Source organism: Gossypium hirsutum, chromosome A01, assembly GCF_007990345.1.
Source record: "Gossypium hirsutum isolate 1008001.06 chromosome A01, Gossypium_hirsutum_v2.1, whole genome shotgun sequence".
NCBI classification, from domain to species: domain Eukaryota; kingdom Viridiplantae; phylum Streptophyta; class Magnoliopsida; order Malvales; family Malvaceae; genus Gossypium; species Gossypium hirsutum.
The window spans coordinates 101,705,996-101,778,084 of NC_053424.1; the positions used below are offsets into that span (position 1 = coordinate 101,705,996).

The 72,089-nt window shown below is 34.7% G+C and overlaps 4 protein-coding genes and 1 long non-coding RNA gene across 10 annotated transcripts; 4 read left to right on the forward strand and 1 right to left on the reverse strand.

The window, feature by feature from the left end:
- The first annotated feature begins 11,453 nt into the window (after window positions 1–11,453).
- Window positions 11,454–16,734, forward strand: LOC107918238 (probable polygalacturonase At1g80170). 6 transcript variants are annotated; one of them, XM_041110970.1, is made up of 11 exons: window positions 11,461–12,827; window positions 12,916–13,224; window positions 13,680–13,861; window positions 14,142–14,270; window positions 14,459–14,629; window positions 14,734–14,754; window positions 14,872–15,079; window positions 15,362–15,443; window positions 15,591–15,699; window positions 15,969–16,085; window positions 16,211–16,734. In XM_041110970.1, the coding sequence occupies exons 3-11, from the start codon at window positions 13,733–13,735 to the stop codon at window positions 16,523–16,525; spliced, it is 1,281 nt and encodes a 426-aa protein (XP_040966904.1). In that variant the 5' UTR covers window positions 11,461–12,827; window positions 12,916–13,224; window positions 13,680–13,732; the 3' UTR covers window positions 16,526–16,734. The 6 variants fall into 6 exon arrangements, with proteins under 6 accessions (XP_040966900.1, XP_016703269.1, XP_040966904.1 ...); XM_041110974.1 differs by having other exon boundaries at window positions 12,916–13,149; XM_016847778.2 differs by having other exon boundaries at window positions 12,916–13,861.
- LOC107917441 (pentatricopeptide repeat-containing protein At2g40720-like) lies at window positions 11,867–13,061 on the forward strand. Its single transcript, XM_016846795.1, has 3 exons — window positions 11,867–12,110; window positions 12,193–12,250; window positions 12,602–13,061. The coding sequence occupies exons 1-3, from the start codon at window positions 11,867–11,869 to the stop codon at window positions 13,059–13,061; spliced, it is 762 nt and encodes a 253-aa protein (XP_016702284.1).
- A 5,959-nt stretch (window positions 16,735–22,693) lies between the features above and the next one.
- Window positions 22,694–23,967, reverse strand: LOC121227974 (uncharacterized). The gene is made up of 2 exons (XR_005925484.1): window positions 23,308–23,967; window positions 22,694–23,009 (listed from the first exon to the last, which is right to left on the reverse strand). It is a non-coding gene; the product is annotated as an uncharacterized lncRNA (long non-coding RNA).
- Window positions 23,968–42,304: 18,337 nt separating this feature from the next.
- On the forward strand, window positions 42,305–43,383 carry LOC121227975 (polygalacturonase At1g48100-like). The gene is made up of 4 exons (XM_041110984.1): window positions 42,305–42,543; window positions 42,635–42,766; window positions 42,860–43,066; window positions 43,162–43,383. The coding sequence occupies exons 1-4, from the start codon at window positions 42,316–42,318 to the stop codon at window positions 43,276–43,278; spliced, it is 684 nt and encodes a 227-aa protein (XP_040966918.1). The 5' UTR covers window positions 42,305–42,315; the 3' UTR covers window positions 43,279–43,383.
- On the forward strand, window positions 43,282–44,563 carry LOC107917442 (polygalacturonase At1g48100-like; the record flags this gene model as incomplete). Its single annotated transcript, XM_016846796.2, has 3 exons — window positions 43,282–43,513; window positions 43,628–43,821; window positions 43,899–44,563. Coding segments are annotated over 3 exons (831 nt in total), but the record flags the coding sequence as incomplete, so codon positions are not given.
- Window positions 44,564–72,089: the final 27,526 nt, after the last annotated feature.

Consider the following 72,089-nt stretch of genomic DNA (forward strand, 5'->3'; position numbering starts at 1 on the left):
CCATATAAAGTATAATGGTCTAATTTCCATTTAAGGACCTCTACTTAAAACCACCATTTCAATCAAGTACTTTATGAACTAGAACACACACATTTTTCACCTATTTCAATTTAGTCCTAAACGTCAAATTAAACACCCAATCGATAAAATTTCGCAACAAAATTTTCACACAATTATGCAATCATAATATAAACACTAAAACTTAATCAAAATAATTTTTTTTTCAACCTCGAATCCGTGGTTTCGAAACCACTATTCTATTTTGGCCCTAAATCGGGCTGTTACAGGATACATATGTCATGACATAGGATTTCGATATGAGATTTCGTGTAAGACCATGTCTGGGACGTTGGCATCGATTTGAGATTTATGTGTAGAACCATATCTGAGACATGGGCATCGTATATGATCTCGTGTAAGGCCCTGTCTGGGACAGTGGCATCGATATTTGATTACATGTAAGACCGCGTCTGGGACTTTGGCATTGTACTAGCTTTTCGAGTTATCCGAGTATCCTTATTGATTTCGAACTGTTCAACGAGCATCCCAAGAAATGAACAACTATGTGAATGTATATCCGATTCAGGTACGTATGAACTGTATATGGAATTTGGCAATTAAAGGTGAGTATGAATATGATCTTTTGATATGTGAGCTACATGGAAATGTGATGTACTTATAAGTAAGTGATTATGAACTATTGAGCTAAATGAGAAATACGAACTTGCTATTGTGTTATGCCATGATTCATATGAATGAATTGGTTTATAATTGTGATATGTGATAAGTTTATTTTTATATGGCTTACTAAGTGTTTAAAGCTTACTTTGTGTGTTCTTTCCATGTTTTATAGATCATCAAAGCTAGCTCAGTCACCGGGGATCATCAGGAACCATCATCACACTATCAACTACTTGTTGGTACTTTTGGGGCCTTTGTATATATATGGTATATGGCATGTGTAGGCTAGTGTCATTTTGATGTATTTTGAACTATGATATTAGCCATGAGATTTGGCTTATGAATGTTGGCATGTGTTGCCATGAAAGTTAGTGTAAATTGTGTTTGGTAAGTGTTATATATATGTGATGCATATGATGCCTTATATGTTGGATTATTTGGTGTGATTATGTGTTGGTTATCTTGGTTAGTTGTTAATGCATTTAGAATTAGATAAATTGTAATAGTTTCCGTTTGATGAATTGGCATGTTTTGGTGGCTTACAGACATATTGAAATGATCATATTTTAATTGTTATGTGTGCTTGAGATTAGAGTGGCAAATTGGCTTTGCAAATGGCCTATTTTGTAATGACCCGAATTTTACAATTATTGAAAAAGTGCATTTTCAGGTCTTTGTTTCTGAAAAATAGATTCATAAATATTTATTAAAAATATTTATGAAGTTAAGTGAGTGGTTAATTAAAGTTTAATAAAGTGAATTAGCTTAAATTAAGGATAATCAGATAAAAGGATTAAATTGAATGAAGTGTGAAAGTTTAATTATAGATTAAAAGAAAGTAAAAAGGACCAAAATGGCAATTAAGCCATTTTGCATAACATGAGGCGGCAAACTTAAGAAAAATCGGAGAGAATTTTAGATTTTTATGTATTTTATAATTAATAAGGTTATTAAAAACTATGATATTATATTAGGAAAATAAATTAGAATATGACAAGTGTAAGGTGATAATAATAATAGTATAAGATTTTTATACGATAATTAAATAAAGTAAATAATTAAAGGACAAGTGTATGGTAATGATTTGATACAAGGGTATAAATAAAAATACATACACTTGTAATACTTGAATTTAAGTATTAATAGATATTTATTATTTACAAAATATATTTATTAATTAAATAATTATATTATAAGATTTTATGTGATAAATATATTAAATTATGAAAAATGTATGGTTATAAATGGATACAAATGTACTAATAAGATACACATGAATAAATAAATAATACTTATTATTTAAGTATAAATACATGTGTATATATATAGATATATATAAAGGAAATAAAGAAAGAAAAGAATAGAAATGAAGAATAAAGCAAACAAAACAGAGAGCAGGGGAAGGAAAGAAAGAAAAAGAGAAAAGAAAGAAGAAAACGGAAAAGTAAAGGTTTGAAGCTTAGAAGTTTAATAGGTAAGTCAATTTAGCCCTTTTTACTTAATTTTGATGTTTTAGAAGCCTTGGAACAAGGTTTTGATGAAGTTAAGTTGATATTTTGAAAGATAGTTAATTATTAGACATTGTTCATGTTGAACAAAAAGATGAATTAAGGGCTAAATTGATAGAGATTCAAGTTAGAATTGATTAAAGGATTGAATTGTAAAGTAATTCATAAGTTTTGAATGGTAGGGACTAAATTGAAAGAATTTTGAAATATGGTTCTATGGTGAAATTAAAGGGCTGAAATTAGTTTAAAGTGAAAATTGAATGAAAATATTAAGTTAAATGTGAAGAATAAAAGTTAGTATCGGTTTAGAGACTAAATTGGAATTTAGGCAAAAGATGAATAAAAATTCATGAATTATATGTGATTATTGATATTGGATTGAATGTATGATAAGTATGTGATTATTGAGAAATGAATTGAAATATTTACTGATTTTAAACATCGGGAAAATGATTGTTATTTAAAAGAAGACTGAAAACCCTGTTAACAGTATCGGGCTAGTCGGATCTAGTTGGCATGCCATAGGATTGGAAGTGTTCAGGGATATTCCGACTTTGTGTCGATGAGACACTATTTGTGTTGACTACTGTTACTGTTCCAGATTCGTTTCGAAGAGGTACTCCATACCTGACTGTTACTGTTTCAGATTTGTTTCGATGAGGTACTTTATGTACCGCTACTGTTACTATTACTGTTACTATTACCGTTACGACATAGTGTAATTCAGCTCCGGTCGATGAAACACTGTGTACTACCCTCGGTGTGTGAGTTGGATCCGTGTATCCGTCCAGGTCCGAGACATGTTAATAGGGGTAATGAAAAGTATTAAAGACTGACTACTACTGAATAATTGACTATTACTAAATAAACGACTGATACTGAATAAATGATTGTTACTGATTAACCAATTATTACTGTTGGCTGACTGGTACTGAACAATAAAGATCAATTAGTTGTTACCAAAGAATATTGTCTATTATTGAAATGAAATAGTACAGAATATTGAATGAAAGGCGAATAATATTATTATTCAAATGAATTGTAAATAAAAGTATTGAAAAACTAATTATTACTGAATATTGGACTGCTACTGAATGCCTGAATGATATTGAATACTGGTTGTCACTGAATAAATATGAAAAATCGACGGATAATGAATGAACATTGAAACTATAAACATTTCATCGAAAGTGATTAACAAGATCTTAGTATTATAAATCAAAAACAAATGATTGAACTATTAAGAGTAATAGATTGAATTCTCAAGGTTCACTGATATATGATTTATTATTGACTTAAAGATCGGTTTATAGAAATACCACTGAGTCCATACTCAGCATACAGTTTGTTTCTGTGCGTAGGTTAAATAAATTTAGACCGTTGAATCAGCATCCCAGGCCAATCCTGAACTTAATAAGGTAAATCATGTCAATTGTTGATAATGGCATGTACCTAGGATGTCTTAAGTGTGTTATTTGCATTGTGATTGTAATAATGAAATAAGTAAATTGATAGTTGATAATGATACATGATAAGTGTTTTAAGTCAAGTATTGGATTGTTTTAGTATTGGTATTTTGTATCGGTTGTGGTTTGAAATTTGCAAGGTTGGCTAGTAAAGTGTGAAAGGTTCATTATTGAGTCCACACGGCCTGGCACACGGGCGTGTGACCAGACCGTGTGAGACACACGGCTTGCACACGGGCATGTTGTTAGGCCATGTGTCCCCTGCACCTAAAATGCTACAAAACAAATTGCCACAAAGGCGTGTGTCTTGGCCATGTGAAATTAATTTGTTCATAGGCAAAGTCAGAGAGCTCCACGGGTAGAAGACACGAGCGTGTCACATAAGCCATACGGGCGTGTAGTACTGTTCATAAAAGGGAGAATTTAATAATTTTATGAAAAAATTTATAAGCTTCCGATTGAGTCTCAGTTTAGTTCTAACATACATTTTAAGTCTCGAGGTCCCATTAAAGGAACATTAAGATATACTTTATGAATTGAATTTTATTTTCTTTCTTTATTAATCGTAATCGAACTGTAGTGACTGGTAATACTCTGTAATCCTATTTCGACTACGGGATAGGGTTAAGGGGTGTTACATATTTTTGTCCACACGAGCAGAGATACGGGCATGTGTCTCAGCCGTGTGTAACACACGGTCATATTACACGGCCTTATGTCCCCTGGGGTAGTCCTACAATTTAAAGTCAGTCTAGAGTACGGCCTAGACACACGGGCGTGTCTAGTGCCGTGTGAGGCACACAGCCTTGGCACAAGGGTACATGAGCTAGACACACGGGCATGTGGTTAGCCGTGTGTCTTAAGCCAGTTTCGACTACGGCCAAAGCACACGGGCATGTCTCCGGCCGTATGGTACAAGTCAGTATGTATGCCCTGTTTTCACACGGCCTATGACACAGGAGTTTTTGATAACTGTGTGAGTCACATAGCCTGTTCACATGGGCGTGTGACCTGTGATTGCATAATTTTTTTAAGTGTCCAAAAGCTTTTATATGTGATTGGTTTAGTCTCGAACCACTTTTATACATGTTTTAAGGTTTCGTATTACCATGTAAGCGACAATGTGAATGTTTGTGAATAGTTTACGACAATGATTGCATAAATGTATGTGATTGAGGTGTAATATCCGGTAATGCCTTGTAACCCTATTCTGGCGACAGATATAGGTTAGGGGTATTACACAAAAGCTGAGTATGTCGCAACTCCAGGAGCTATAAATCAAGCCATTTGGTTAAGGAAACTACTGAACTATTTAAATTTAACGTAAGAAGAAGCAACAAAGATTAAGTGTGATAATAAATCTACTATGGCAATTGCAAAAAATCCAGAGTTCCATGGAAGAACAAAACACTTCAAAATCAAGTATCATTTTGTGAGAGAAGTGAAGCTAGCCAAGGAAGTCACATTAGTTCTATAACACCCCAAATTTGACCCAAACGTTATGGCAAAATTTGGAGTAACTACGTATCACGATTGAAAATTTGGCTTTTGTGTAACTTGAAAATCATCATTAACTTTCAAAATCCCGGAATATTCAAAATAATATCTTAGTGTACCATTTTATTAAAAATGTTGGTTTTTTAATTTCCAAAAACTTATAATTTTCACAGCAGAAACTCCTTAAAAAGGAATAATTGAGAAACATGGTTTGTTGTTTGAAAGACTTTAAATTTTGTAGAAAAAACGAGTTTCATCATCAAAAACATTTAAACAGTATTAAGCAAAATATAGAAATAAAGTTTAAAAATCTAAAACTATTCAAAAAGTCCAGAGAGTCTAAAATTTACAAAACCCAAATCCCAAAATTTAAATAAAATCAAATTTAAATAGATTATCACATTAACCGAGCTCCTGATTGCACCGTCCGCTTAAGTTTGAGGATTACTTGAAAATATCAGTCAAATATAAAGTGAGTTTTCGAAAATCAGTGCATAACGAATAACTTAAAACAATTAATGCATATCAAGTAGATTTATCAGAAACAGATACATAATAGAGCAGAATAGATACAAATATATAATCTTACCCCCAACCGCTACATACCAACTAAGACCATTCCAACACACCATATGGGTATAAAAACACCCATCCAACCCTACATATCACTTAGTGTCGATAGGGCACTTTACAGAATAGTTGCAGCTAGGCTGTAATAGCCCGGTTTTAGCTAAATAGAAACAGTGATTTTTTAGAACCACAAATTCGAGGTTAGAAAATTATTTTTAATATCATTTTCAATCTTTATAGCATGTGAATATGTATGTGTGAAAATTTTGTGAAATAATTTTAGCGCTTGAGTGTTTAATTTGACGAAAGGACTTAATCGCGTAAAATGTAAAAGTTGCATTCTATATGTTAAATGTGCTTAATTGCCATGAATTATTAAATGGGAGGTCTTTATGATGAAATTAAACCATGGATAGTGTTAATGGACATTAATGGACATCCATTAATTGATTTTTTATGTTTATAACCAAGGGTAATATAGTAAATTGGTAATTAAGTTAATATTAATTAAAAGAAACAAAATGGTAGCCATTTACTCATCCCTTTCAACCGAATTTGAGAAAGAAAAAGAATCCATTTTAGAGATTTGATATTCGGCTAGCTTGTTCCTTGATTAAGGTATGTTCTTTGCTCGATTTTTGATAATTTCTATGTTTTTGTGATCGTTGCTTCACGTTCTAGCTAGCCCATGCCCTAAATTTTGAGTTTGTTAGTGATTTTGAAAAATGTCATTGATGAATCCATGAGTTTTATGATGCTGATGATGAATTATGAAAGCTTGGTGTTTGATATACATGTTTTGTAAAGTTATTTTTAGTAAAAATTGCATATTAAGGATTAAATTGAGAAAAATGTAAATTAAGGGGTTAAATTGTGAAATAAATGATAAATATAGGCTGAAATATGCACTAGGAAAATTAGGTTAGCATGTATTTGACAAAAATTAGGTAAATTTGTGTATTTATAAAATAGGGACTAAATTGAATAAATGTGGAGCTTTAGGGGCTAAAGTGAAAAATGTCCAAATATGTGTTGTGGACTAAATTGAAATATTATGTGATTAAAAGAGTTTAATTTGTTATAATATAGATCAAGAAAAGAGGAACTCGGACTTAGATCAAGGCAAGAACAAAGTACTTGAATCGACTAGTTTCGTCGTTTTTATTTCCGAGGTAAGTTTGTACGTGATAAACATTGTTAGAATTATGCTTTTAATGCTTTAATATTGGATAAATTATATATATGATATGATGGTTGTGTACGACGATGAATCGATTATGTTTGGCACTTAGTGTGCATATCGAGAAAGCTTCGGCCATATAAAGCACTTAGTGTGCGAATCGAAATAGCTTCAGCTATATATGACACTTAGTGTGCGAGACTAAGATAGCTTCGGCTATGAAGGGCACTTAGTGTTATGATAACTTCAGCTATGCTTTGGCAATAGTGTGCGAGATATCGAGTATTCGACAGTATCATGTAAAGATATGAGTTCGATATGACATTGTACAGGTAAGTACATATAAAGCATGAAATCTAAATAGAAGAAGTTATGAACTTGTTCATAAACACTTGAGTAAGTATGAGAAAAGTTTGTTGGTCATCATGATTTAAATATTAATTAGTTCGAATTAATGATTTGTATATTATGAACTATTGAGTATATTTAGTACGAACTTACTAAGCTATGAACCTTACTGTGTGTTATTTGTCTATGTTTTATAGAGAATTAAAGCTAACTTGGACTCGGGGATCGTCTGGAAGCGTCATCACACTATTGATTATTTTGTTGGTACTTTTGAAGCTTTGTATATATGGTATATGGCATGTATAGGCTACTGTCATCTTGGTATGTTTTGAGTTATGGTATTAGCCATGAGATTTGGCTTGTAAATGTTGGTATGTATGGCCATTTAAGTTGGCTTGAATTATGTGTTTGGTAAGTGATATATATGTGATGTATATAATGCCTTATGTGTTGGATTGCTTAGTATGTTTATGTGTTGGCTATTTTGGATAGTAGTAAGTTGGTGTTTTAATGCTTGAGGAATGATATATTACGGTATGATTTATAGATGATAATTTGAAGAGTAAATGCAATTAGAAGTTATGTAAGTTTTGATGATTTTGGTATATTGAATTGGTATGTTTTTGAATATGGAATTGAGTAGTTGAAATAGTTGTAGATAGATGGCATGATACAGGTATAAATTGGCGTGTTTTGGCTACCTATAAGTGTATGGAAATGGTACCAAATTGGTTTCTATGTGTGCATTAGATAAGGGTGGCAAATTGGCTTTTCAAATGGCCTATTTTTGTCCACAACGGTAGAGACACGAGCGTGTGTCTCAGCCGTGTATGACACACGGTCATGCTACATGGCCGTGTGTCCCCTGGGGTACCCTTTCGAATTAAGTCAGTATACCCTATAGTTTTGACACGGCCTAGAAACATGAGTTTTCTGCTAGCCGTGTGTGGCACACGGGTTAGCAAACGGGCATGTGGTCGGCCGTGTGACCCAAGTCAGTAACCTCCCCAGTTTTCTCATTGCCATGACACACGAGCGTGTCCTCGGCCGTGTGGTACAAGTCAGTATGTATGCCCTATTTTCACACGGCCTGTGACACGGGTGTGTCTGGTAGTTATGTGAGGCACATGACCTCTTCACACGAGCGTGTGACCCTTAAATGTTGGAAAATTTTCTAAGTTTCCCAAAGTTTGCAAATGTTATCAGTTTAGTCTTGAACCACTTCTAAGCATGTTTTAAGGTCTCGTAGGACCTTATAAGGGACAATGTGATTGATATGAATGGATTTTGATTATGATTGCTTAAATGTATATGAATGGGGTGTGTTATCCGGTAATGCCTCGTAACCCTATTCCGACGTTGGATACGGGTTAGGGGTGTTACATAGGCTGCCAAATAAATAGATGAGTTATCACCTTTTACAGAAGCACTTCCTCCACATATCATAACCTATCTCAAATACAGATATAGATTATAACAGATGTCAGGCATGTTTCCAGAATACATGCATAAGATAATAGATATTAAGCATAAATAATAGTTTCTTAGATTTCACATAGCCAAAGTTTACTATTATATACCGTTTCGAATACTCAACAGATAACAGACTTAGTACTAACAAATGATAGAATTTCATGTTTTATAGCTTATTAGATCACAAATAGACCCTATGAAGGCTTACGATCGATTGTAATGTCATATACAGCCCTAAGGGAAAATTTAGAATTTTGGGCCTACATGTCCGTGTGGCCCACACAGTCCAGCACACGGTCTACCATACAGCTGTGTGTCACACACGACCTACCACACAGCCTGGCAAACGCCCGTGTGGCATCAACAGTGAACTTTTTTTACTTTTGCTGATCGCTGTTTTTTGTGTTTTTCGATACACACCTGGTCCGATTTTGATGCGAATTTACTCCTCAGAATCCATAACCTAAATGCGACATAAAAACATCAATTAAAACAATTTATTGAACTTGATCCACCATAAACGACAAAACTAACTTCAACGTACTAACGTCAATATTCGACATTAAACCTCAAATGCACTTTTCACTTTCTAGAAAGCAATAGTTGACCAACAGTTCTAAATTAACGTGGGATCAATCGCCTCTCCAACCCAAAAATTAAATGAGAAAAGAAAGAAAAACCCCACTTACAATACCAAAAAAAAAGATTCAAGAGCAACTACACAAACCACCGACGCCGAGAATGAAATACACAACAGAAGAACTAAGAGCGATGTTGCGAAAAGAAAGAATGAAAGAAAAAAAAAAGAAAATCCAAGAACAGATCTAGTGAAGAATGGCGATGTAGGGACTTGGAAGAAAAACAAAATAAAAGAAACAAGAGCAAATTGTGAAAATAAAAAACAACAAAAGCAGGAAAATGGGAAAATGGTTTTGCTAAAATAAAAACTAACCCCTTAATTTACTAATTAAAATCCAATAATAATTAAAACCCAACAAATTAAATGGAGTTCAACTTAAACACTAACTCTCCAACTAAGCAGCCCCCAAATATTTAGCAAAACAAAAACACCCCCTTTCCACGCAGAGACTCAAACTAGTGACCTTCAACTCACATTGAAGATACTGAACCACCGAAGCAAGTGCCAACTAACAACAAAATTGAGCCAAAACAAAAGTCAAAGATTTTAGGGCATTACAAGTTCACTATAGTTTACAAGATTATTTGGCTAACATTTTAACAAAACCTCTTGGGAAGATGAGGTTTGAAAAGTTGCGTTATGATATTGGAGTTGGAAGCATGGATGTCAAGGAGGAGTGTTGCGAAATGACCATCCATGCAAACTGCAAGCTCCAAATATGCGAGCTCTACAAAACCATGAGTTCAGTAAAAAGTATGAGCTCACCCAAACTGCGAGCTCACCAATCCTGCAAGCTCACCAAACATATGAGCTCGCCAAGACTACGAGCTCACCAAACTTGAGAGCTCACATGCGCACTCTTTACTTTGCAAGTTGCCAACTTGCATTGAAATTGTGATAAATTTTGATTAGACATTTTGGTAGATCATTAGACAGAAACCAGCCAATGAAAAATAAATTTATACGAATCTAATCACTAGATTAAGGCAAGTTGTAATTATTTTATTATTATTTTTAGCTTATTTAAGTTGAATAATTCATGTAATCTGATAAAGAATGAGACAGATGAATGCGGAAGCGGATTGTAAAGTTTATCAAAGTTGCAGATTTATCCTAGATCTCTAAACGAACGTAAATTGAAATGAGAAACAACAAAAATAGATTAGTTGTCACAAAGAAGAGTCAACCGAACTTTTTTTTAAAAAAAAGATGAACTGGCTGGTAAAGAGTCCAAAAGAGAACGAATTAGGGTTTCTTGGATGGAAAAAATCATCCTTGGACCTCAAGAAAACGCCCTAACTAGATTTGAAAAACAAAACACAAACGGATTTGTTAGAAGTGATTTTAAAGACAAAAGCAAATTGTTTTGTGCAAAAGAATTTGAAACAAAAAGAAAATATTAAAACTCTTAATTTTGATGTGTTTCTTGATGAAACAAGATAGAAGAACATCTTTCTTGAAGCAACTGTAACTTAGAACAAAAATCAATAAAATCAGCAAGCCAAAACAGCAAGAAACGATAAATTTTAAGGATAGAAAAGAGAAGATGACATCCTAAGAAGCCTTAGAAACATTAAGAATCCACAATTCTTTTTAATGGCTATAATTCCCTTTTCAAGAAAAAAATCTTGGTAAAAAAAAACTCCCACAACCTGAAAAATTGTTAAAATAGCTTCTAAAATAAACTTAAGAGTAATTATTGAAGAAAATCTCAAAGAGAATTATTATTAACTCAACAAAATATAAACCAATTGTATGTGTATAAGGGTAAACATCTATGTTACTTGTAATGCCCCAAAATAAGTTTTCCTAACTCTAATAGTATAACTAATATAACAATTCATCAAATAAAAAATAAAATAATTATAAGTGTAAATTTTTAATGAGAATTTAACTAAATGAACTAAATGGGCTCTTTAGTCTAAATTCTTACATGATCCACCTATTAAAATAAAATTACACATATACTTTAAATATTTTACAATTTGAGTCATTTTCATATATTATCTTAATATTCAATTAAATTACTTTTCAAATTTTAGAATAGGCTTGTAGAAAGCTCATATATGAAACTGAATGCGCCTTGGCTGCAAGATTTGGTTAGTTGGATCAAGATTTTCAAGATTTGTAAACTTTTTTCATCCTTAAAATTATCCGAAACAACAAAATTAAATCAGGTTTTTTGATTTTTTGAAATTATTTGAAATAACAAAAATTATATGAAGATTCGATTTCTTAAAAACAAGAAAGTAAATCTAGATTCTCTTCTTCAGCTATGCGCGTATCTAGGATATTGAGCTCATCACGTTCATGAGTCGCTTCATAAGTCTTTCGTGTTAATGAACCACTAGTTCATCCTGTTTTCACTCAATTTTTATCTGTTTTTGCATCCTTCCCTTCATCAAATTTCCAACAATATATCGAAATGGTTAGTCAAAGAAACTGATCTTTTGGCCCTACATTTTCTTATGTGATAACTGCTTGTGGGAGTGGAGATTTTTATATGGAAGGAATTCAAGTTCATTGCAGGGTGATTTCACTTGGGTTCGGATTGACTTTGTTTATTGGAAGCTCACTTATGAATCTTCATCTGCATATGGGACTGGATAATGTGGCCTTGAAGTTGTTTGATCAATTGCCTGACCGGCATTTTAATTTGATATCATGGGATTCAATCATTCCTGCATATTCCGAGACTGATGTGCTGTCCGATACTCTTGAATTAGTTAAGAGGATGCATTTCTGCGGTAAAAAAAAACCCCTTTAATTCATTCTTTCTTGAGGTTCTTGAATTTATCCAGTAGAAGAGGGGGATACTCTCTTTGGCAGGCAAAGTCAGTGTTTTGTTACGAAAATTGGGGGATATTCAGTCAGCGCTAATTGATATGTACGCCAAAGATAACTTTGGTGTTTGTATCTCCTTAATAACCTCTTTGTGGCGCTGTGGTACCATTGAATATTTGTTTGAGATATGGTTTAATGTTTGATGAAGGATTAATGAGATGCTTGCACCCTTAATTCTAGGTTTGTGTTTGACATATTCTGCATATATTTTGCCATGGATATAAAATAATGGAATCCTCTCAATGCTCTCCAAATATAGAAATCTTGAAAAAAATTGAGGATACCCCCTCCACTCACAGTCGAATCTGCGTGCTCGTGCACTGTTTTGCAATAAAATCAGGCTATTGAATTTGGTATTGAAGTTTCATGGTCTCTTATTGATGGGGTGTTCAAGATGTGCCCATTCTGAACTTTCTCGCCTGGTTTTTGAGACACTTCCTATACCTAATGTCTTCTGTTTCACATCTATAATCAATGGATATGCCCAAAACGAGATGGGGAGAGAAGGTGTCAGTCTGTTGGAAGCAATGGTGCATCAGGGTCTGATACCAGATGAAGTGACATCTTTACGTGTTTTAAGTGGGTGTAATCATGCAGGGTTGGCCAAAGAGGGAAAGTTGGTATTTAACTTAATGAAATCCTTTTATGGAATTTGCCCAGAACGTTCGTATTTTGCATGTATGATATATGTTATTGTTGGCCTCGCAGGTCTGCTCTGCGAAACTGAAGAACAGACACCAGGAGGGGTCAATTCTGTAAGGCATCTAAGATTTAGGGTCATTGTAGACTTGCTGTTTCATCCAACTGAGAACTTGGGGACAACACTTGAGCTTGTTCCCCTTTTATTTACATGAAACTGAAACCTGTTTGTGAAGTCTGCATCTTCTGCTTAAATCTTCCAAAATGCAGTCACTTTAGCTTGAAGCTCTTGGCTTGTAACAGGAAAGAATCTTTTTTCTCCCCTGATTCACTAATTCAATTTTCTTTTTAGGTAGTTGCAAAAAAATTTCTATTTAGGTATGTATTGCCATATTTCATGTTAAATATATCCCTGCATGCATGCTTGGTGATATTTCATTTTTCATTTTATAAAGTTGAGTTAATATATATATATCTACTTTCCTCTACTAATTATTTTATCCACTTATATGAATGAGAGATAGATTGTACTAAATACATAACATTTGACTGGTGAATTTTGGCAACTGGTTGAAGAGTAAAGCAAAGAACTTTAAAATAAAATCTCCCTTGTACTTTAAGTGTGGGCATGTAGAAAATGTAGCACCTTAGTCTACTTTTAAGCCAAGACAGATAGGTCTCAAAACCATTCATTTCCTAAACTAATCTGCATATATAAATTAAATCAATGTCTTATTGCATTTATACAACTAAACCAATCTCCCAAACAAACAAAACAGAACAAATTATGGCTAAATTATTCCTTGTTTCCTTTCTTGGTTTATTGATAGCAGCATATGGAGTTGCAGGAAACGTGGTATATGACAAGTTTAACATACTTGAAGACATGGACATTGTAGAAGAAGATACAGACTTTCTTGAGTCCCCATCTTGGACAAGTGAACATGGTGGCAAGGTTCTTGTGAATGTGGATAGCTTTGGAGCAGTTGGAGATGGAGTTTCTGATGACACCCAGGTATATATTATATATATTACGTACTTTTTCTGACTCCTGAAATTACCTTTATTGTTTTTTTAGGACACATTGAAAGCTTTATGGTTTGGGCAGTAGTTTGTTGTCGCTGTTTCCATGGGGGTCTGAAGCATAACAATTTCAAGGATTAAGAAAATAGATATATATGAATGCTGTCGGGAAATTCATGCTTGGCATTATTACTATTAGCCAAATAGAATTTCATTGTCATAGATGTAAGCTAATTTCTCATTTGATAAATCGGCAATGTTTTCTTCATCAGGCTTTTAGAAAAGCATGGGACACAGCATGCTCTACTCGAAAATCAGTTTTATTGGTTCCTCCTGGACGTCGTTATTTAGTTAATGCTACAAAGTTTAAGGGGCCATGTGCAGAGAGGTTGATTGTTCAGGTAATTTCAGTGTACATCAAGCTAAACACATGAAATAACATCTCGATTATCTTTATCCATGTTAAATGATCTTGAATAGTAATTCCATTTTCATAACTTCATATTACTTTTTAACTTTAATATCAGTCATATATATATATATATTATACATTTGTTCTTAAATCATAATTATTATTGTTATTATACAGATTGATGGAACAATAGTGGCCCCAGATGAACCCAAGAATTGGGACCCAGATCTTCCTAGACTGTGGCTTGATTTTTCTAAGCTGCAGGGAGTAGCATTCCAAGGAAAAGGAGTTATCGATGGATCAGGCAGCAAATGGTGGGCAGCATCTTGCAAAAAGAACAAGTCAAATGTAATTCTTATGATTCTCTTTAAAATTCTTTCATGCTCAAGTTACGAGTCAAACAAATAGAATGTAGCATGTATTTCCTTTTCTGTTTGCTTTTTCTTTGGCAGCCTTGCAGAGGGGCACCGACAGTAAGGCTCTGTTTCCACAATTATAAAACTCACGCTTCCAATAAGTAGCATGCCATGATTGTGCATTTGAACTAGCAACAAATCTCGAATTAGATTTAATGTATGAGTTTGTTGCAGGCACTGACTATAGATTCAAGCTCATCTATTAAGGTGAAAGGCCTTACTATTCAGAACAGCCAACTGATGAATTTCGTCATTTCAAAGTCTGAAGCTGTTCGAGTATTTGGTGTTAAAGTCACATGTCCTGGAGACAGTCCAAACACTGATGGAATCCACATCACTAAATCAACTAATGTTGTTCTTCAAGACTGCAAAATAGGAACAGGTTGTTAGATCTTTTGTCTTTCCTAGCATCTTTGTTTGTGGAAAGATAAGAATACCCCTAAAGCTCAATTTGATTGGTGCTTTTACTTTCTGATATTTGTCTCTTGTTTTTAGTTCATTTTTAAGTTTTGTTTTACACTTTCTATTGGAAAAGAAAAAACACCAAACAAACAAAGCCTAACAATGAAGCTGAAAGGATGTGTTAAAAAAATTATAATTCAACTTATTACATGTGTGCATACTGACTGGTTAAACAATCATGCTGACTGTATATGAAATTCAGGTGATGATTGCATCTCAATTGTCAATGGTTCATCGACTATCAAGATGAAGAGAATATATTGTGGACCAGGACATGGAGTCAGGTGTGTTCCGAACTTCCAGTTAGATTCTATTAACCAATTCTACCGACTGTTTCTAGATCTACTTGAGAGACACATGGTACAGTGTAAACTAGTTATATGTTTCATTTCTTTCCCTATTCCTATTTTATGAAAATTTTGGCCAATTAGCATTGGAAGCCTTGGGGAGGATAACTCGGTGGGCATTGTCACAAACGTGGTCTTGGATACAGCATTACTCAGGGAGACTACGAATGGTGTCAGGATTAAAACTTGGCAGGTATTTTGAGACATATCTTGTAAATCTAGCATCGTTTATCAATAAGAATAAGCATTTAGCCAGTATTAGCAAAGTAGAAAGTAGAGGACTATATGGGGCTTCAGTTGTGAACATATCTGAAAAAATGACAAGATGGTAGTATACTTTTAACATTTAGATGCTGTTTCTGAGTAAGATATGAGATCTGATATTTGCTTGAACACGATTTGTAGTTGGAGACACTTCGGGTTTGAGAATGACATCTGTCTCTTTGTGATTCTTTGATATAGGGTGGTTCTGGTTATGTTCGTGGTGTGCGTTTCGAAAATGTGAGGATGGAAGATGTTGCTAACCCCATCATTATTGATCAATTCTACTGTGATTCACCAACAACCTGCCAAAACCAGGTGCGTAATCCAAGTTACTCAGTATCTGTATGATGATTGCCTTAAGAGTCCCGATTCTTGAAAGAGTCTCTCATCCAATTAGAATACTGCTCACGTGAATTCATTGTTCTTTTTTTATTTGTTAGACATCAGCAGTGCAAATAAGCCAGATTGTATACCGAAACATTAGTGGGACAACAAAAAGCAAGCAAGCAATCAAGTTTGCCTGCAGTAATACTGTTCCCTGTAGCAATTTAGTCCTAAGCAACGTAAACTTGGAGAAGAAAGATGGCACAGTTGAGACCTACTGCAACTCTGCACAAGGCTTCGGCTACAGGCTTGTTCATCCTTCAGCCGACTGCCTCAGTTCCCACGACAAAGGCTCTATTCTTATTGACTGGAAAGACAATGCTGAGCTTACCGAACCCACTGAAGATCATATTATTCACACTGAACTCTAAAGCTCCCTCTGGCATATGAAAAATGATGGCATAGTATTACTGCACAAGAGCTAACTAGCACAGTTGAGGCCGGTGAGGTTTGAGTCACGAGTCAAATTTTTATTGGAAATAGCAGATGTCATTATTCTTAGGAACTATTATTTGGAAAAGTGGCGTGGAGATTTTTAACTCCATGAACGAAATAAAAATGCCTCAATGTGTTTCACTTATTTATTTCTATTTCTTTTTAAATATTAAGAACACATGGTGTTTCTTAACTCTGTTTGTGGAACTAAAAATGTCAACTGCTTATCCTGCATCCAGACAATATAGCAAGGATATGTAAAATGCAGTTAATGTATGTATCTAGTTACAGTGAAGAAGAAAGATCAATTTAATTAGATTACTTACTAAACATCTTGAGGTGAGAAGGGCTATGCCACTTTGTCCAGTTTGTTACTTGCAACACAAGTAAACAGTCCCTACAGAAGGGGGACTTCAAAAATACTCCTTATTTTTTATGAAAACAAAGCCTTTAAGATAAAAATTCGAACCAGATTCTTGTCCCTTAGGTTAAAAACAAAATTGATTTTGATTGTTTCAATACTGTTATGCTTAAAAGGCAAGAGAAAACTGATGATAATCATATGAATTTGTTTCTGAAGCTGTCGCCATTATTATTATTATTTTTCTTTATCAAACTAGCTACTCACTACTCCCTACTTGTTTATTGTCTCTCATCTAAGCATTTGATTCTTTTTTTATTCGATTCTACATATAGGGTTAGTGTGAGTGTATTTAGTATACTGGGAGTGTAGTTTTTTTTATTGTTCAAGTAATCTTAAAAAGTTAACATGTATCTCTATTTTTTTTAAATAATTTATTATACTCTTATAAAATATCTATTAATTTTCTAATCCTACTGACAGTGTATCAAATAGTTCGTCTTATAAATTATATAGATGATTTTCATTTTAAAATTTTGTGTGGGGTGAAGTTTGACATATATATTAGTTGATCTTGTTTTCAATTTGTGAACCTTTTATGGAGCAAAGTAAGATTCAGGTTTTTTGGGAGGGTTCATTAATTTACGCTATTTAAGGTGAATTATATATATATATATATATTAACTTTTAATGTCACATGTGAATTTAATTTTTTTTTAAAATTATATTCTTATTTATTATAATTAGTGTAAAATTAAATTTAATTTTATGATGAGAGAAAATTTTATGAAATAATACGAACAATTTTAATAAAATAGTGGTATTTATAGTGAATAAATATTAAAAATGCAGTAATTATGTTCCTCGTACTACCATTAGCGACTAGCCCAAGCAACACCAATATAAACAATTCCAACACCAATGGAAGAACATTTTTGATGATTGACTATGAACTACTTGAAATTAAATCCTAATTTTAATCTATATATTGTAATAGTAATTTAATTTTAAATAATAAATATAATTTAATATGAATGTATTTATTTATAAAAGTAAATCTTAATTTCAATATGTATATAATTGTAATTGTAATTGTAATTGTAATTGTAATTGTAATTGTAATTTAAGGTATAAGTTTATTTTATTATTACTATGACTTTATCTAACTATTTTTTAAATTAATATTATTTTTGTTATTATAATTATAATTATCACAATATTTTTCTTGCTTAAAGTTTATTAAGTAATAATTTTTTTAAATTAATATAATTGTAACTTAAATTCTAATTATTTTTAGGGTGAATATTGTATATGCTGATACTTCTTATTCCACAAAAAGTTTTAAAAAATTTACATGTGTTTCTTTCTCTCTCTTTTTTTTTAAATATCTATTTTTTTAATATTTTATTATACTCTTATAGGACACTTATTAACCCTCCAACCTTACTGGTGGAGTCCAAAAACTCTAGTGGCACTATACCAAATATTTTCTCTTATTTTTAAATTTGTTATAACAACTTCTATTAAATTATAATGATCATAATTTCTATTTTATTTTTAAATTTTAAATTAAATATTATAATTACTTTTAAATTTAATATTATGATAAAAATAATAAAATGTATTTCCTCAATTCAAAAAAAAAAAATTTAAACTTGTGTTTTGATATAGATAGCATATTGGTGAGTGTTATTTTTTTCAAATATTAGTTGAGACGGCTTTGGCTGATTTCAAATAAATTAGGTAAATTGTGGGACGTTAACTGAAATGATGGAAATTAGGTTACGTACATGTGATTTGTTTGTGTAATTAGCTAAAAGCATATCATGTTTTTATCTACTTTATTACTACATTTTTGCACAGAGTTTTGATTGATGTACTCAATGGTTAAATGAAATAAATTATTTTTATTTCAAAATTTTAAAATATTGCTTATCTTCATATAAATTTAATTGATTTTGGTTTCAACAGTTGAGGAATTAGTAGAGAAGGATTTGATGTCAATTAGGTTGGATACATGTGAGTTGTTGCAGTTTATGGCCTTACAATTTATTATTATTTACAACCTATCTATAATCTATAATATACATATAAAAATATGAACGAATCAATATAAAATTTATTATTCATTATATTTTTCATTTTAAATCATTTTTATTTTTTATAAATTTATCATATTTATAAATAAATATTTTGATATTACTAAATTAATTGGTTTAAAAATATACTTAAATAAGAAAAATGACCATGCTTATAAATAAAATTTTTAATTCTATTAAAAGACGTTTATGAAATGAATTTATATAAAGATATATTTTGCATTAGTATGTTTCCGTTAACAAAATAATAATAATAATAATAATAATAATAATAATAATAATAATAATAATAATAATATAAAAGGAGTTGAAATTATAATATATATATATTATAAAATAATTAATTCTAAGTGAAAAATAAAATTATACCAATTTACTTGTCTATGTGTTTTTTTAGATCATGAAAGAAACAAAATCATAAAACTAAAACACTTTTATAAATTGAAGAAGTTTCTTCTTTAACAATGAGATAAAAAAATCAATTACAATTCATATTTATTATCAACATTAAATTTTTAGTTAAATATTAAAATCAATATTTAATTTAAAAATGAATTAATACATAATACTATTAAAATTAATATAGAAATTTGGAACTAAAATAAAAAAAATCTATATTGTAAAATGAAATAATAAAAAATATCTCATCATTAATTAAAATAATCTTTCATTAGTTTGAATATAATTTGATATTATCTCTTCGAAAAACAATCACTTCAATGTTTCATTCTTTTTAAGATAATTCTAATTTATTACTGCTAACAATCTCAACTCTTTTTACAAGTATATTTTTTAGATCTTACATGATTCAACATACTTAACTATTGGATGCTATTTATAGAGCTAAACTTAATTTTTTTAATTGATATAAACTATCAATCAAATCATAATTACTAATACATACAATATTTTTCTCTTTTTTATACTTAGAATTATCCAAATTAAAACTCAATTTTACATCAAATTTTTAATTGAGTTACCATTCTCTTTTACGTAAACTTGTGCTTTTACATATATATATTATAGATCAATAAATTTATATTTCATATAAAATTTTTTATGAGTAATACATTTTTATAATATAATCCAATATATTAATTTATATTAATTATATATTATCTACAAATTATTATGGTCAAATTATTAATTGTTAAAAAAATAACAATTAAATATAGAAGAGTCTAATTTATATCAATCTTTTTTTATAGATTTTACAAATGCTTTAACAACAATTTCAAATTTTTTATTAGCATTATATTTGAATTGCCAAAATAATTTATATATGCTAATCAGTTATTATTTTAAACAGTTACTTTGTATTATGTGGAGTGTGCCTCGCATTTTTTTGGCTGAAATAGAATTGACGTCCTGACAATGCAGCCACCGACTTCACGATGAGAAGATTCGCCAAATCTCGATGAGGCAACAGCCACGCCACAACATGGTGACGTGTCATGTAATTTTCTCGGTTTTCTTCTTCTAGTCAAATTCTGATTATTTGTCCCGATCAAACCCTAATTAGCGTAAATTATTTTAATATTACTTAACCTACAAATTTAGCCTATAAATAGACACTTTTCTATCATAGAAAGATTGAACCCATTACACATTTAGGTATTAGCTTTTACAAACTTTTAAAGATTTTTTGTTTATATTTGGAGGGTTCTTATTTTAAGTTTCAGGGTTTAGTTTTATTTCCATCTTTGTACTATTTGTTTTTGTCATTATAGTGAAATTATTTTTGCTCGTGATTTTTTATCCTCTTTGAAGAGGTCTTTCCATGTAAAATATTTGTGTTCGATCTTTTCAAATTCTCTGTCATTTTACTTGTTTGTTACTTAATCAGGTTTATCCCCAACAAACTTGTATCAAAGCTTGGTTGATTTCCACATTCTACCCGTTCAGAGATGACAACCACAAGGTTCGACATTGAGAAGTTCAATGGCATCACAAATTTCAATCTGTGGCAAGTTCTGATGACGACAATACTCTTCTAGAACGGTCTAAAAAGGTTGTTATAGGGAAGAAGCCCGCGGATATGGAACAATAATACCCTGTCCGTAATTCAGTTGTGTCTCTCGAATAATGTATTGTAGGAGGTGTTGATGGAGAAAATGACATACACCCTGGGGAAAAGGTTAGAAACCCTTTACGCGACAAAGTCTCTGGCTAATCGATTGGTGTTGAAACATCAGCTATTCATGTTCCGTATGAATGAATGTGAGCACCTTAGAGGTCACATCTGTCAATTTATTACTCTTTTGAATGATTTAAAGAATGTTGAGGTTCAGATTGACGATGAAGATCAAACTATTCTATTATTGTGCTCTATACCCTCTTCATACTAGTCTTTTAAGGAAACCCTGATTTATGGTAGAAATAATATCTCATTCAATAATGTGAAAGGTCCTTTGTTGAGCAAAGGCAAACTCGACAATAAGTTTGGTTTGGATAGCAAGTCAGCTAAAAAGCCTCGATTTTGGTAGCATAAAGGAAGCGAGACAAGAGATGTTGCTATTGTAAGAAGTTAGGTTACGTCAAGGCAAATTGTTACAAGCTACGAAATAAAAGGGCTGCTAAGAGCAACAAGGAAGATTTAGATGGTGCTAATTTGGTCGATGACAAGGGTGATGATTTCTTTTTGGTGTCAACAAGCGAAAACTCTGAGTTTATGTCCGAGTGTATCTAGGATTCAAGGTGTTCTTTCCACATATGTCCCAACAAGGATTGGTTCTCTACATACAGTTCAGTTGAAGGTGGAGTTGTGTGTATGGGCAATGGTTCACCCATTAAGATAATCAATATTGGTACTGTTCAGATCAGGATGTACAACGGGGCAGTTAAGACACTGCAAACATCGGGTACATACCTGATTTAAAGAGAAATCTCACCTCCTTGGAAAATTTGGACTCGAAGGGTTGTAGAATTAACATCGAGTCAAACAGAATTAAAGTATCTCGTAGGGCTCTTGTTTTGATGAAAGGTAAAAGGATTGACAATCTTTATGTTCTAAAAGATCAATGGTGATCAGTGAAACAGGATGTCCCTCATCTATTAAGGAGTCGAATTCGACTCGTTTGAAGCGAGGAGAACTTGGTCATATGAGGGAAAAATGTATGATCGTTTCGTATAAGAGAGATTCTCTTTTAGCTGTAGGTTTTGAAAAGTTAGGGCACTGCATTCATGAAAATTAGACCTGGGTCAGTTTTGATTTAGCAGTGCACAAGTCAAACACTAGAAGTCCCCCAGCTTTCATATTTAAGCACAATTTTGACTCAATTAATATTCTGCATAGTTCAAGATAGGCCCGTGGTAGGCTTTGACAAAGACGACATTGTGGAAATACAAGTTAACGTGGAGATTTGTGGAATGCGCCTTGCATTTTTTTGACCAAAACAAAGTTGATGTCCCGATGATGAAGAAGTGTCATCCTGACAACGCGACCACCAATGTCACAATGAGAAGATTCACCACGTCTGGATGACTCGATGAAGGGCGTCTTGATGAGGCAACAGCCACGTCACGACATAGCAATGTGTCATGTAATTTTCTCGATTTTCTTCTTCAAGTCAAATTTTGATTGTAATGCCCAATTTTAGCCCGGGCCCGGTACTAAAAATAAACAATTAAAAAACACAAAAAAAGAAGAAGAAGAAAACCAAAATAATTAAACAAAATGTCCACAGTCCAGGTCTTTAGTACAAAATAGCCCAAATATACTGTACAAGCCCAATATTCAACCCAACCTAAGTCTACTAAGACCCTAAAACCAAATTAACCCAATTACAGCCCAAAGCTACAAGGCCCAAACGGCTCAAAATACTTTAGAAACAGAAACTCTAGGGTTTTTCTGCCTTGTGCCGCAGCCTTTAGCCGCCATACAGCCCCAACGCTATTTGTGCCTTCACGTCAACACGCCGTATGCCACCCACATGCCTAGTGCCAGCACACGCTTCCTACCTGCGAAAGAAAACAAGAAAACAGCAGCAGAGCAGAAACCAATAGAGAAAACAAATTTTTTTGTATTTTTTTTCTTTTGATTATTCGGCTATAAAGCCCTTTTATTTTTTATTGTAAGGGTTCCTTTTTTTTACACACACATTACGCACACTAAAATACATACTGAATAGAAAATTCAGAAACAATTGCAAGAAGGTGATTTCGAATGCCTTGTATTTATTTCTTTCGCATCTGTTTCATCTTCCTTTCGTGTTTCGCATGTGTTTTTTAGTATAATGAAGTAAAAAAGAAAACATACCTTCAAACGAGCCATCGGAGACCACATCTTCTTCGTTGAAATTGAAGCTTGAGATAGGTTTTCGGGGCTAAAAATCTGACCTTTTGAGGCGAAGTTTAGAATAGAGAAATGGAACGATTTCATTGCTAGCCATTATTCGTCGATTTCAATGGTGGAATAGTGGTAGTTGAATGGACAAAGGGGGATGGAAAAGCCTCAAAGCTGTGGCACCGAAACCCTAGCAAATGGGTACTCGGTTTGTGGCTTGAAAAATGGTTGATTGCCATTCTTTTTTTTTTAGAATAAAACAAAACGGCGCCGTTTCAAGGGGGAAGGATCCACGCGTCAACCCGTTCCAGGACCCGAACCCGTGCCTTTGTGCTTCAAATGGGTTATTTGCAATATAAGTCCTTTCCCTTTTGCACTGCGTTTCAATCAGCTTATATTTGTATTTCTTTTGTTTTTAAATTTTTCCTATAATTTGCGCATGAACTCGATTTGGTCCCCGCTTCAATGCTGCGTTTTGGGGTCTGGATTATTTCTAGTTCCAGTCCCTATGCATTTGCAGGCATGTAACATGAGTCCTTATTTTGGTTCTAACAGCTTATTTTTTAAATTATCCTTCTTATTTTAACTCGATTTTAATTTAGTTTTCTATTAGTATAGCCTATTATTTTACAATACATTTAACATTTGTACGTGTGTTGATTCATTTTAATATTTGTACAATATTTCTTTAAATATTCTATATATATTTGTACATGTATTATTTTAATTAAAGTTTGTAATTTGTAATGTTTATTACTTTAAAGTTCTTAATATTTTTATATATGTGTTGAGCTATTTCAATAACTTTATTTTGTTTTTATAAAATCACCATTTTGAAGTTCATTTTTATACCATATTATTTTAAATATTTATATAACACTTGTTCAAATGTTTTATATGTGTTTGTACATGTATAATAAAATTAATTTAATTCTATGTACATAATAAATCCCATGCTAATTTATTTTGTAAGTTCTTTTTAAATTTTCCTATATATATCTTTATGTACATAAGTCATTTTTTAGAACATATTTTACTACATATTGTTTTGATTTAGAATCTCACATTTAAATACTATTTTTATATGTATATATGTTTACCAACTTTAAATGGATACATCATCTTCAAAATGTTTATGCATATTATTTGACTCAAATTTCCTCTTTTATAATCTTTATTTTAATAATTATTTATGTGTTTGTAGTTTGTCTATATTGTTTTGTATATCATATGTGTTTGGTTGTCTTTATCGTTTTTTATAGGTTATTATATTATATTTTCGATTGGTACTTGGTGTTGTTATCTTAATTTTATTTATCTAGGTTTAAAAACTTGTTGGGGCTTTTACTTTGATTTGTTTCTTTAGTTATATTTTTAGCTTTCACGATTTTGATTGTTAATGTTTGGATGTGAGCTTACTATTATTTTATGCACGTTAAAATTTTTTATTTGTTTATTCATCTTTACACTATTTTTATTCATTAATAGAGTTCGCTACCCATGCATATTATCTCATGTTTATAATTTCGCCTTTTACTTGCAAGTGACTCATTGGGATTTTAAACTTATTAATCTAAAATAATTATTCCATTTTATTTCAATTCAAACTAATGCGTTTTAAGCTGGTTTTACAATTATTCATTTGAAAATTCTTTAAAACAAAGGCAATGTTTGATGTTTGGGAAATCAGGAAATCGTGCCCTATCGTGCTGGGTTTCGATTTTGTGTTTGTTCAAAATAGTCGAATATTCCTTTAGAATTTCACTCGTGTTTCCCAAATTTTAAAACAAGGCTATGTTCAATTTTTTGAAACTCGGAGAATCGTGCCCTATCGTGCTGGGTTTTGTTTTCCTGTTTGTTCAAAATAACCGAATATTCCTTTTGAATTTCACTCTAGTTTTCTAAATTTTAAAGCAAGGCAATGTTCAATGTTTAGAAATTCGAGGGATCGTGCCCTACCGTGCTGGATTCTGATTTTTCGTTAGACTAAATAATCAGGCATCCCTTTGTAATCTTCAACATATAAACCTTTGGAAGTAAAAATTTTATAGTGTTTTTGAGGATATAAAGGATCGTGTCCTATCGTGCTGGATGTGGTGCTGTGTAACTTTGAAACAAGAGAATTTTGACAACCAACTTAAGCCATTCAAATGTTTTAAAATGAACCATATTTCAAAAATAGCTTTAAATCTTAGGCATAAGAACAGTACTTAATCAATTTGGTACCAATTTTGGGCGTAGTGGGGATGCTAATCCTTCCTCATAGGTAATTGGCTCCCGAACCCGTTTTCTCAAATTTACGTAGGCCAAAATTGGTTTTAATAAAACAAAGTGCTTTATTAGGTGACCCAATCACACCTAAATAAAAGATTGGTGGCGACTCCACAATTTGTTATAAAAATTCGATCCCCGTTTTTTAAAATCAAGTCAAAAAAATAGTTTCGACAGCTTGGCGACTCCGCTAGAGATGTGAACAAAAGAGTCAAGCCATAAAATCGATTATTTGTTGTCCTTTTGTTGAAGTATTGAAAATTTGTTTTGAAAATCATGATTGCATTTGTTTGTATGATTGTTATGGTTCGGGTCTTGTAGAATAATATTGCATTGCATTGCATGACCGCTGTGGTCACACATTCTAAATGGGAGTAAGAAACTATGCTTTCGTGAGGTTTTCACGTTCGCATGGGCTAGTGGATTTCTTCTGGGATACATCCGTACTTATGTTTTTTTGAGATTTTTATCTCCGCATGGTCTTAGGGAAATGTATTCCCCTGAATCGAACTCGATCCATATGAGCCTATAATGGGTGAGGATTGAGGAATCTACTGGTTCAGGTACCTTATCTCTAGAACTGAACCACATATAGTGAACCTTAAGAGCTATCCTTGGGTAAAGCCGCATCAAGCCTTAATATTTGCCCATACGTGTGTTATAATCATCTTTGTTGTTCTTGTATTTTATCACTTATATTTGATACTAAATTGTGTTTTGTTTTGATTGTGTTTTGCATGACATTGCATACTAAAGGAGGTGTTGATTCGTATTCGATTACTAAGTTAGAAAGTTTGACATGGAGAATGAATTTCTTAATAAAGTTGAGGATAATGCAGCCGTCCGCGCATGGTCAGAGAAGTTACAATCGGAGAAAGGGGATAGCTTGGCAGAAGGATATACATCAGAGTCGCAGGAATTCACTTGCGTCAATGTAGCACAGAATGAGTTGCAAGAGGTGAGAGATATATTGGCTCGTTGGGATGAAGGGACCAAGCAGTTGTTTTATCAAAGCTATGGTGATATATCCTACTTGCTAGATATTAGGGTGGACAAGCACTTGTTCAGAGTTATGGTTCAATTTTGAAATTCTACTTACAAGTGTTTCACTTTTGGAGAGGTGGATTTAGTGCCTACCGTGGAGGAATATACTACTCTACTCAGGTGTCCAAAAGTGCAAGTTAGAAAAGCTTATTCCAAGGTTTTTAATGGTCAAACTTTCGCAAAGAAATTGATAAATATTTCAGGGATAAGCGAGCCTTGGGTCATTGCTCAGATTCAACAAAAGGGAGATAGTAAATGTATCCCTTGAGAGAATTTGCGAGATTTGATTTTAACACATCCGGATGAAAGAAAGAGGGTCGACATCTTCGCCTTAAGCATCTATGGATTGGTAATTTTTCCTAAGGCTTTAAGGCACGTGGATGAGGCAGTCACTGACCTATTCGATTGTCTTGATAAGGGAATCACACCTATACCGGTAATATTGACCGAGATGTTCAGATCCTTGAGCATGTGTCGGAAGATGGGCGAGGGGCGGTTTATTGGATGTGCACAGCTGTTGATGGTGTGGTTTCATGGGCATTTTTGGAAAGTAGACAAGGTTTCTTACTGGGTCTTTTCTGAAGGTTATTCCCCGTTAAAAGAGGAGGCAGCCATACGAAGGAGAGAGGATATCTGGGAGGAGAAGTGGATGGAAATTCTTCAAAACCTCAGGGAGGGGGATATAGAGTGGAGAGCATTTTGGATGGTTCCCGATGAGATTCTATATCGATGTGGGAACTTTGATTAGGTGTCGTTGTTAGGAATTTGGGGAGCTACTAGGTATACTCCATGGCTTGCATTAAGGCAATACAAATCGAGGCAGTTTGTACCCACGACTTACGGGCTTGCTCAATGTGAATTCTCTTATAAAGGTGACCACTATAAGAGGAAAGTTCGGGAATTATCTGATGCTTAGAAGCAAACTCGCTGGATGAAGAGGCTGGCTATCGGTTCCATGGTGACACCTGAATACAATGGATGGTTTAGGAAGATGGTCAATGATAATATTCCTAGACCAAGTGTAGAAAGCACTCGACCTGTGAAGGAACAATTACAAGTTGCCCCGTCAGAGTTGGAAATTATAAAACAAGACTTCGAGAAGAAGAGTTTTGAGCTTGGGAAAAAGATCGAACAATTGGAGGAAGAAAATATGCATCTGAAATTAGACGTAGACGTTCAGAGGTCAGGGCTGAGAAGTGGAGAAAAGGGAAAAGTAAGGCCGAAGAATATCTAGACAGTTTGAAAATAGATTATTAGAAGTTACGCATGTCTATGAGGACTGCTGGGTTAGGTAAAACTTCAAAGCAATGGCGCCATGAAATTCGAGTGGAAAAGACCAAGGCCGACTGATAGGAAAGGAAATTTCGAGAGGCTCAGGCACGAAATGAGGATTTAGAGAAGAGTCTGTCAGAAAGTAGAAATGAACGAGGTGAATTAAGGGCTAGAGTGGAAGAACTTGAGAAGTCTCTTCATCAGTATCGAAATCGTAATACCGTAATGGAGTTGAGGGCAAGCCTGAGTAAGGTGGAAGAACTGAAAGAAAAAGTAGAAAATTAGAAGCGTCACTACAAAGCTGTGAGATGCGGGTCCAGTTTTTCGAAGCAAGTGAGGAACGGTGGAAGGAACAGCTTCACCATGCACAAGACCAAGTCAGGAATAGGGATTACATTATGGGGGAAGCCATAACCCAGATTCGGGAGGTGGCCGAATACTTGAAAGCTTTAGCAGTACAAGTGGACACATTGAGTGTGAAGTACGAGTTGGAGTCCGATCGAGGGCAGGAGCTAGCCTCGTTGCTTAGGAAAATTAAGGCTCTGAGCATTAGGGCGAAGTTTTATTTGTAACTCAGTTTTACGTAAAGATTTTTATTTTCTAGTGAAGTTTTCTAAAGGGAATTGAATCAAAATTGATGTCTCCTTTGCATTCATGCATTTGCATTGCATTACATCATATGCATTAAAGGTCATAAAAAGATTCTAATTAATTAAAAATTATTTCAGTAATCTAGAAACCAATGAAAACCAACCAACTACGCACCCCTACGGTACAAGGAAAAAGACCAAGTCAATGGACAAAAGACTTGAGAAATTGAAGCAAATGCAAAAGGACATGCAGGAACAAATGCAGTCACAGATGCAAGAGTAGCTAGCCAAGATTTAGCAAGAGATGAAAGAGCAAATGATGGAATCCCAAAGAGAGATGATGAGTCAGTTGTCCCAATTGTTGATGAGAAGAATGGATAAAGGAAAGGGTCCCATGGACAATGTTGGGGAAAATAATGAAGACCCTCAATATCCTCCTGGCTTCACTCCGACACATGTACCGACACAACCTGAGATTAATCTGTAAAGACCATCTGTTACGATCAGGCCTCAACAGATTCAGGCTGAAGTTGCGATGCCAATGAATTTCCAAGCCGACTCAGGCTCTAACCCTGTTAATAACTTGAATTATCCACTTGTTCCTGATTTGGATGAAGTTGCAGAGGAGAAAAAGGCAATGATGGAATCACAAAAGAAATTAGAGGAACAGTGTAAATGGCTGGAGGAAAAATTTTGGGCAATGGAAATCCCAGATAGCCATCACGAAGTTGACGCTAAGGACCTGAGTTTGGTCCCAAACTTGGTCCTTCCCCCCAAGTTCAAAATGCCTGAATTTGAGAAGTACAATGGAACGAGCTGCCCTGAAGCTCATATTACTATGTTTTACAGGCGAATGACTGGATACGTCAACAATGACCAGCTATTGATTCACTGCTTCCAGGACACTGTGATTGGGGCGGCATCCAAATGGTATAACCAATTGAGTCGTGCTAAGATTAACTCATGGAAAGACCTAGCTCAAGCCTTTATGAAATAGTATAATCATATGACAGATATGACTCCTAACAGGATTACTCTCCAGAATATGAAGAAGAAACCAAATGAAAGTTTCAGATAGTATGCGTAAAAATGGAGAGAAGTTGCCATACAAGTTTAGCCGTCACTTTTAGAAAAAGAAACTACGATGCTCTTTATCAACACTTTGAAGGTTCCTTTATCACTCATATGTTAGGGAGTGCCACTAAAAGCTTCTCAGACATAGTGATGACAGGTGAAATGATTGAAAATTCTGTGAGGAGCGGCAAAATAGAAGTAGGGGAAAGTACCAAAAGATTAGCCCCGAGGAAAAGAGATAACGAAGTGAACAACACGAGCACATTTAGCAAGGGTCAGTCCAAGTCACTCACTGTAAACCAGCCAAAAACGGTGACTACTAATCAACATAGCACTGTGAGAAAGAATCTAGCTCGAGGGCGAACACAGAAAGACTACAGTTCACGCCCATGCCCATGACGTATAGGGATCTGTACTAGAACCTATTCAACGCTCATGTAGTGTCCCCTTTCTACCTGAAGCCACTTTAACCCCTGTTTCCCAAATGGTATGACACAAACGCCCAATATGAATACAATGCGGGAATCACCGGGCATTCGATCGAAAACTGCACTGCGTTCAAGAAACTAGTTAAAAGATTTATTAAAATGGGTATTGTAAGGTTTGACGACCCAGCCGTACCCAATGTAGTAGGAAACCTGCTCCTCAATCATACCGACTAAGGAGTAAACGGGATAAACGAAGGCAGAATTAAGAAGATCAAATATGAGGTTGTAGAAGTCAGGATCTCATTGAGACAGGTGTGGAAGGAAATGGTCAAGAGAGGATTGATCATGTTGGATTCGAGAGAAAAATCTGAAGAATAGAGGAACTATTGTGAGTTCCACAATGAGGTGGGGCATGAAATTCAATAGTGTGTGGAGTTCAGGGCCCTAGTCAGGACATGATAAACAATAGAGAAATGGAGTTTTATGAAGAAACCGAAAACCTCGGAGAGGGAGACATATGCACGTCAGAGGGAGAATCGACGGTGCAGAACCAAACAGTTAACTACCCCGTGGTCATTATATTATGACCCAAAAATAATGAAGCAGGAGTGCAAATGCCACCGAGAGTCATAATCCAAAGACCTGTAGTCTTCCCTTATAAAGACAGTAAGAGGGTCTCATGGAATTACGACTGTAACGTAACGATCCCAGGAAAAGAGAACCTGGCTGACGCTTCAAAAGAGGACCAAGATAGAGGCTCCTATACACGTAGCGGGAGACGCTACGATTCAGCAATCGAGAAAGCAAGACCCATAAAAGGAAAAGCCATAGTGGTCGAACAGATGAAGGAAAAGGCGGCCAAATCTGAACTTCTTGTTAATGAGCCGGTTAACGAAGAGGAGGCTAAAGAGTTTCTAAAATTTCTAAAGCACAGCGAGTACAGTGTTGTGGAACAACTACGTAAACAATCAGCTCGTATCTCGGTGCTGGCCTTACTCCTAAGTTCGGGAGTCCATCGCAGCGCGCTGATGAAGGTTTTAAGTGAAACGTATGTTGCTAATGATATCTCCGTCAACAAGCTAGAGTTCTTAGTTAGCAACATAAGTGCCGATAACTTTATTTTCTTCAATGACGACGATATACCACCTGGTGGCATGGGGTCGACTAAAGCTTTACATATCACCACGCGTTGTAAGGGATATACGCTACCAAGAATACTGATTGACAATGGGTCAGCCTTGAATATCCTACCATTGTCCACGCTAAACAGATTACCTGTAGACAGCTCTCACATGAAAGAGTGCCAAAATATAGTGAGGGCATTCGATGGTACAAAAAGAAGGGTGATGGGAAGAATTGAGATACCTCTTCTGATCGGGCCAAACACATATGAGGTGGATTTCCTGATGATAGATATCAAGCCTTTATACAACTGCCTCTTGGGGAGGCCCTGGATACTTTCAGCTGGGGCAGTGCCTTCATCGTTGCATCAGAAGTTGAAGTTAGTATCAGAGGGGCGGTTGATGACAATAAATGTTGAAGAGGATATCATTGTAGCTGTAAGCAATGACGCACCCTATTTGGAGACAGATGACGAAGCAATCGAATGCTCATTTCGGTCTTTGAAATTTTTTAATGTAACATTCATTACTGAGGGGAGCAAAATTCTGACGCCGAAATTATCCAAAACTACAAGAATGAGTCTACAGTTGATGGTTAGAAAATGAGCTCTACTGAGAAGAAGACTCAGGAGACATCTTTAAAGAAGGGTTGAAACGCCAGTATTAAAGGACAAGAGAGACCGCTTCGGCTTAAGATTTAAGCCGGATGCAAGACAAAGGAAAAAGGAGCTGGAAAAGAAACAAGAAAGAAGTAGAGCACAATTGAAGAGGGAGAAAATCAAATGGAAGCCAATGATATTCCCCCATACATCGAAAACTTTTGTGTCCGGAGGAATCATTCATCTCGAGCGGGGCACGCCAAGAAAGGAATCCATAGAAGAAAAGTTGGAAAACTTATACATTAAAGCCACATACGAAGAAGGGGCTGGAGGAGAAAATTTGTCGGGCATTTTCTCCTACATACCTAGAAGTGTTCTGGATAACTGGACTGTGGAAGAGATTCCTGTAGTTTTTAGAGCTGACTCAAAGTAATGTCCAAAACACACTTATTGCTCTAGGCCTAGGAGTAATAAGAATCTTTTGTGAAATAGACTTATGTACAAAAACGTTATTTCAATAAAATGCACAGTTATTATCATTTTGAGTAGATATTCTTTCATTCTCTCTATTTCATTCATAATCATATTATACAAATGATTACTTTCGGATTCTTTTGTCCTTCGGACATTTTTCTAAATATTCTTTCGTTCTTCATTTATAATCATACCATACAGATAATTATTCTTAAATTCTTTTGGTTCTTTGTATCTTCCTTCATCCTCATAACAGATCCCCAGATATCAATGATATGAGTGACACTGCTAGTGGCTCAGAGTCTCCTTTTGAGCAAGATATATGTATAGAGGATTCTCAAGATTTCAAAGATGACCAAGGCTGTAACCTATCTCCTGATCTATTGAGGATGGTAGAACAAGATGAGAAACAAATCTTACCTCACAAAGAATCAATAGAAATTGTAAGCTTAGGAGAGGGACAAGAGGTGAAGATCGAAACTTGTATCACCATAGAGATTAAGCGAAACCTTATCGAATTACTTCAAGAATTCAAAGATGTCTTTGTATGGTCATACCAAGATATGCCCAGGTTGAACACCGATATCGTGGTGCATCGACTTCCCATAAAGGAAGAATGTAAGCCGGTTTAGCAAAAACTCCATAGAATGAGGCCCGACGTCTTGCTAAAAATAAAGAAAGAGGTCAGAAAGTAGTTTGATGCTGGATTTTTAAAGGTGGTAAAATACTCAGAATGGGTAGCCAACATCGTCCCCGTCCCTAAGAAAGATGGAAAAGTATGAATGTGTGTAGACTACAGAGATTTGAATAAAGCCAGGCCGAAAGATAATTCCCCACTTCCTCATATTGACACCCTAATAGACAACACGGTAGCACACTCACTGTTTTCTTTCATGGATGGTTTCTCCGGATATAACCAGATCAAGATGCATCCTGAAGACATGGAGAAAACCACATTTGTAACCATATGGGACACGTTCTGCTACAAGGTGATGCCATTTGGACTGAAAAATGCGAGGGCAACATATCAAAGGGCCATGGTAACCCTGTTTCACGACATGATGCATAAAGAAATCGAATTTTATGTCGATGATATGATCGCAAAGTCCCGAACAGAGAAGGAGCACGTACAAGTCCTGAGGAAGTTGTTCTTAAGGTTGAGGAAGTTTCAGCTAAAACTCAATCCAGGCAAATGTACCTTCGGAGTCAAGTCTGAAAGCTTCTTGGATTCGTGGTTAGTGAGAAAGGGATTGAGATCGATCTAGGCAAAGTTAAAGCCATACAAGAGTTATCTCCGCCGCGTACCCAGAAAGAGGTTCGATGTTTTCTAGGAAGATTAAATTACATCAGTCGGTTCATTTCACAACTAACTGAGAAATGTGACCCTGTTTTCTGCCTCCTCAAGAAACACAACCCAGATGTATGGGATGAAGAACGCCAAAAGGCTTTCGACAAGGTCAAACGGTACTTATCCAACGCTCTGGTGCTGATGCCACTTAACCCCGATAAACCATTGATACTGTATTTGGCAGTATTTGAGAATTCCATGGGATGCGTACTTGGTCAGCATGATGAGTCAGGAAGGAAAGAAAAAGCTATTTACTATCTTAGTAAAAAGTTCACTAAATGTGAGACAAAATATCCGCCGGTAGAAAAGTTGTATTGTGCCCTGGTTTAGACAATCCGAAGGTTGAGGCAGTATATGTTGTACCACACTACCTGGCTCATCTCAAAACTCGACCCTTTAAAGTACATGATGGAGTCAACAGCTTTGAATTAAAGGATGACCCGATGACAAATTCTGCTTTCTGAATTCGACATAGTCTATGTGAACCAGAAAGCAGTAAAAGGGAGTACAATAGCAGATTTTCTAGCCAGTAGAGCTTTGGAAGATTACGAGCCCTTGAATTTTGATTTCCCGAATGAAGACCTGATGTGTGTTACGACCACTGAAGAAGGTGCTCTAGAAGAACTTCCCTGGAAACTAAACTTCGATGGGGCATCAAATGCTGTGGGTAATGGAATTGGGGCAGTCTTGGTGTCTCTGAACGAAGATAATTATCCATTTACTAGTAAATTGGATTTTAATTGTATGAATAACATGGCAGAATATGAGACGTGCATTATGGGTATCCGTGCAGCTATAGAATGCAGGATTAAAGTGTTAAAGGTGTATGGAGATTCTGTGCTAGTGATTTATCAACTCAAGGGAGAATGGGAGACCAGAGATCCCAAGTTGATCGATTATCGAAAACTGGACCTTAAATTGGTTAAAGAGTTCGATGACATTACCTTCCGCTACCTTCCACGGGACAAAAATCAGATGGTCGATGCTTTGGTCACCTTAGCTTCCATGATCAAGGTGAACAAATAAGAAGATGTCAAATCCATCTGGATGAGCATTTATGAAACTCCGACTCATTGTTACAATATTGAAGAAGATGAAGAAAAAGATGATCACCCTTGGTATCAAGATATATTGCAATACGTAAGGAATCATGAGTACCCGGACCAGGCAAGCGAGAATGACAAAAGGACGCTAAGAAGATTGGCCATTGACTATGTCTTAGATGGGGAGATCCTATACAAAAGAAGAAAGGATCAAGTGCTATTAAGATGCGTAGATGCTGTAGAAGGTAAGAAAATCTTGGAAGAAGTCCATGAGGGTGTCTGTGGGGCACACGCTAATGGCTTTACAATGGCTAGGAAAATTATGAGATTTGGGTATTATTGGTCCACTATGGAAGGGGACTGTGTCAATTACGCTAAGATATGTCATAAATGCCAAATCTATGGAGACAAAATTCATGTGCTTCCTTCACCGCTACATGTCATGACTTCCCCATGGCCTTTCCCTATGTGGGGTATGGATGCGATTGGACCAATATCGCCGAAAGCTTCCAATGGGCATCGGTTTATCTTTGTGGTTATCGACTACTTCAACAAATGGGTGGAAGCCACTTCATATGCTAATGTTACAAAGTCAGCAGTGAGCAAATTCCTGAAAAAAGAGATCATATGTCGATATGGAATACCGAAGAGGATCATATCTGACAATGCATTAAACTTGAACAATAGTACGATAGCGGAAGTCTGCAGTCAATTCAATATCAGACACCACAACTCGTCACCATATCACCTGAAAATGAATGGGTCAGTGGAAGCGGCCAATAAAAAATATTAAGAAGATTGTGGGGAAGATGATTGAGACCTACAAAGATTGGCATGAGAAGTTACTATTTGTCATCTTTACTTATCGAACATCAGTCAGAACCTTTACTGGGCAACGCCTTTCCCTTTGGTCTACGGTATGGAAGCGGTTTTGCCAATCGAAGTTGAAATCCCGTCCCTTTGAGTGTTGTTGGAGCTAAAGTTAGATGAAGCAGAGTGGATCCAGTCTCGATATGATCAATTGAACTTGATTGAAGAAAAGAGGCTAAGAGCTATCCGTCATGGTCAGATGTACCAAAAACAAATGCTGCGAGCCTGTGATAAAAAGGTTCGTCCTAGGGAATTCCATGAGGGGGACCTGGTCTTGAAAAAGATCCTTGCCATACAAAAAAATTTCAGAGGGAAATGGATGCCAAACTGGGAAGGACCTTATGTGGTAAAGAAAGCTTTTTCTGGAGGAGCATTGATCCTAGTCGAGATGGATGGTAAAAACTTGTCCAATCTTGTGAATTTGGATTCCGTCAAGAAGTATTTTACCTAAAGAGAGAGAGGCCAGAGTGAAAACCCGCAAATGGTACTTTGAGACCCCCAAAAAAAAAAGATGGAGAGGCCAAGGTGAAAACCCGCAAAGGGCGCTTTGTGACCAAAGGGGTTTTTGAGTTGAAAACCCGAAAATGGGCAGCTCAAATTTAAAACATGAGGCATGCGGTAGTCTTGACCTCCAAAATTAACAAGAGGGAAGGACAATACATCTTGGAGCATCAACAAAATACGCGGGATCTCCTGAACGCATATTTAGCTCAAAATGGCTTTTGAGAAGTTAGAATAGAGAAGCTCGTGCTGCGATATCTGGGGCACCTTTTTCTCATCTTATTTTGTACCTTAGCAGATTTACTATATTGTTTAATTTATTCACTTTGAGTTTTGCTCAATAAAATTCCATCTTGTCCATTATGATAGTCTCTTTCGAGCATTTTTGTTGAAATCACGATTTTTGGACTTATAATATTCACACAAAAGAAGTTACGCATATTACTTTGGAAGGTCTCTAAATAGTACAAGGACCTGAACCAGGGTCACTAGTCAAGACTAACCAGATTCAAAAGTTGGAAACATTGGAAAAAGAATAATCCAAATTGTGAATATTTCTTCAAATTTTCTGTCAAACATACCGACTAAACAAGAAAACACGATAGCACATCAATGATAGAACCCTGATGAACTATGAGCAATGATACCTTAAGCATTTAAAAATGAATCACTCTCATGGCATTTCTACATTCATAATCATTTATCTAGTTAGGAGCATTTGAATCATTTGGATCATGGCATCCTAATTATTTGGCATAAACATAGGTACAGGAAACCAATTCTACAGGTCATGTCCCTAGAAGACGGTGTAGCAACATCAGAGAGTTCGCAGATCTTATCTCCCTAAGCAGTAGTGGAGCGGATCAAAGACGGTGAGCCTTAACCCCCTAAGTAGTAGGGTAACAGGCCAAAAATTACAGATCTTGTCTCCCTAAGCAGTAGTGGAGCAAATCGAAGACGGTGAGCCTTAACCTCCTAAGCAGTAGGGTAACAGGCTGAAAATTACAAGTCTTATCTCCCTGAAGTTGCAGTGGAGCAGACTAAAGTTAGCAGATCTTATCTCCCTGAAGTTGCAGTGGAGTAGATCGAAGTCACAATCCTTATCTCTGTGAAGTTGCAGTAGATCAGGATAAAAATTACAAGTCTTATCTCCCTGAAGTTGCAGTGGACAGTTGTAGTGGAGCAGACTAAAGTTAGCAGATCTTATCTCCTTGAAGTTGTAGTGGAGCAGATCAAAGTCACAATCCTTATCTCTCTGAAGTTGCAGTAGAGCAGGATAAAAATATACGAACCATACCTCTCTGAAGTTGCAGTGGAGCACATTGGAGATACTTGAAGAAAAGAAGCGCCAAGAAGAGCCGAGACTCAGCGGGTCCAGGCAAAATTGGCCTTTTTATAGTCTTTGCTCCATTCACGTTACACGACAATGAGCAAAGAGGGGCAGCTGTAATGCTCAATTTTAGCCCGGGCCCAGCACTAAAAATAAACAATTAAAAACACAAAAAAAAAGAAGAAGAAGAAAACCAAAATAATTAAACAAAATGTCCACAGTCCAGGTCTTTAGTACAAAATAGCCCAAATATACTGTACAAGCCCAATATTCAACCCAGCCTAAGTCTACTAAGACCCTAAAACCAAATTAACCCAATTACAGCCCAAAGTTATAAGGCCCAAACGGCCCAAAATACTTTAGAAAAAAAAACCCTAGGGTTTCTCTCCCTTGCGCTGCAGCCTTCAGCCACCGTACAGCCCCAACGCCGTTCGTGCCTCCAAGTCAACACGCCGTACGCCACCCTCATGCTTAGTGCCAGCATACGCTCCGTACCTGTGAAAGAAAACAAGAAAATAAGAAAACAGCAGCAGAGCAACAGCCAATAGAGAGAACAAAAATTGTTGTATTTTTTTCTTTTGATTATCTATAAAGCCCTTTTATTTTTTATTGTAAGGGTTCCTTTTTCTTACACGCACATTAAGCACACTAAAATACATACTGAATAGAAAATTCGAAAGCAATTGCAAGAAGGTGATTTCGAATGACTTGTATTTATTTCTTTCACATCTGTTTCATCTTCCTTTCGTGTTTCGCATGTGTTTTTTAGTATAGTGAAGTAAAAAAGAAAACATACCTTCAAACGAGCCATCGGAGACCATATCTTCTTCGTTGAAATCGAAGCTTGAGATAGGTTTTCGGGGCTAAAAATCTGACCTTCTGTGGCGAATTTTAGAATAGAGAAATGGATCGATTTCATTGCTAGCCATTATCCGTTGATTTCAATGGTGGAATAGTGGCAGTTGAATGGACAAAGGGGGATGGAAAAGCCTCAAAGCTGCGGCGCCGAAACCCTAGCAAATGGGTACTCGATTTATGGCTTGAAAAATTTGATTTCCTTTTATTTTGGGAATAAAACGAAACGGCGCCGTTTCAAGGGGGAAGGGTCCGCGCGTCAACCCGTTCCAGGACCTGAACTCGCGCCTTTGTGCTTCAAATGGGTTATTTGCGATATAAGTCCTTCCCCTTTTGCTCTGCGTTTCAATCAGCTTATATTTGTATTTCTTTTGTTTTTAAATTTTTCCTATAATTTAAGCATGAACTCGATTTGGTCCCCGCTTCAATGCTGCGTTTTGGGATCTGGATTATTTCTAGTTCCAGTTCCTATGCATTTGCAGGCATGTCGCATGAGTCCTTATTTTGGTTCTAACAGCTTATTTTTTAAATTATCCTTCTTATTTTAACTCGATTTTAATTTAGTCTTCAGTATAGCCTATTATTTTACAATACATTTAACATTTGTACATGTGTTGATTCATTTTAATATTTGTATAATATTTCTTTAAATATTCTATATATATTTGTACATGTATTATTTTAATTAAAGTTTGTAATTTGTAATGTTTATTACTTTAAAGTTCTTAATATTTTTATATATGTGTTGAGCTATTTCAATAACTTTATTTTGTTTTTATAAAATCACCATTTTGAAGTTCATTTTTATACCATATTATTTTAAATATTTATATAACACTTGTTCAAATGTTTTATATGTGTTTGTACATGTATAATAAAATTAATTTAATTCTATGTACATATTAAATCCCATGCTAATTTATTTTGTAAGTTCTTTTTAAAATTTCCTATATATATCTTTATGTACATAAGTTATTTTTTAGAATATATTTTACTACATATTGTTTTGATTTAGAATCTCACATTTAAATACTATTTTTATATGTATATACATTTGTCAACTTTAAATGGATACATCGTCTTCAAAATGTTTATGCATATTATTTGACTCAAATTTCCTCTTTTATAATCTTTATTTTAATAATTATTTATGTGTTTGTAGTTTGTCCATATTGTTTTGTATATCATATGTGTTTGGTTGTCTTTATCGTTTTTTATAGGTTATTATATTATATTTTCGATTGGTACTTGGTGTTGTTATCTTAATTTTATTTATCTAGGCTTGAAAACTTGTTGGGGCTTTTACTTTGATTTGTTTCTTTAGTTATATTTTTAGCTTTCACGATTTTGATTGTTAATGTTTGGATGTGAGCTTACTATTATTTTATGCACATTAAAATTTTTTATTTGTTTATTCATCTTTACACTATTTTTATTCATTAATAGAGTTCGCTACCCATGCATATTATCTCATGTTTATAATTTCGCCTTTTACTTGCAATTGACTCATTGGGATTTTAAACTTATTAATCTAAAATAATTATTCCATTTTATTTCAAGTCAAATTAATGCGTTTTAAGATGGTTTTACAATTATTCATTTGAAAATTCCTTAAAATGAAGGCAATGTTTGATGTTTGGGAAATCGAGAAATCGTGCCCTATCGTGCTGGGTTTCGATTTCGTGTTTGTTCAAAATAGTCGAATATTCCTTTAGAATTTCACTCGTGTTTCCCAAATTTTAAAACAAGGCTATGTTCAATTTTTGGAAACTCGGGGAATCGTGCCTTATCGTGCTGGGTTTCATTTTCCTGTTTGTTCAAAATAACTGAATATTCCTTTTGAATTTCACTCTAGTTTTCTAAATTCTAAAGCAAGGCAATGTTCAATGTTTAGAAATTCGAGGGATCGTGCCCTACCGTGCTGGGTTCGGTTTTTCGTTGGACTAAATAATCAGGCATCCCTTTGTAATCTTCAACATATAAACCTTTGGAAGTCAAAAAATTATCGTGTTTTCGAGGGTATAAAGGATTGTGTCCTATCGTGCTGGATGTGATGCTGTATACCTTTGAAACAAGAGAATTTTGACAACCAACTTAAGCCATTCAAATGTTTTAAAATGAACAATATTTCAAAAATAGCTTTAAATCTTAGGCATAAGGACAGTACTTAATCAATTTGGTACCAATTTTGGGCGTAGTGAGGGTGCTAATCCTTCTTCATACGTAACCGACTCCCGAACCCATTTTCTCAAATTTACGTTGGCCAAAATCGGTTTTAATAAAACAAAGTGTTTTATTAGATGACCCAATCACATCTAAATAAAAGATTGGTGGCCACTCCACAATTTGTTATAAAAAGTTGATCCCCGTTTTTTAAAATCAAGTCAAAAAAATGGTTTCGACACTGATTATTTGTCCCAGTCGAACTTTGATTAGTGTAGATTATTTTAATATTATTTGACCTATGAATTTAGCCTATAAATAGACACTTTTTACCCTATAAAGATTGAACTCATTACCCATTTAGGTATTAACTTTTACAAGTTTTCAAGAATTTTGTGTTTACGTTTAAAGGATTCTTATTTCGGGTTTCGGGGTTTAGTTTTATTTTCATCTTTGTACTCTTTATATTTTTCGTTATAGTGAAATTATCTTTACACGTGAATTTTTATCCTCTTCAGAGATATTTTTCTATGTAAAATATTTTTATTCGATCTTTTCAAATTCTTTGTTATTTTACTTGTTCGTTACTTAATTAGGTTTATCCCCAACACATTAATTACATGAAGTAAAATTATATTGTATATTAAATATGTAAAAATGTTTCAATTATGATTTGATTTATTATTATTATTATATCTGAATTGTTAAATAAGTTAATATAGTTTAATTATATTTAACAATTCAATTATAGAATATTATTGGACACTAATTACAACAAATTTAGAAAATTAAAAAAAATGTGTAAACTCACATGCAATGGATGTGACATTAAAACTATTTATTATGAAGGGCATGTTTGAAAAGTGACCTAATAATTGAATTTTGGTGTAATTATACACATGTGGCATGTTTAAATAATCAATGTAATTAGTGAATTCTATTGAACTAAATGTAATTGGAGAACCCCAATTACACTCTCTAATTATTAAGGGGTGGGAATTGAAATAATTACGGGAGTAATTATAAATAATTACATTCAAATCTATTTATTCTATGTTTCATACATTTAAAACTTATTTTTATACGATTATAATAATATGATATATATTAAATGTAATTACATATTAATTTACAAATTTTGTTTAAATAATTTAAATTTTTTATTAATGATATAATTTCTTACACATTTTAACCTACTAAATAATTGATTAAATTATGTAATATTTATTATTAATTATTTATAGTTGGTCAATAGTCAATAGACGATTATAATGGGTATATGTCTAATGTTAGAGAGTAACTTAACAAATATGGAATGCTAGATAAAATTGTTTAGATGTTTATTTCTCTTGTTAATCCATACTATAATTACGTGTGTGATTGAGTTGGTGTCACAAGTTAACTAGACACCAACTCAGTGAATGAAATTACTAAAATAACCTTACATAATTTAAATAAGTTGCATTATTACAAGAATATTTTTGTTTTTTTTTTCTTATTTTAAAAACAATAAAAAAGTAATATAAATGTTGATATTTGAACCCATGCTACTAATATTTATGAAAAAAAAAATTTAACCGGTAAACCAAAACTTTCCTTTAATATTTTTATACATTTCAAAATTATTACACAAATTATTTCTCCTATATTGTTTATATATCTATACTATTATTTAAGTGTATGACTAAGTTGGTATTACGAGTATATTCTTCATTATAGAAAAAATATAAATATTAATAAAAATTGTAATATTTTTGAGTTAAAAGAATTCATACCACGAGGCGGAGCCATGGACAAAACACAACTTTCATAATTCTTTTGTAAAATTCATTTTAGCTATGTCTAGAAATTCAAACCAATTATTTAGTTAGTTAGGCTTGTGTCTCAGTAGTTGTTTTAGCTTTGTTTTGGAGCCCTCTCCCTATTTAAACATCAAAGATTCTCTCCGTTTTTCACTTTGAAAGATACTAGAAGACAAAAAAAAAAAAGGAAAATAAAATGAGTTGTATTAGCTTGAAAAGGCTTACATTTATGTTTGTGATTGCTTGTGTAGTGTGGTGTTCAAGTATTGGAACGTACATTGCTAGAAAAGGTAATTACCGAAAGGGAAGATCAAAGTGGAATCCTCCTCATAAAACTACTCCTAAGCCCAAAGCTCCTACACATTCAATTCCCCCGCCCTCCATCGGCCTAAAGTCTTTGACGTGCGACGCTTTGGAGCCAAGGGTGATGATAGCTTCTTCACTGTTGCTTAACAAGCCTTTGAATTGTTTGCTTAAAAACTCATACCATTCAACTCTAATCTAATGCAACGCAGGCATTCCAAGATGCATGGTCAGATGCATGTAAAGTGGAGAGATCAACGGTTCTCGTTCCGCCCAAATTCACGTTCCTTGTAGGACCCGTTTCATTCTCTGGTGCTAATTGTCAACCAAACATTGTATTTCAGGTAAAAACATTTGAAGTATATAAATAATAACGGCTGCTGCACCTACCTAAATATATAGTAGTAAAGAGTCGATTTGCTGACTTTTGTTCTCAGCTGGATGGTATAATTATTGCTCCCACTGACTTTCAATGTTGGGGCAATGGTTCTTTACCATGGCTTGAATTCACATATCTTAGAGGCGGTGTAACAGTTCAGGGAAAAGGTATCCTTGATGGAAGAGGCTCAAGATGGTGGAAAGATGATGGAAAAGAACCCAAAATTCCATTAAACACTTCATTTCAACAAATCCCACCAATACAGGTAATTTACCTACTTCAGTTTCCACCAACCCCTAAGGTTGATTGTTTTGTTTTGTTTGTAACTAATCATATTTCTACTGTAAATTCGGGTGATAGGACAGAAATGAATTCAGTGGAAACATGCCGAGAAAAAAACCAACTGTAAGGACTACCTCAAAAAACCATGAAAAACCAAACTTTTTCCATGACTATGCATGGGATGCAGTCCTATGATGTTTTATCTGTCTTGCTGTTGCACCGGCACTAAGGTTTAATGCGAGCACCAATGTGGTGGTGAAGGGCATAACGATTCGAAACAGTCCTCAATTCCATCTCAAGTTCAACCATTGCAAGCGAGTTGTGGTGCACGTTATGACTGCCGACTCTCCTGGGGACAGTCCTAACACAGATGGAATCCACCTACACAACTCTCAAGATGTGCTAATCCATTCCAGTAATCTTTCATGCGGTAACTATTTCAACTCTCTCTTGCTAGTAAATAAACAAAACGATGTAAGACCTTAAGCAGGAAATAAATACTTAAATCGAATTAGTCAGATCTGAAGTGAAGTAATTGTTGCAGGTGATGACTGCATTTCCATACAGTCAGGATCCACAAATGTATCCATTTTCAACGTAAGCTGTGGACCAGGGCATGGAATCAGCATTGGAGGCTTGGGAAGGAATTACATCAGCAAAGCCTGTGTCTCGAACATCAGTTTCCGGAATATAGTTATGCATAACACAACGAATGGTGCCCGAATAAAGACATGGCAGGTAATATGTTACAGAAGGCTTCTAGTATGACTGCCTGACATTCTTAGTAACTTTTCTGATATTATATTTGCATGCAGGGTGGACGCGGTTCGGTTCAGGGTGTTGTGTTCTCAAACATACAAGTGTCTCAGGTAGTTCGTCCAATTGTGATAAATCAATTCTACTGTGGCGAAAAACACAAAACGGAATGCAGAAACCAAACAGCAGCCGTGGCTCTATCAGGAATCACCTTTGAAAAAATAAGAGGAACGTATAAAGATAAAGCTGTGGACATAGCTTGCAGCGATAATGTTCCATGTAGGGGTATAACATTATCGGCCATTGAGCTAACCCCAGCGCCCAACGAACGACCCCGCACGGATGATACATTCTGTTGGCAAGCTTTTGTTGAGTTTACCGCCCCTATGGTGCCACCAATCGGGTGTTTAAAGACTGAAAAGCTATTAAATAACAAAGCCCAATCTAATCGTGATGTGTGCTGATTGCTGAGCTTAGTGTGGGTGACGTGATTTATGCTTCTTACTCAGCTCTTTCGCACCATTGGTTTATTAGGTACCAAGTGTATATTTATTTACATTCTTCTTTCATGGGATGGGATCATTAAACTAGAATCAATACTAGCTTGTTTGTTAAACCATATATATTAATACAAACTTTTGACATATTATACAAATGTATTTGTTATCCACTACATGTGCAATACATCAGTACATAATATATTTCTTTTCTTCTTCTGATGTAACTATCAATTCACAAATCCAGCATTTGTTGAGACGTGGAAAGAAATTTTGAAAGAGATTATAATAGAGAAGGTACAAGCTAGGACAAAAAAAAAAACAGCAAAATAAAATAATATATATATTATGAGTAGGGTCACTACATCTACAAATAGATTAATGAGAATTGTTCCTACTCAATTTCAAAAGATTGGGTTTTTTAGTAAAAGAATGAAACGAAAGGCTTGCCAATTATACCATCATTTTTACTCTACTGCAGTCCTTAAAGTATTCTCTTCTAATAGCCTTTTAACCACGACCAGTGGTTCTCAAAAAAAGATGAAGATCTACTTGTCTGCAACTCGATATTTGCTAGTCTAATGAAAGCAAAGCTTCATAGCTTCCTTTTATTGTGCTGGTCTTTTAACATAGAACTCGAAGAAATCAATCAAAATTTGCAAGAAATGGAAGTATTGCTACTAGTGGTGCTCGCTACTTTTGTCATTCCGAAAGAAGAATGATGAACACAGTGCAATTGTTTATGTAGTTTGATTTCTTTATATTTAAGGGACTTACTTAGGGAGAGAATTTAATATTTTTCAATGTTGTACAAATAATGATTTAAGTCCTATCACGTACCGGTATAGCAACTTTAGTTTTGCTCTTAAGATTTAGATCACTCTCTTATAATTTCCCCCTCAAAACTTAATGTGTAAACCAAGCGGTTTACTTGTTTACTTACAAAATGCACATCTAAAAAATAAATTCCTAATGAATAGAATAAGTGTTAAAATTCTCCCCAATCTTTCACCTACACAAGCTTTTCAATATGTAGTAGTTTAAAGCTTACTAAGATAAAGATCAACTACAATGAAAGCCCAATAAAAATAGAAACACAATATTAGCAATAAGAATATATTCATTAAGTCTAGGATAAGTCATGAATCTTTAAGATTTGTTTCCAAGTTGTCCAATCCAATCTCCTTAAATCAGGAATTCTTGTTGCTTAATTAAATTCAATCCAATCTTTAAGGATTTGTTGTTTCATAAAATCAATCTTCAAATATGGGTCAACACACGCCCATAATATCATCTAGGTCTGTTGGGATCTAGTGCCCTCAGTGTAGTGATATCGTTATATGTACTTGTAATTTTTCAAACAAATTGGTTTAATAAGAATTCATTATGCACATTAATATATTTTATAAAATATCCTCAATAGTTTTTGCACACAAAGCAAAATACAAATTTTAGCTCAATAATTATCTAATATTTAACTTATATTAAGTTGCGTAGAATCATAATGGAAGAAGATAACTTATATTAGTACGAAATCTAAATGGTCCATAGTTTAATCGAAATTGAGAAAATCAATTAAAAGACTATTACATTGCCTATCAAGTCCAATTAGAGAGATACTTTGTCTTGAGTATCGAAGTGGATAACTGTAATGCCCCTTACTTGTGTTTTACGCCGGAATAGGGTACGAGACATTACCCGAACGTAACGCATGCAATCGTACGAAACCACGACATAGATTTTTTTTATATCCAAGTTAAAACAATTTAATTTTCGTACTTAATCATGCATCATCGTACCTTATATCTTGAGCAATATTAATTAATATCAATGGTCATATACAAAATGAGTTATCAAATATTGAAGGCCAACATTTTAGGCCAAATTAATTATGACATAAAACAAAATAACCAAGTCCTCTATACATGCCATAATCCAAAATATTGTTTTCAAAATACCAAAAAGTATTGATAGTGTGGATGGATCTCCAACGATTTCCGAATCCCGAGCTGGCTTGGTGATACTATAAGACAAAGGAAAGAAAAGAGAGTAAGCATAAAGCTTAGTAAGAAAGTACGTAAATAATAAACGATTTATCAACATATTTCTCAAGATAAAACAATCATAATAGTATATATACACATGTTTAGGTCAAGCTGTTTTCTTGAGTCACAGTCACTAAATTATTTATATTTGAAGCTATGGAACTCCAATTTAAGATCTGCTAATTTTCCTAAAACTAGACTCACATATCTTCTTACCATAAAATTTTTAGAATTTTTGTTCTAGCCAATAAGTATAGTTTATTCTTTAAAGTTACCCTTATTTCACTGTCTGACAGTCCCAACCCGTCTCAACTAAAAATTAATTATCTCTTCATACAATATTTGGATAATGTTCCCGTTTATTTCTTTTGAAAATAGATGCATTAAGGATTTTAAGCATATAAATTATAACTCCTAATTATTTTTACAATTTTTAATTATTTTTCCAAGTCAAAACAGGGGATTCCAAAATTATTCTGACCCTGTCTCACAAAAATTTAAATATCTCATAATATGAAATTCTTTTGCTCACACCATTTCCTTTATATGAAAATAGACTCAATAAGCTTTAATTTCATATCTTATTCAACCTCTAATTCGATTTCTACGATTTTTGGTGATTTTTCAAATTTACACAATTGCTGCTGTCCAAAATTGTTTTATTACAAATTTCACTCTTACATAATTTCACTTACTCCATTCCATCTTACCGAAAGTTCGCTCAACTATTGAGCACATTGCTCATAAATTTCCAAAAACATATATCTGTATGGTCATGTTCACATGTATTTTCACTTAGTCAATTTCCCATTGAACTCATCGGAATAATAACATATACACGGTTGCCTGCACATATTACCAACCTTGTAACCGAAGCTATCTGGTATGCATAGTAGCCTACACTTAGTATTACACACGTGACCTAACCATCTGATACACGTAGTAGCCTGCACTTAGTACTACACACGTGACCTAACCATCTGATACACGTAGTAGCCTGCACTTAGTACTACACACGTGACCTAACCATCTGATACACGTAGTAGCCTGCACTTAGTACTACACACGCGATCGAAGTTGTCGGGTACGCATAGTAGCCTGCACTTAGTACTATACATGGGACCTAACTATCTAGTACACATAGTAACCTGTACTTAATACTACACACGTGGCCTAAAACCATCTTAAACACATAGTAGCCTGCACATAGTACTACACAATTGTTCTCACAATGGATCATTCGTATCATTTCTATTCCGAAGGTTCAACCGGGAAATTCCTCACTTTTCAACAGTTAACAAATTCATTCATAGTCTATTTAGATTCGTAATTTACATCAAATGGTCATTCTATGGGCAGCCACATCTCATATAATAACGAAATATAATAACATAAAAAGAATAGATATTATATACATACAAACTTACCTCGGTGCAAAATATAGTAATATTTTAATTTAGTCCGATTTGCACTAGCTGAACCATTTTCATAACTATGGCAGTCTCCAATTTGCACTAAATCAAACACTTATACACAATTTACAACTTTTACTAACTAGTCCTTTTATGCAATTTCATCAAAAATCACTTAGTAAAAGTTGTTTATCACACTCCAAACATTCATATTCATCCATAAAACATCAAAATACATGCATGTCATCCATGGGTAAATTTTTAAATATAAACCCTAGCTCAAAATATTAGTAGAAATAGGTAAAAACCGAGCTACAAGGATCTCAAAAATGTAAAGAACATTAAAAACGGGGCTAGGATACACTTCCTATTGAGCTTGAAAGCTGGAAAAACCCTAACTATGGTGTTGATGAGAGTTTCGGCCAAGCTTGGTGAAAATGATACCAATTTTGGTTTTATTTTCCCATTTTATTATTTTATTTACGAAATGACTAAATTGCCCTTCATTAAAAACTATGGTGTTTTATCTTCCTTTAGGTATTTTTGTCCAAACTAGTATAATGGTCTAATTATTATCGAAGGACCTCCACTTTAAAAACTCATTACTCACAAGTACTTAGTACCTTTGTGAATTAGAACACACATTTTACAACTTTTGTAATTTAGTCCTCAATATCAAATTGGACCCTCTATTGATAAAATTTCTAAACGAAATTTTCACACAATCATACAATCATTCCATAGACCTTAAAATGATAATAAAATAAAATTTTTTACTTCAAATTTGTGGTTTTGAAACCACTATTCCGTTTAGGCCCTAAATTAGGTTGTTACAACTTCCCCCATTTAGGGATTTTCGTCCCCGAAAATCTTACTGGTAAAGAGGTTTGGGTATTGTTTCCTCATGGCTTCCTCTGGTTCCCAAGTAGCCTTTTCTACTCCATGCCTTTGCCACAATACTTTTACTAAGGCAATACTTTTATTTCTCAACTGTTTAACTTCCCGAGCCAAAATCTTAATCGATTCTTCATCATAGGTCATATCCGGTCGAATCTCAATCTCTGTCAGAGGAATCACATGTGAAGGATCAGAACGATAACGTCGCAGCATTGACACATGAAACACATTATGGATATTTTCCAACTCTGTTGGCAAAGCCAACCAATATGCCACTGGCCCTATTCTTTCAATAACCTTATACGACCCAATAAAACGTGGACTCAACTTGCCTTTCCGGCCAAATCGGAGAACTTTCTTCCATGAAGATACTTTCAAAAATACTTTATCACCGACCTGAAACTCAATCTCTTTTCTTTTCAAATTTCAAATCTACATATGATTTCTGTCTATCAGAAGCTGCTTTCAAACAATCTCGAACTACTCTTACTTTCTTTTCGATTTCCTTAACCAAATCAACTCCGTGAATCTGTTTCTCGCTAAGTTCGGTCCAATACAAAGGTGTTCGGCACTTGCAGCCATACAATGCCTCATAAGGTGCCATTTTTATACTCGACTGAAAACTGTTGTTGTAACCAAATTCAACTAGTGGTAGGTATTTCTCCCAACTACCTTCAAATTCTAATATACAACATCGGAGCATATCTTCAAGTATCTGGATTACCCTTTCAGATTGACCGTCAGTTTGTTGATGAAACGCGATGCTAAAATTCAATTTCGTACCCAAAGCTTCTTGCAACTTTTTCCAAAATCTCGAAATAAATCTCGGATCTCTATCCGAAATAATAGACATAGGTACTCCGTGTAATCTCACAATTTTAGTAATATATAATTCAGCCAACTTATCAAGTGAGTAGTCAGTACGTACTGGTATAAAGTGAGCCGATTTCGTCAATCTATCAACCACAACCCAAACGACATCTTTCTTTTTCAGAGTCAGAGGCAAACCTGTCACAAAATCCATCGTGATTCTGTCCCATTTCCACTCGAGAACCATCACTGGCTGAAGTAAACCTGAAGGTACCTGGTGTTCAGCTTTCACTTGCTGACAAATCAAGCATCTCGATACAAACTTAGAGATATCTCTTTTCATACCATTCCACCAATATACTTTCCTCAAGTCGTTATACATTTTCGTACTACCCGGATGAACTGACAAACAACCACTATGTGCCTCATGTAAAATCTTCTGAATCAACTCAACATCTTTCAGTACACATAATCGGCCATGGAACATTAAGCAATCATCGGGTCCGATTTGAAAATTTGAGTTACAACTTAATTCACATTGAGCTCACTTGACTTGCAATTCACTATCATTCTTCTGAGCTTCACAAATTTGCTGAAGAAATAAGGCCTAACCCTCAACTCGGCCAAAATTAAACCATCATCAGACATAGCCAAATTTGTACTCATATCTCTCAAAGCAACGAAGGATTTTCTACTCAAGGCATCTGCGACTACATTCGCTTTCCCCGGATGATAGTCAATCATTAGCTCATAATCTTTCAATAATTCGAGCCATCTCCTTTGTCGCAAATTCAAATCCTTTTGATTCATTAGATACTTCAAAATTTTGTTATCAATAAAGATTCAATATTTCTCACCATACAAATAATGACACCAAATCTTCAAAGCAAAATCAATGGCAGCCAATTCCAAATCATACGTTGGGTAATTCTTCTCGTGCGGTTTCAACTATACCGAGGCATAAGCTACCACTTTACCTTCTTGCATCAACACACAACCAAGACCAGTTAATGACGCATCACTATAGATCACAAAATCTTTTCCCGACTCAGGTTGCACTAACACTAGTGCTTCTGTCAATCGCGCTTTCAACTTCTACTTTGCTGACACTTTCAGTCCAATCGAACTTAGCACTCTTTTGCAGCAACTTAGTCATAGGAGAGGCAATCATTGAGAATCCCTCAACAAAACATCGATAATATCTGGCTAAGCCCAAAAAGCTTCTAACCTCGGATACATTCTTTAACGGTTTCCAATCAACAATCGTCGAAACTTTACTCGGATCAACCCGAATACCATCATCCGAAACTAAATGTCCTAAAAATCTGACTTCATGAAGCCAAAATTCACTTTTATTGAATTTAGAAAACAATTTCTTTTCTCTTAAAAGTTGTAATACCATTCGCAAGTGTTTGGCATGCTCGGACTCATCTTGAGAATAAATCAAAATATCATCTATGAACACAACCACAAACTTATCCAAATATGGCTAAAAGATTCGGTTCATCAAATCCATAAAAATAGCCGAAGCATTAGTTAAATCGAAAGGCATCACAAGAAATTCACAGTGTCCATACCTTGTTCTGAAAGCGGTTTTTGACACATCCGACTCTTTAACTCTCAACTGATAGTAACTGGATCTCAAATCGATCTTTGAAAATACTGTCACCCCTTTCAACTGGTCGAAAAAATCATCAATCCTTGGCAATGGATACTTGTTCTTTATAGTCACCTTGTTGAGCTGTCAATAGTTAATACAAAGTCTCATAGATCCGTCCTTTTTCTTTACAAACAATACTGGAACACCGCAAGGAGAGAAACTTAGTCTCACAAACCCCTTATCTGTTAACTCTTGCAATTGAGCCTTTAATTCTTTCAATTCAGTCGGGCCATTCTATACGAAGCAATCAAGATCGGTGCATTCCCAGGCAACAAATCAATGGAAAATTCTATCTCTCTGATCAAAGGCAACCCACACAATTCTTCTGGAAATACATCCGGGAATTCACAAACTACCAGTACTGATTCAAGCTTCGACTCAGACATCTCGGTATTCAATACATATACAAGATAAGCTTCACACCCTTTTCTTATGTATCTCTGAGCAGACATGTGCGAAATCACCATAGGCAATTTATTTGATTCATCTGTTTCAACCCAAAGAATCTCACTATTTTCACATTTCAACTCAAGGGTTTTCTGTCTACAATTTACCTTGGCATCATGTAATGTCAACCAATCCATGCCCAGAATAACATCAAACTCATCGAATAATAACAACATCAGATTAGCCAGAAAATAGTGACCTTGAATCATCAAAGGATAATTCTTGCAAACCTTATCTACTAACACATATTTTCCTAAACTGTTTGACACTTTAATAAAAAATTCAGTAAGTTCTACAGGCAAGCTCTTACTAGATACTAAATTCACCCAAACATAGGAATGAGTAGATCCGGGATCAATCAATGTAATAACAGTAGTATCATAAAGGGAAAATGTACCAGTAATCACATCGGGGGATGACGCCTCCTCACGAGCACGTCTGGCATAAGCTCTAGCAGGTGCTCTAGCTTCTGGTCTCCCAGTTGAATCCTTTATCATACTTTTGCTGCGAGCTCCACTTCCAGTATTCCTCGGGGGTTTACCCCTATTAATAGTGCTAGTCTGTCTGACACTCTGAAATTTTTCTTATTCAACCCTTTTTGGACAGTCCTTAATATAATGTTCTCGAGAATCATACCTAAAACAAGCTGGCACTTAGTACTACACTCACCATAATGTTGCTTACCACAATTCTGACACTCGACTCTATTAGACCTTACATTACCCACACTTGCCATTAAAGTAGCTTGAGCTTTAGAACCCAAATATGGTCTCCCACGGCCTTGGTGCAAATATCCAGCTGAAACAGTCAATCGAGGATTCATCTCTTTGGACTTCTTTGACTGGGATTGGAATGACTTACACATTGGCCTCTTTCTTACATCTCTGGATTCACTTACAGCTTTTTGTTTTCTTTGTTCAGCTCTTCGGCTTTACAAGCTTGACCGACCAATACTACAAACTCTTTCAAAACTAAGATCCCAACTAACAGTCTGATGTCTTCATTTAACCCATCCTCAAACCTCTTGCACATAATAGCTTCGGTAGACATACATTCCTAGGCATACTTGCTGAGTCTAACAAATTCACGTTCATATTTTGTCACAAACATTTTACCTTGTTTCAGCTTGAGAAACTCTTTCCGTTTTTAACAATGAACTGCTAGCTTATGTACTTCTTTCTAAACTCCTCGTGGAAGAAATCCCATGTAACCCTTTCTTTCGGGACCACGGATACTAATGTCTTCCACCAATGATATGCTGGATTCCTCAGTAAAGATATAGCACGTTTTAAATACTCTTCAAGAGTGCAAGAGAGCTCATCAAATACCTTGATAGAATTCTCAAGCCAAAACTCTGCTTTCTCTGGATCATTATTTATATTAGCCCTGAATTCTTCAGCCCATTGTTTTTGAATTTTATCAACTAGAGGCTTGCTTAATCTTACTATTTTGGCACCTTGAGAAACTAGGGGAACCGATTGGGAAATAGGAGGGGGTGGAGGAGGTTGAGCATTTGGATTTGCTCGGACAAATTTTGTATACCAATTATTCATCATACGGAGAAAGGCTTCCCGAGCCCTATCTCCCTGATCAAGTGTCTCAGGTCTACTCTCAGCTGGCGTAGTCCCTTGTGTAGGAGCCGATGCATTACTTTCTACATCATCAGCTACAGCTCGGTCGGGATCCATTTACTATATGAAAACACAATTTAAATTTGTCGGGAGTTATCGCACTATCACAGTATATTTATGGCATGTATAGATAGACTTCCACACATGGTATGTAAATTCGAGAACCTCCTAAACTATAGCTCTGATACCACTAAAATGTAACGCCTCTTACCTGTGTTCTTCGCTGGAATAGGGTACGAGACATTACCAGAACATAAAGCATGCAATCGTACGAAACTATTTTAATACAAATTTCACTCTTACATAATTTCACTTACTCCATTCCATCTTACTGAAAGTTTACTCAACTATCGATTACATTGCTTATAAATTTCCATAAACATATACCTGTACTTATTCATCACATGGTCATGTTCACATGTATTTTCACTTAGTCGATTTCTTGTTGAACTCATCAGAATAATAACAGATACACGGTTGCCTGCACATATTACCACCCTTGTAACCGAAGCTATCTGGTACGCATAGTAGCCTGCACTTAGTACTACACATGCGACCACCAATCCGGTACACGTAGTAGCCTGCACTTAGTACTACACACGTGACCTAACCATCTGATACACGTAGTAGCCTGCACTTAGTACTACACACGTGACCTAACCATCTGATACAGGTAGTAGCCTGCACTTAGTACTACACACGCGATTGAAGTTTCTGAGTACGCATAGTAGCCTGCACTTAGTACTACACATGGGACCTAACTATCTAGTGCACGTAGTAACCTGCAATTAATACTACACACGTGACCTAAAACCATCTTAAACACATAGTAGCCTGCACATAGTACTATACAATTGTTCTCACAATGGATCATTCTTATCATTTCTATTCCGAAGGTTCAACCGAGAAATTCCTCACTTTTCAACAGTTAACAAATTCATTCATAGTCTATTTCGATTCATAATTTACATCAAACGATCATTCTATAGGCAGCCACATCTTATATAATAATGAAATATAATAACATAAAAGAATAGATATATTATTTGCATACAAACTTACCTCGGTGCAAAATATAGTAATTTTGCAATTTAGTCCAATATCTTTTTCTTTCCCCGATCAAGGTCGATTCCATGTCTTTCTTGATCTATAATAACACATTTGACTTATTAGTGGCTCACAATATTCAAATTAGCCCAAAAACATCCTATGGAAAAATTTACGATTTTACCTCTAAAGTTTCACAAAATTATGATTTTTCCCCTAGGCTCGAAAAATAATTTTTATTCAATTACCTTAGATTTTAGGCCTAGTTGAACCATTTCATAACTATGTCAATCTCCAATTTGCACTAAATCACACACTTATACACATTTTACAACTTTTACTAACTAGTCCTTTTATGCAATTTCATCAAAAATCACTTAGTAAAAGTTGTTTATCACACTCCAAACATTCATATTCATCCATAAAACATCAAAATACATGCATTTAATCCATGGGTAAATTTTTAAATATAAACCCTAGCTCAAAATATTAGTAAAAATAGGTAAAAACCGAGTTACGAGGATCTTAAAAATGTAAAGAACATTAAAAACGGGGCTAGGATGCACTTACTATTGAGCTTGAAAGTTGGAAAAACCCTAGCTATGGTGTTTATGAGAGTTTCGGCCAAGCTTGGTGAAGATGATACCAATTTTGGCTTTGTTTTCCCATTTTATTATTTTATTTACGAAATGACTAAATTACCCTTCATTAAAAACTATGGTGTTTTATCTTCCTTTAGGTATTTTTGTCCAAACTAGTATAATGGTCTAATTATTATCGAAGGACCTCCACTTTAAAAACTCATTACTCACAAGTACTTAGTACCTTTGTGAATTAGAACACACATTTTACAACTTTTGTAATTTAGTCCTAAATATCAAATTGGACCCTCTATTGATAAAATTTCTAAACGAAATTTTCACACAATCATACAATCATTCCATAGACCTTAAAATGATAATAAAATAAAATTTTTTACTTCAAATTTGTGGTTTTGAAACCACTATTCCGTTTAGGCCCTAAATCAGGTTGTTACAACTTCCCCCATTTAGGGATTTTCGTCCCCGAAAATCTTACTGGTAAAGAGGTTTGGGTATTGTTTCCTCATGGCTTCCTCTGGTTCCCAAGTAGCCTTTTCTACTCCATGCCTGTGCCACAATACTTTTACTAAGGCAATACTTTTATTTCTCAACTGTTTAACTTCCCGAGCCAAAATCTTAATCGATTCTTCATCATAGGTCATATCCGGTCGAATCTCAATCTCTGTCAGAGGAATCACATGTGAAGGATCAGAACGATAACGTCGCAGCATTGACACATGAAACACATTATGGATATTTTCCAACTCTGTTGGCAAAGCCAACCAATATGCCACTGGCCCTATTCTTTCAATAACCTTATACGACCCAATAAAACGTGGACTCAACTTGCCTTTCCGGCCAAATCGGAGAACTTTCTTCCATGAAGATACTTTCAAAAATACTTTATCACCGACCTGAAACTCAATCTCTTTTCTTTTCAAATTTCAAATCTACATATGATTTCTGTCTATCAGAAGCTGCTTTCAAACAATCTCGAACTACTCTTACTTTCTTTTCGATTTCCTTAACCAAATCAACTCCGTGAATCTGTTTCTCGCTAAGTTCGGTCCAATACAAAGGTGTTCGGCACTTGCAGCCATACAATGCCTCATAAGGTGCCATTTTTATACTCGACTGAAAACTGTTGTTGTAACCAAATTCAACTAGTGGTAGGTATTTCTCCCAACTACCTTCAAATTCTAATATACAACATCGGAGCATATCTTCAAGTATCTGGATTACCCTTTCAGATTGACCGTCAGTTTGTTGATGAAACGCGATGCTAAAATTCAATTTCGTACCCAAAGCTTCTTGCAACTTTTTCCAAAATCTCGAAATAAATCTCGGATCTCTATCCGAAATAATAGACATAGGTACTCCGTGTAATCTCACAATTTTAGTAATATATAATTCAGCCAACTTATCAAGTGAGTAGTCAGTACGTACTGGTATAAAGTGAGCCGATTTCGTCAATCTATCAACCACAACCCAAACGACATCTTTCTTTTTCAGAGTCAGAGGCAAACCTGTCACAAAATCCATCGTGATTCTGTCCCATTTCCACTCGAGAACCATCACTGGCTGAAGTAAACCTGAAGGTACCTGGTGTTCAGCTTTCACTTGCTGACAAATCAAGCATCTCGATACAAACTTAGAGATATCTCTTTTCATACCATTCCACCAATATACTTTCCTCAAGTCGTTATACATTTTCGTACTACCCGGATGAACTGACAAACAACCACTATGTGCCTCATGTAAAATCTTCTGAATCAACTCAACATCTTTCAGTACACATAATCGGCCATGGAACATTAAGCAATCATCGGGTCCGATTTGAAAATTTGAGTTACAACTTAATTCACATTGAGCTCACTTGACTTGCAATTCACTATCATTCTTCTGAGCTTCACAAATTTGCTGAAGAAATAAGGCCTAACCCTCAACTCGGCCAAAATTAAACCATCATCAGACATAGCCAAATTTGTACTCATATCTCTCAAAGCAACAAAGGATTTTCTACTCAAGGCATCTGCGACTACATTCGCTTTCCCCGGATGATAGTCAATCATTAGCTCATAATCTTTCAATAATTCGAGCCATCTCCTTTGTCGCAAATTCAAATCCTTTTGATTCATTAGATACTTCAAAATTTTGTTATCAATAAAGATTCAATATTTCTCACCATACAAATAATGACACCAAATCTTCAAAGCAAAATCAATGGCAGCCAATTCCAAATCATACGTTGGGTAATTCTTCTCGTGCGGTTTCAACTATACCGAGGCATAAGCTACCACTTTACCTTCTTGCATCAACACACAACCAAGACCAGTTAATGACGCATCACTATAGATCACAAAATCTTTTCCCGACTCAGGTTGCACTAACACTAGTGCTTCTGTCAATCGCGCTTTCAACTTCTACTTTGCTGACACTTTCAGTCCAATCGAACTTAGCACTCTTTTGCAGCAACTTAGTCATAGGAGAGGCAATCATTGAGAATCCCTCAACAAAACATCGATAATATCTGGCTAAGCCCAAAAAGCTTCTAACCTCGGATACATTCTTTAACGGTTTCCAATCAACAATCGTCGAAACTTTACTCGGATCAACCCGAATACCATCATCCGAAACTAAATGTCCTAAAAATCTGACTTCATGAAGCCAAAATTCACTTTTATTGAATTTAGAAAACAATTTCTTTTCTCTTAAAAGTTGTAATACCATTCGCAAGTGTTTGGCATGCTCGGACTCATCTTGAGAATAAATCAAAATATCATCTATGAACACAACCACAAACTTATCCAAATATGGCTAAAAGATTCGGTTCATCAAATCCATAAAAATAGCCGAAGCATTAGTTAAATCGAAAGGCATCACAAGAAATTCACAGTGTCCATACCTTGTTCTGAAAGCGGTTTTTGACACATCCGACTCTTTAACTCTCAACTGATAGTAACTGGATCTCAAATCGATCTTTGAAAATACTGTCACCCCTTTCAACTGGTCGAAAAAATCATCAATCCTTGGCAATGGATACTTGTTCTTTATAGTCACCTTGTTGAGCTGTCAATAGTTAATACAAAGTCTCATAGATCCGTCCTTTTTCTTTACAAACAATACTGGAACACCGCAAGGAGAGAAACTTAGTCTCACAAACCCCTTATCTGTTAACTCTTGCAATTGAGCCTTTAATTCTTTCAATTCAGTCGGGCCATTCTATACGAAGCAATCAAGATCGGTGCATTCCCAGGCAACAAATCAATGGAAAATTCTATCTCTCTGATCAAAGGCAACCCACACAATTCTTCTGGAAATACATCCGGGAATTCACAAACTACCAGTACTGATTCAAGCTTCGACTCAGACATCTCGGTATTCAATACATATACAAGATAAGCTTCACACCCTTTTCTTATGTATCTCTGAGCAGACATGTGCGAAATCACCATAGGCAATTTATTTGATTCATCTGTTTCAACCCAAAGAATCTCACTATTTTCACATTTCAACTCAAGGGTTTTCTGTCTACAATTTACCTTGGCATCATGTAATGTCAACCAATCCATGCCCAGAATGACATCAAACTCATCGAATAATAACAACATCAGATTAGCCAGAAAATAGTGACCTTGAATCATCAAAGGATAATTCTTGCAAACCTTATCTACTAACACATATTTTCCTAAACTGTTTGACACTTTAATAAAAAATTCAGTAAGTTCTACAGGCAAGCTCTTACTAGATACTAAATTCACCCAAACATAGGAATGAGTAGATCCGGGATCAATCAATGCAATAACAGTAGTATCATAAAGGGAAAATGTACCAGTAATCACATCGGGGGATGACGCCTCCTCACGAGCACGTCTGGCATAAGCTCTAGCAGGTGCTCTAGCTTCTGGTCTCCCAGTTGAATCCTTTATCATACTTTTGCTGCGAGCTCCACTTCCAGTATTCCTCGGGGGTTTACCCCTATTAATAGTGCTAGTCTGTCTGACACTCTGAAATTTTTCTTATTCAACCCTTTTTGGACAGTCCTTAATATAATGTTCTCGAGAATCATACCTAAAACAAGCTGGCACTTAGTACTACACTCACCATAATGTTGCTTACCACAATTCTGACACTCGACTCTATTAGACCTTACATTACCCACACTTGCCATTAAAGTAGCTTGAGCTTTAGAACCCAAATATGGTCTCCCACGGCCTTGGTGCAAATATCCAGCTGAAACAGTCAATCGAGGATTCATCTCTTTGGACTTCTTTGACTGGGATTGGAATGACTTACACATTGGCCTCTTTCTTACATCTCTGGATTCACTTACAGCTTTTTTGTTTTCTTTGTTCAGCTCTTCGGCTTTACAAGCTTGACCGACCAATACTACAAACTCTTTCAAATCTAAGATCCCAACTAACAGTCTGATGTCTTCATTTAACCCATCCTCAAACCTCTTGCACATAATAGCTTCGGTAGACATACATTCCTAGGCATACTTGCTGAGTCTAACAAATTCACGTTCATATTTTGTCACAAACATTTTACCTTGTTTCAGCTTGAGAAACTCTTTCCGTTTTTTAACAATGAACCGCTAGCTTATGTACTTCTTTCTAAACTCCTCGTGGAAGAAATCCCATGTAACCCTTTCTTTCGGGACCACGGATACTAATGTCTTCCACCAATGATATGCTGGATTCCTCAGTAAAGATATAGCACGTTTTAAATACTCTTCAAGAGTGCAAGAGAGCTCATCAAATACCTTGATAGAATTCTCAAGCCAAAACTCTGCTTTCTCTGGATCATTATTTATATTAGCCCTGAATTCTTCAGCCCATTGTTTTTGAATTTTATCAACTAGAGGCTTGCTTAATCTTACTATTTTGGCACCTTGAGAAACTAGGGGAACCGATTGGGAAATAGGAGGGGGTGGAGGAGGTTGAGCATTTGGATTTGCTCGGACAAATTTTGTATACCAATTATTCATCATAAGGAGAAAGGCTTCCCGAGCCCTATCTCCCTGATCAAGTGTCTCAGGTCTACTCTCAGCTGGCGTAGTCCCTTGTGTAGGAGCCGATGCATTACTTTCTACATCATCAGCTACAGCTCGGTCGGGATCCATTTACTATATGAAAACACAATTTAAATTTGTCGGGAGTTATCGCACTATCACAGTATATTTATGGCATGTATAGATAGACTTCCACACATGGTATGTAAATTCGAGAACCTCCTAAACTATAGCTCTGATACCACTAAAATGTAGCGCCTCTTACCTGTGTTCTTCGCTGGAATAGGGTACGAGACATTACCAGAACATAAAGCATGCAATCGTACGAAACTATTTTAATACAAATTTCACTCTTACATAATTTCACTTACTCCATTCCATCTTACTGAAAGTTTACTCAACTATCGATTACATTGCTTATAAATTTCCATAAACATATACCTGTACTTATTCATCACATGGTCATGTTCACATGTATTTTCACTTAGTCGATTTCTTGTTGAACTCATCAGAATAATAACAGATACACGGTTGCCTGCACATATTACCACCCTTGTAACCGAAGCTATCTGGTACGCATAGTAGCCTGCACTTAGTACTACACATGCGACCACCAATCCGGTACACGTAGTAGCCTGCACTTAGTACTACACACGTGACCTAACCATCTGATACACGTAGTAGCCTGCACTTAGTACTACACACGTGACCTAACCATCTGATACAGGTAGTAGCCTGCACTTAGTACTACACACGCGATTGAAGTTTCTGAGTACGCATAGTAGCCTGCACTTAGTACTACACATGGGACCTAACTATCTAGTGCACGTAGTAACCTGCAATTAATACTACACACGTGACCTAAAACCATCTTAAACACATAGTAGCCTGCACATAGTACTATACAATTGTTCTCACAATGGATCATTCTTATCATTTCTATTCCGAAGGTTCAACCGAGAAATTCCTCACTTTTCAACAGTTAACAAATTCATTCATAGTCTATTTCGATTCATAATTTACATCAAACGATCATTCTATAGGCAGCCACATCTTATATAATAATGAAATATAATAACATAAAAAGAATAGATATATTATTTGCATACAAACTTACCTCGGTGCAAAATATAGTAATTTTGCAATTTAGTCCAATATCTTTTTCTTTCCCCGATCAAGGTCGATTCCATGTCTTTCTTGATCTATAATAACACATTTGACTTATTAGTGGCTCACAATATTCAAATTAGCCCAAAAACATCCTATGGAAAAATTTACGATTTTACCTCTAAAGTTTCACAAAATTATGATTTTTCCCCTAGGCTCGAAAAATAATTTTTATTCAATTACCTTAGATTTTAGGCCTAGTTGAACCATTTTCATAACTATGTCAATCTCCAATTTGCACTAAATCACACACTTATACACATTTTACAACTTTTACTAACTAGTCCTTTTATGCAATTTCATCAAAAATCACTTAGTAAAAGTTGTTTATCACACTCCAAACATTCATATTCATCCATAAAACATCAAAATACATGCATTTAATCCATGGGTAAATTTTTAAATATAAACCCTAGCTCAAAATATTAGTAAAAATAGGTAAAAAACCGAGTTACGAGGATCTTAAAAATGTAAAGAACATTAAAAACGGGGCTAGGATGCACTTACTATTGAGCTTGAAAGTTGGAAAAACCCTAGCTATGGTGTTTATGAGAGTTTTGGCCAAGCTTGGTGAAGATGATACCAATTTTGGCTTTGTTTTCCCATTTTATTATTTTATTTACGAAATGACTAAATTACCCTTCATTAAAAACTATGGTGTTTTATCTTCCTTTAGGTATTTTTGTCCAAACTAGTATAATGGTCTAATTATTATCGAAGGACCTCCACTTTAAAAACCCATTACTCACAAGTACTTAGTACCTTTTTGAACTAGAACACACATTTTACTGCTTTTGCAATTTAGTCCTAAATATCAAATTGGACCCTTTATCGATAAAATTTCTAAATGAAATTTTCACACAATCATGCAATCATGCAATCATGCTATAGACCTTAAAATGGTAATAAAATAAATTTTTCTCCTTCGTATTTGTGGTTTCAAAACCATTATTCTGTTTAGGCCCTAAATCGGGCTGTTACAATAACCCTAGAAGATAGAGACATAAATGTGATTGTCTAGATTGATAGTACATCAGACGTGACCTAAATAGAATAAACCCCAGATTCGCTTTTGTATTTTTTTCGCTTGTAATATTCATAGTGTGACTTACCTCAATCCTAAGTAAGTGGCGAACTATGTGTGCGTGAATCGTATATTTTGATGTTTTGAAAGCCTGAGCTCAATGGTTTATAGAGTCAAGGTTGGTACGTTGGGTATACAAATTCTACATGACATAGATTCACTTACAGTAGTGTAATTCATAGCCCAATAAAGGGTAAACGATATCCTCTCTTCTACATTACATGATAAATGAGAAACTAATATGGTTGCGGGTCATCTGTCTAGCACAAATGATTTAATTACTATATGTTAGTAATTAACTTTTCATCAAGGAAATAATTAACTTTTCATCAAGGAAAATGTAATGATTACCATGAGACAAAATATGATCATATTAGGTAGACGATTTTAACCCAAAGAGATTAAAGATATCCTGTGAGGGTAACACACTCATGACGAGGTCATTAGACCAGCTCTTGGTTAGTTACTTCCATAACGGTATATAATAAGGAAGAGCCAGTCATGATACTTTAGTGGAATGACTTCATGACTAATTAATATTGTAATTAATAGGCGAAGAGTCAAAATTTAATTACAAATTTTTTAAGCCCTAATTATATATGTCCAAACGATCCCTCTACTAGCTCAGTACAGCTCTTAATTGTTTACAATTGAATCGATTAAATTGTATCCAATACATGAGATTGGAGGTCTATTTGGCATGTAGTAGGAGGCAACTCTAGTCTTAGAGACTAGGTAGGTATTCCTTGTAGGGAAATTTGTATTTTTCTATTAAAATAATATTATTTATTCAACTAGAACTCTTGTATTTTTTTCTCAATATAATGGGACATAGCTCAAGCCATAAACATACATACTGGCTACTCTACTGAAAAATAATTTAAATTTATTCTAAGTTAAATTATATTTTCTTAAAAGTTCAATTTATTGGTTTTTGTTCTTATGACAGATAATTAATTTTCCCTATTGGAAATTTAATGAAGTTTTCATTTTGTGCAATTGGTTCTTAAAGATAGAGGTCACATTCTAAGCAAACTAAAGTTCAAGAATAGTGAAGAAGATCGTATTGGTCGAAAGCCAAGAAATGAATCAAACCACCTATTTCAAAGGACATGTATAAATTTGGTTAAGGTTTATTTTTTTATAAATAACACAATTGCTTTGTTTTAGATTTTTTTTATTTTTCGCTATGCAACAAAATAAATTGCTAAACTGAATTTTTCTAAATCAAATATCAAATTTATCTCTTTTTCTTGTTGTTTAATTAAAATTGATAAGATGTGTCATTCTTTAATTATATGCATGTTTTGGATATTATGCATGTGAATGAATGTATCTACATTATTTTATATTTTATTATAAATTAAATTTTCCAAAAGTTCTAATGATAGAGTGGTTGTATTTATGTTTTAAATTTTTTTTAGTTTGTAATTAGAGTGTAGAGTATCATCTTCATGTAAAGTTTTAATTTTAAAAATTCATGTGAGCCGAAAGTTGACAAGGTATTTGTAGTCCTAAAATTTTTCCACGGAACCCAAAAAAGTATAATGCACCAATAACCCAAATGTAATGGAAAACCGAGAACAAATGAATGGATGACATGTAATGACTTGACTTTAGTCGATATTGAAAAATGTAGTTTCGGAATCCCATTTCCATCAACCAAGTCCGTAAGATGATAATAAGAGTATTTACGAAGTTAGTATGAAAATATATTAAGGAATAGTTAAGAAAATAAACCATTAAAATTGTTAATTAAAATTCAGGGACTAAATTAAGAAAGTTCAATCGTTATTAAATTTTAAATTGGAAAATGCTTGAGGGCCAGCAATCAACCAAAGAACCAAAAGGTTACTTAACCATTAATTTGAAATTAGTTAGTGGACTTTGATGTACATCCACTTGCCTTTAATTAATTAACATTAATTATTAAATAAACATGATTAATAGTTAATAAACTAAGTTAATTAAGCTTAATGACACCACTAATTAAATATATTAACCAAATGTTTGGGGAAAATATGAAGTATTCATCTTTCTTTATTTCATTATTATTTTCTTTTGCAATTTGGGCCAAAATCCCTAAGGTCTTAAGTGCTTTTTTAAAAAAAAAATATTATGTTTTCTTGACTATCTAAGCTTGATTAAGCTTACCCATGCCTTAGAATTATCAATTCTTAAATGTTTATCAATTTTTCATTAATGGATATGTAACACCCTGCTCGGTGAAGCCTTAGTATTCGGGTGTTGTTTTAGAAGTAAGAATTTTGGAATGAGTTCTAAATAAGTAAAGTGATGGATTTATTTAAGAAATAAAATTTCTCGAGTACGCCTTTAGGTGAGGTCCTGAAAGTTTGAAATATAATCCATTGGAATAAGGCTTAAGATGATAGTTTTAAGTGTCCATTGTTAAGATTAGATTAAGTATAAGTTACTTTCCGAGTGCGTCTGTGACACCTTATTCTGGTGTATTATAGAGGAACAAAACTTAAGGCTAAGTTAAATATGACGATTCAAGAATAATAGAAAGCGTGTGTAAGTTTCTGAATTAAACGTATAGTTATATAGAAAAACGATAGGCGAAGAAGTGTTCACCCAAAAAGGCTCATCTAGGTGAACCAAGAATGTTTTATTTATACAACCCTCTATAATAGGAATGGTTAAGGAATCATAGGGAAGAATATTTGACTAAGTAGTGGTAGGTAGTGGCCCAAATACATTTTTTGCGTATAGAATGGGCAGACTCTGATATGGAAATAAGTAAACAAGGATTTCTAGTCAGATTAGGATGATAAATGAAACGAAAGTGATGGTTACGAAAAGGATGATTATGAGGAATGAGGCCACGCTGAAGGCATAATAACTCCAGTGACCAATGTGGTCCTGTACCAGTTGATTTGTAAGGAAATTTGGTTGGGAACGAACCAAGCATGAACCAGAAAAGTTAAAGGCTATCAGGTAAGTTTCTTGGGAGTGATAGATTTTGGATAAGACAATTCAGTCTTGACGTGATATTTATCAAGTCCCCATGAAAACTTGAGTTAGGTTAAAAGGATACTCATGTTAAGTTAAGAAGGGTTGTCTTCCTTCTTAAGGACGGAAGGGCTAAGCAAATAGGGATGCCTCCTAAAAAGACAATTTTGGAACTCTGGTTTCCTGCTAGTAAGCTCCCTCCCGACAAGGTACGTTTCATGACTCTGTCTACTAAGGAAATGCGGATCTGTGAGTATACTCGAAAAAATAAGGCTTAGTGATATGTTTGAGTTAAAATAGATGTAAAGGGTTACCTGAATGAGTTTTAACAAAGTGTCTCTGTATGATGAGACAAGAAACCATAGTATTTGGTTGAGTGAAAGATCTGAAACTCAAGTTTTTGTTGTCACAAGGAAGGATTAGATATGAAGTTTGACAGCCTTCTAGGTTATGCGGTGAGTCCCTAAGCCGACTCTTGCAAATGTATTATGCATGTTCAAACCTTCTGTAAAAATAAGCTAAAAATGCGTGATATGATGATTCTATGAGAAATGTATGTCTAATTAACTTGTATGAATGATTCATATGGAAAATGGATATGATCTCTGAGGTCAATGATTAATGTGTCTGAATGAGTAAAACGTGTTTATGTGCGTTCTGTGGATATAAACAAATTAAATGTCAATGAGTCTGTCAAGTATAAGTTTACCTGATGTGTCTGTGTCTTTCTTCGGAGTCGTTTAAAAGGTTTCACCAAGACTAAAAACACGAATCTTTGAAAGGAAAAGTCTATGGCACTTTGAAGACCAGATAGTGTAAGACCATGGATGAGCTATGACATCATATGGAAAAGATTTAAAGCACGGTTGGGTGAGTACTAGGCGTCGAGGGGAAATCCTCACGACAGCAAGTTTAGGCAAATCCCAATCATCAAAAACACCAATTTTCATAAAAGGAATCCTTTATGGTGGTCTCTGTTAAAAGGAACGCCCTTATAGCGTAATCTGAAGAATGACTCTCGTGATGACCATCTGAAGAGAACGCCTTTGGGTAAACCCCGTATAATTACAACGGACAAGTATAGAGAGTGCATAGAAGTAAGGAAAATCTGGACGAATTCTAAGTTAGTATTGGGCTTAGTCTACCTCGCCCAAAGAAAATGATAAGACCAGTAAGTATGAAAGAAGATACCAGGTCTGATAATAAGGTGAAATTTTAAAAAAAAAGGATATAGAAAGTAATGAGATGTTAAGTGTAGTACGCTTGTAACAGCCCATTTTTAATAGTGTTAGAAATAGTTGTTTCAGGACCACAATTCTAACAAGGGAATGAATATTTTAATATTTATTTAATGTCTATAGGGTTAATTTAAGATAGTATTAAATTTTCATTAAGAAATTTTCAGGTCTAAGTGGTTAATTAGGTAAAAGGGACTAAACTGAAAAAGGTGAAAAGTTTATTTCTATTAGCTAAGTAGATTAAAAAGCTTTAATAAGATGAATTCATGGACTTATATGGTAAATATACCACATTTAAAATTAATGGATGTTTATGGATAGGTATTATGGTAGTTTAAATGATTTTTAAGGGTAAAAATGTAAATTAGTAAATAATTAAACAAAGTAAATAAAAGATGGATGGAGTATCATCTTCTTTATTTTTCTTTCCCCAAAACTAATTACACTATTAGAGAAGGAAGCAAGTTTTGGTCAAGCTATTTGCTAGTGCATGGTATGTAAATTTGTCCCGTTTTTAATGATTTTTATGTTTTTGAGCTCGTTTTAGCTTAAACTATTCAGCCTAAGGGTTAATTTGTAAAACTATTAAAGGTGAGGGATATGTTAGGAATGAAATTGATGAATTGGTGATGTCAATTGATAGATTATTAAATTTAGTTGTTAAATGAACATGTTTTGATAAGTAATTTTTTATGAATGTTGGATTAGAGATTAAAGTGTTGAAAGTGTAAAATTGTTTGGGTTTTAATGTGAATTATTGGTAATTATAGCTGTTCAAGACCCCTAGAAAAATCGGCTAGCATGTTTTAGTTAGAAAAATAGTGAAGTTGCAAGTTAAGAATTTAGGGACTAAATTGTAAGAAAGTTAGAGTATTGGGGGTAAATTTGTAAATTGATAATAAAAGCGTTTAATTGCATAAAATTACTTATTAAAATGTTGGAATTATAATAATTAAATGAAATTGTTTCTTTATGATCAAGATAAACAACAACGCGACTTAAATCGAGGAAAGGCAAAGGTTTCAAATTAGTCTCTAACTTTACTTTTGCGATTATAGTTATCGAGGTAAGTTCGTATAAATTAAAATCTTACTAAATATAGTTTGATTGATTATCTAATATATTATGTTAGTTATAAACTGACTTGAAAATATATATTGATGTTTTGAGTAATTGACGGATAAATAATCTCATTTGAACCTTATGATTTCTTAAAATATGAATGACATGTCATTAGGGATTTCATGTTTCGGGTGCTGGTCTTGAATGTCTTATCGATGGCTTAGGTCCTGCGTTTGTTGCAGATTCTCCACAGCTTGTGTGAGCAGCATCCTATAGCTAACATTTCGACCCACAACTCATGTGCGCAGGCCCATTTCACAGCTCGTGTGAGCACTATTGAAAAGGAATGGTTACGATTATATGGAAAGGCACACTAAGTGTGAGAATTCCCACGCATCCAATGAAATTCTATATGGTTCAATGAGTAAGTAAAGGTAATTGGAAAAACATGTGTTCAAATGGATAATTGCTCATATACTTATGAAAGGTAAACTTGGATGAATGCAAATGAATTGAAGGGAACTAAATGATTATGTGATGAATGTTATGTTCATGAAAATTCATCTGTGAAATGGTTATATGCATTCTATATGAGCGTACTAATTTGTGAGTTTGGTGATGCTTATAGGATTGTATTAAGCTTATGAGTATGGTAAAGATGTTATGCACATTTTATAAATTGAGCTTAAGAATGATAAGTTATGTTTGAGTTTATACGAGCTTACAAAGCACTAGTTGCTTACATAGTTATTTTCCTTTATTTTGTGGATTATTGAAAGCTCGATAGGTTGGAAGCTTGTCAGAGTACTATCACATTATCCAGCAATCATCTCGATAGTTTTTGAGTCATTTTGGCCAAGGTTATAAATGACATGTATAGGACTTTATATTATGGTAGTTTTGAATATGTTAGTGATCAACTTGGTATGAATATGTCTCTGGAGTAGGTATTTTGTATGTTAGACTTATAATGCTTAGGCAAGTTTAAGTCTTTTAGTCATTTTTAAGTACTTGTAATATATGGTCCCTTTTGGTATGTTTATTATGAAAAGTGAATGGTTATAATTGATTCATTAGGAAGCTAAATTGACTATGTTTTGTGCTTGATATGTGGCATTATAGCCTTGTTTGATTGAAGTTGTTTTGGTATAAATGTGGTACCTTTGAATGACATATTGGTTAGATGAAATAAGTTGTTTGAATTGTATGTTTAGATGTGTTTGAAAGATGTTTAGGTCTATTGCATGTATGCACAAATAGAGGTGGATGATTGGGTATGTTTTGGTCTTGAAAAGACTTGTTTATATGGTCAAATCATGGAGCACACAACTTGTGACACGGGCTATCACACGGCTGTGTGACACACACGACCTGGCTACACGGCCGTGTATCACTTATTATTTTAGATGTGAGTACCACATGGCCTAAGACATGACTGTGTGTATCAAGTTAGTGAGTTACACAGCCTACAACATGACTGTGTGTCACAAGTCAGAGAGTTACCCGGTTTGTCACATGGCCTACGACATGGCCGTATGACCTAACTTAATGAGTTACACGGTTTAAGATACGAGCTGGGACATGGTCATGTGTCTCATTTTTAGCACTACATGGTTTAAGCTATGTCACACGATCGTGTGATCCTTGTTTTCAAAATTTTCAACCTTTTCCCAAAGTTTCTAAATTGTTTCAATATAGTCCCAAATTAATACCAAACTACTTTTAGGGCTTCGAAGGCCTAATTTAAGGCCCAGATGTATATGTTTGATAGGGTTGTAATGAGTTTTAAGTAATTAATATTAAATGACTTTGTTTTTTTTATTTGCATGGTAATGCTTCGTAACCTTAATTTGACGACGGAGACGGATTAGGAGTGTTACAATGCTTAAGATAAGGAAAAATGGTTCTGAAGAAAGAAAGATGGTAGCCTCAGTATTGTACCCGCCAAAGAATGAGCAAAGGTCAAGAAATACCCCAAGGATGTGTAATAACACATGCAATGTAGAATGAATGAAAAACATATTCTAAGGTTTATCTTACTAAGTTCTATGAACTTACAAAAGTTGTTTCTATTTTTAGGTCTGTAAAGGAAAATGCATAGAAAGATAATGTTAAGGTTACGCCAAGGGAGCGTCGCATCAGGCTGTTATGAATACAGAGGACGGAAAATGGCCTATTCTAGTCTGTGCATAAGTTTATTAAGTAGCAATCCAAAATGTGCTAAGCAGCATAAGAGATAGAATAGAAGTAAATAGAATTTTATTATTTTGAAATGTAAATAAAACCATACAATGTACACCTTAAGTCTAACAGCCCGATTTAGGGCCTAGTCGGAATAGTGGTCTCGGGACCACAAATCTGAAGTTTGATAGATTATTTTATTATTATTTTGGAGTCATAGCATGTTTATATTAGTACATGAAAAATTTAGTGAGTTAATTTTGACGTTTGTGAGCCCGATTGTGAAAAAGGACTAAATTGCAAAAAGTGTAAAAGTCCTAAATTGATAGCTAAAGGTGTTAAATAGCTAGATAACCTAAATTGGGGGCCTTTAAAGGGCAATTAGACCCTTAGAAATAGGGTGGTCGGCCATAGGAGACATGTGTGGTAAAAAATTTCAATTTTTGGTGGGATTAGGTGACCAATTTTGACTAAAATAGAAAATAGAAAAAGGAAATGATATCACCCTATTTCCCATTTCTTCTTAGCTGAAAATATCAGCCATTTTTGGGGTTTTAAGCTTCAAAAATTTGCAGCAAATTGAAGCACTCACAAGTAAGTGATCCTAATGGCTTTTCTAAAATATCTTTGTACTTTTGAGACCCTTGAAGCATGAGTTTTCAAATGAGGGTGCTATCTTGCAAAATGATCAAGAGCTTAGGGTTTTTCCATGAAGAATTTGTGTTGTTTGCTAAGTTTTTATGGAAGAAAATGAGTCTTGATTGTCTTATAAACAACTTTTGTGAAATGTGTTAGCATGAAAACACCTAAAGGGACTATTTTGCATAAGTTGCAAAATAAGTGATAAGTGTGTGAAATAGTGGGAATTTAGGTTGCTATACGATTAAAAAGAGTTCAGCTAAGCTTAAGAGGCAAAGAAATTCGATAAAAATCGATTTTTGGGCATAGCGGTAATATGGTCATTTTGCCAAAGTCTAGGGTCATTTTACCGAAAATATGAATTTTCAATTGCCTAATTGTAATTAGTGACTAAACGAGTGTATTTTGCTAATATAAATCAAGAATTGTCAAATCTGAACCAAGACCGGGGGAAAGCCAAGTAAATCGACTAAACCCTATAGTCGCTACATTTTGAAATCTGAGGTAAATTGTATGTAAATAATATAACTACAATGCTACTATCAGTATTTAAATTTTCATTGAATAGATATTTCATGAATTGCTTGATTTCGAGATTGAGAATGTGTAATGATCATTGAGATAGTAGAATTCCCGTTGGGGCCTTAGGAAGTAAACCAGATATTCATGCTGTATCACTTGGGTCATTTGTGTGAGCTAGTGTAAGACATGTCTGGGACATGCATCGGCCACATTATGAGAGCCAGTGTAAGACCATGTCTGGGACACGGCATCGACATTGAGACGAGTGCTAGTGTAAGACATGTCTGGGACATGCATCAGCCTTGGGACGTAAGCCAGCATAAGACATGTCTAGGACATGCATCGGCTACGAGATGTGTTAGTGTAAGACCATGTCTAGGACATGGCATCGGCACTTTACCCATGATTGAGGGCTATGGAATATCCGATAATGTTCCGAATGGTTCAACAGCGAGAGTTATAAATTTAAGTTAATGAGAAAAGTATAACCGTATTATGAGTATTACAGGTACCTAAGTGATACATATGTATAAAATGTGAACTCATTATATATACTATGTAATTTGTATGAAAAAAAGAGTAAGTCATGCTTATGCCCACTTTGGTATCATAAGTTGTTGGTAAATTGTAGACTTATTGTTGTATATTTATTTATATGCAACTTACTAAGCTTTATGCTTACTCCCTTTCCTTTCCATTTCTTTCAGTGCCGCGTAACTAGCTCAAGGATCATCAGAAGTCAGAGATATCGATCACACTATCAGCTGAAACATTCGGTATAGTTGGATTTATATTTTTGAATATGGCATGTTTAGGATTAGAACTTATTATTTTGAGACTTGGAGATTTGGCCAATTGTGTTGGCTTGGGATAGATCCCACACTTAGTATTAAGCCATGAAAGATAGCTAATATTTATTTTGAGTTTATTGTGGCTGATTTGATTTTGAAAATTATGCTTGTTTTGGTATTGGCTGGTATTTGCGTGAAAATAGGTATGCAAGGGTGGAAATGAGGTTTGGTAAATAGCCTTATATTTCCCACACAAGTAGACACCGTGTGCGACACACGGTCAGCCCTATGGGCGTATGGTCTGACCGTGTGGCCCCTGCACTTAAAAATTTCAAGTTAGTGTGCATGATAATAAACACACAAGCAGAGACACGGCCGTGTGTATCAGCCGTGTGGAGGACACGGCCTAGTACACGGGCGTGTGCCTTGGCCGTGTGATAATATAAGAATGCTGACGTCAGAAACAGAATACCCAGGTTTTTGCACACGGGTTAAGACACGGGCGTGTCGTGGCAGTGTGAGGGACACAGGACATTGACACGGGCGTGTGTC

Excerpts from the sequence above, each read along its gene's own strand:
- LOC121227975 (XM_041110984.1), top strand. The coding sequence starts at position 42,316 with ATGAGTTGTATTAGCTTGAAAAGGCTTACATTTATGTTTGTGATTGCT. Across the intron at positions 42,544-42,634 it reads GCGACGCTTTGGAGCCAAGG|GCATTCCAAGATGCATGGTC; the intron begins GTGATGATAGCT and ends AATGCAACGCAG. Across the intron at positions 42,767-42,859 it reads AACCAAACATTGTATTTCAG|CTGGATGGTATAATTATTGC; the intron begins GTAAAAACATTT and ends TTTTGTTCTCAG.
- LOC107917441 (XM_016846795.1), top strand. The coding sequence starts at position 11,867 with ATGGAAGGAATTCAAGTTCATTGCAGGGTGATTTCACTTGGGTTCGGA. Across the intron at positions 12,111-12,192 it reads TAAGAGGATGCATTTCTGCG|GCAAAGTCAGTGTTTTGTTA; the intron begins GTAAAAAAAAAC and ends TCTCTTTGGCAG. Across the intron at positions 12,251-12,601 it reads CAGTCAGCGCTAATTGATAT|ATGTGCCCATTCTGAACTTT; the intron begins GTACGCCAAAGA and ends GGGGTGTTCAAG.
- LOC107918238 (XM_016847778.2), top strand. The coding sequence starts at position 13,574 with ATGTCTTATTGCATTTATACAACTAAACCAATCTCCCAAACAAACAAA. Across the intron at positions 15,444-15,590 it reads GGACCAGGACATGGAGTCAG|CATTGGAAGCCTTGGGGAGG; the intron begins GTGTGTTCCGAA and ends TTGGCCAATTAG. Across the intron at positions 15,700-15,968 it reads TCAGGATTAAAACTTGGCAG|GGTGGTTCTGGTTATGTTCG; the intron begins GTATTTTGAGAC and ends TCTTTGATATAG.